This window comes from Lepisma saccharinum, chromosome 16 (assembly GCF_977018435.1).
Source record: "Lepisma saccharinum chromosome 16, izLepSacc3.1, whole genome shotgun sequence".
In the NCBI taxonomy this organism is placed as follows: Eukaryota; Metazoa; Arthropoda; class Insecta; order Zygentoma; family Lepismatidae; genus Lepisma; species Lepisma saccharinum.
The window spans coordinates 69,757,913-69,830,001 of record NC_139244.1 but is presented as its reverse complement, the minus strand read 5'-3'; the positions used below and the strand labels follow the sequence as shown (position 1 = coordinate 69,830,001).

General features: G+C 39.8%; 1 protein-coding gene across 1 annotated transcript; it reads left to right on the top strand.

Moving 5' to 3' along the window:
- The first annotated feature begins 34,729 nt into the window (after positions 1-34,729).
- Positions 34,730-65,350, top strand: LOC146000622 (uncharacterized). Its single transcript, XM_083138377.1, has 2 exons — positions 34,730-36,075; positions 65,215-65,350. The coding sequence occupies exons 1-2, from the start codon at positions 34,730-34,732 to the stop codon at positions 65,348-65,350; spliced, it is 1,482 nt and encodes a 493-aa protein (XP_082994503.1).
- Positions 65,351-72,089: the final 6,739 nt, after the last annotated feature.

The following is a 72,089-nucleotide window of genomic DNA, read 5'->3' as shown; positions in this document are numbered from 1 at the left end:
AACAAAGTTAAGCAAGAACTGAACTTAGACCCTTTTAGAGTAGGTTTATACATCCAACTTATAGTTTCACACATACACATATATATTCATATTTGGGCCTCTCTATATAGTTACGGCCTTTTGTAGTTGAACTATAAAAACGTTTAACCCTTAAAGAAAAGGGAACAGGTGAACCCATACAACTTCGTATATGATACCTAGTACTCTTGTTAGAAAACAATCACAAATGGTTTATAAACAAAGCATCTAAAAGAGTAAGATTAGTGTAACCTTGGAAACGATTTTTTGTTTCCATGTAGGAGCAACAGGCCAAAAACTAAGGAATAGATTCTAAGAAGCGAATTTCCCATAATCGAGGAGACGGGGTTTCGCTGTTAACATCTCCAACGTCGAGATGACGGTGTTTTATGAAAGAAAAAGGTCTGGTTACTTAAATATCTCTCGCCCGAAAGCGGATTGGGTCCTCTCACACTAAAGTGGAGTAATTTTTTTTTACCAGAAGATAGAGTGGGATATGTTTTTCTCTCTCCTGTTAGGAGGAGTTTACCTCTTGCCCGTAGGCAGAGCCCTACTTCTCTCGTCCGCAGACGGAGTCAAACTGAGTTTCTAGCCCCGCTCTCGCCTTTATATTGGGTAATCAAGCGTAAGCAAGTGGAAGAAATATAAACTATTAAAAGCATATTCTTACATTAAATATTAATAAAGTTTACCAAATTAGAGGTGTAACCTGTTTTTAAATTGATATATTTCTTAATACATATTTAATTACATATTTTTATCAGAAAGGTCACAAAAATAGACGTGCGACTCGTACAAATTGTGACGAGACGGGTTTGTTACACCTGTGGTGCTTTTCCATGAGACTAAAGTAGAAATACATAAGTACTATGATGCAAGATACACCACATTTTAGTTTGTACTAATGGTTTCATTACTATATGCAAAAATAGTTAAGCTAATGTAGGAAAAATAAAAGAGAAATAATTTATGCATTAATTGTACCGCCGTTGTTCATTTAACAGAAGCACTTTAATTATTAACATTTCTCTTTCCTTTTCACATTCATAAGAATTTGCATTAATAAACAGGATCTTCAGTACCCAGTCCATGTTTTCCAATCATGTCATTAGTCTCTTTCTTAGTTGTTTGTTCAAAGGTCCACAAACACCCTATTTTTTTAAATTGAAGGCTTCTTTCTCATTGATATACTCACTTATTCCTTTCTGCAGCTCATGTCACTACTTATTATACATTTCAGGTATCTAAACTTGTCAAATATATACATATACAAAACCCCTAATTATAAAAGTCCGTCTTAGTGAGTTTTCAGTAACTAGAATTGACGGAGCTTTCATATTTGACGCACACCTTCACGGCTGGACAAGCATAATAATAATGGCAACATAAAAGTATTACTATTACACTGTTTGCAACCTCCCGCCACGTAATGTTGCTTGACAATTTTTTATGAAGTATCACAAGTTTCGCACATTTTTATAAGAACGAAAACCCTGTTCGTAGCTTCTTACTCAATATTTTCGTTGTTTTGCCTCTGATTTAAATCATCATAGAACCATTTACTTAGAGAACTGGAACACTAGAAAAATCTTAAATTTATCTGAACTAAATATAAACGCTCCAATCAATAATTGTATGCGAAAGATCTGTGAACTTGCTTTTCAAGAAATAGATTTATCAACTTAATTGACCTTATATGTTTTTATTTCTTTCCATTTATTTATTTTGTTATTTTATATGATTTTTCATGCATCATATGTACTGTACATGTGGACATTCTGTATAGTGATTAGCCTAACCGTGATACATGTATCGCTCCATAGCTCACTAAACTCATCATTGTCTGACAAGATAAAAGCAGAATTCCCTGCCAGTTATGACAAATACAAATTATATGCAGACAACTCCAATTTTCCTAACAGCAGTGAGTTACGGTATTTAGTAGTCTGTTTACTGCTGGCTCCCCAAACATGGCCCAACTGGACGACCACGTTGTCTCCGGACGATAACCTCAACTTTCCCACGTCGGTCGTTCCAGTTTTAACTAGGATGGATTGTGAGCCCACTGCAACAAACCAGAAACACCAATGGGAATCGTCCATGCGGTTGTTTATGCTACACCCTGACGTTCTCAAACCGCATATTTTAGAGCCACGGCATATGTTGTCGATACTTCTTCTCTACAAGTTCAAACTTGAAATTGCTGGGCCAGACAATACACTATATGCCAACTTAAAAAATACAATTCAGGATATCTCAACTCCTTAGTAGGCCTACTACCTCTATCTAAAATATATCCAAATAACATGATAGGAAAGTGAATCAAACCAATGATGAAGAAGGTAAAATGAAATATATTGAAATACCTCGAGGGCGATTACCAGCTCCAAATATCTCTATTCTAGGGATAAATATTTGTGTGCAGAAGAAGAATGCAAATATCCAAGGGGAGAACATATTCGCCACCCTTTCTAAAAAAATCCACTATAGGGTTTGTACAATGAATGTTTGATATGATCCATATTTTGGTGACGTCATCACTTCAAAATATGTCACTGATATATGTTTTTTGTGAAGGAAAGCGTAAGTTTTGTGTTGTTATATGTAATATTGCACATGGTTTGTAATGTATATCTTTTGTTTAACATTTATTGTATTGTAGCTCTATTATGAGTAATTTAATGTATCTTTATATTTGAGAGAGTGCACTATGTGACTTTGCATTTCTAAACTTGTGTAGATGCCAGTTTTGTTGGTAAAATCTTTTTTGTAGATATTAAGTGATTCATTAATCTGTACTTGATTTGATTAAATTTGAATTTAAAATTTTGGGTGCGTCAGCACTTAGGCTATTTTGCACCCGTCAAGTTATACGGGGCCCAGCTCCTTACCATAACAAATAACATAGTTGTAACGTTGCATAACTAAAACATTAAAACATTCTGACTTAGGTTAAAAGCTGAGGCTGTAAATCGACACTCAACATACATGAGGACAAAACAAGGAATTATACTGACATAGGGCCACTCGCCAGAGCCTCGTTAGTCTACAGAATGCAGTCCAGGGTATAGGTTGACATTTCGGTGTATACGTGGATGGATACACCCCTCATCTGTACTTGAATCTGTGTTCTTGAAGTAGTATAAGAGCAAGGATATCGCATAAGAAATATAACAAATTCGCCGCAGATCGTCGATAGAATATAAACTTAAATATAACTGCACGGTGTTGTGCGTACATCTTGGTATGCTAGCTTGTGGCGCAAGTTAGGCCTATGCAACCATAGTTACGCCGATAGCCCCGCATTGAGGTTGTGTGTTATAGTTGAGTCAAAACACCGTTTAAGCGAAATCATCGCATTCGTCTCAAGTATGTTTGCATTATAATTGCGATAAATAAGGAATAAAACCTTTCAGTTTATACATACTGCAGTAATGTGGTTTTATTTCTCTCCGCGGTGAATATTGTCTTTGCCTAACACTATCCCTGTACCTGAGAGGAGTCTGTGTACTTCACCGAGTCTCATCGTTCACCACAGAGTATTACTGAGCTATTATTAAAAGTATAATATAACGACATAATATCAAATATTATACAATAATCTAACAATAAAAATAAAACGCCTTCATTTACTGGAAAGTATCATGTTTTCGCCTCCACCTTACACTAGACCTAAAACACCTAAAGCATATCATGTAAAGTACATGCTTATATATTTTTATTTATTTATTTATTTATTTAGTCTTCTTTAACATGGCGAAGTTAAGGCTGTGGAGCCTTTACTTCACTTCCACTTGACCATGTTTACAAAATTTTTGAATGTGGAATATTCAAATATTGGAAAATGAAATAGATAAAATATACAAAAATTACAGAGGAATAAAAAATACAAAGAAAAAATACATATAAGAGTGGAAATGAAACCTATAGATACGGGCACACACACACACACACACACTCACACATACATGTTCTTACCCTTACACATACACGTATGTACACCTGCGCTCGTACAAGCAAATACATAACAATACACTTACTTAAACACAGTCCAAAACGGTATACTTTCACGATCATTCATCTTACGTTAAATCATTTATAAATCACATCAATAACAAACCAAAACTATAAATCGCTGTGGAAATTCGTTTCTACTCGTTCTCGATCTCGGTTAGGGGTAAAGAGGGTAAGCACCAAAATACGTATCAAGTTCTCTCTTCCACGTGGTACAGTAAGTGACACTTCTGTGGAGGAACAATTCAATTGACGTACATTAGAATCATTATAACCCAGAAGTTTCCGTAGCTCTACAACCCTGTAACTGCAACCTCGAGGGCCAATGAGGTTATGGCTCCTGGACTCAGTACACTCCTCTCTAGAGCTTGTGTTGTGTCGTCCACACATGTTAGTGATTGCCCCATCAACCATTTGCCACGTCCCGGAGAGGGTAGCACCAGTCCGGCTTAGAGCAGGGTAAAACATGAGATTGAGTAAACTGGGAACTAAAACTTAATGATAACAAGGAATTAAAGGGAACAACTCATTTAACCTACTACAGAAGGTACGAACCGATATATATTCTGAAAACGTTGACATAATATATTTCAGATACTGGATTAATTTTCTTTATACAACATCACATAAAATGTTCGCCTTTTAAACATTCTTCCACTTTCTTCTTCTATGGAATTCTTCTGTAGGATAACGTCTTATATATATATATATATATATATATATATATATATATATATTTCCACAGACTTCTTCTTCTATGGATTAATTAGCTTCTTCTTCTATACAACTTCTTCTATGTTATTCTTCAATGGCATGGGATGATGGTCTTCTTCATCTATAGGTTTCATCTTCTTATATGAAATTTTCTTCGGCTTCTTCTTCTATACGTAATTCCACCTGCTTCTACTTCTAGGGATTAATCAGGTTCTATAGGTTTCATCTTCATATATAAAACTCCCCCAGGCTTCTTCTTCTATAGACTTCTCGGCGTCTTCTTTTATACGGATTTACCAAAGCTTCTACTTCTATGGATTAATCATTTCCTTCTTCTATACGAAGATTGCACAGGCTTCTTCTTCTTTGCGAAATTCCAGAAGCTTCTTCTTCTATGGACTTCTCGGCGTCTTCTTTTATACGGAATTCCCCAAGCTTTTACTTCTATGGATTACTAGGCTTCTTCTTCTAGGCAGTGGTTTCAAACTTCAAAAGGTCTGATGGGCAAAATTATATCCAGCAGTTGATTGGCGGGTCGCATTTTTTGGGGGATTAACAATTACAAAACTTGTAAGTACTGAAATGAAAATGTAGTACTTTCGCATGACCTAAATTTCTAAAATGAGGCAATAAAAACAATGGAATCCCAAATCAAAGTTGTATAATTACAATTTATTTCACAAAATCCCAATACTTATGGATGAATTGAAAGAAATGAAGAACACACAATACAAATAGTAAAAGTTCAATGTGAAAATTGAGGCCGATCTGCTTGTTTTATTAAAGTTGGAATGTCCACTTCAATTTCTTTATTTGAAAGTCTCAGAAGGTGGAGCAGTGAAGAATCTGCCAGTCGGCTTCTGTAGCGGTTCTTGATGAGCTTCATTGAAGCAAAAACACTTTCACACGTGTTTGTGCTGCCGAACAACGATGTCATTCTTTGCCCAAAACTACGAAGGTTTGGAAAGCGTTCCTTTGAAAGGTATTTGAAATACTCTGGCCCCTTTCCTTGCCTAGTTTGAGGGAACACATGGCCTTGCAAATCACACAATTCAAGTTGGAGAGAAGCTTCTGTTCTTCGATTTTAACGCCAAGAGGATTGCTAAATAGCTGGATGTTGCTTTTAAGTTCTTCAAAATCTTTAAATCTAGAGTCAAACTCATCCATTATTTCTTAAATATTTACACTGAATTCAGAAAAGTCCAGTGTTTCTTCATCTTCTGTTTGCCGCCGACAGCTTGGAAAATGGACCAAGTTATTCCTCTCCAAAGAAACGTTGAAAATTTTCAGTTTATTACGAAACCCATTTATGTCTCCCATTAAATCTGACACCAGCTGGTTTCTTCCCTGCAGTTTCAAGTTCAGTTCGTTCAGACCTGTGATATATTTTAGAAATGCCAGTTGTTTAAGGAAGTCCATACTCTGAAACTGTTCCAATTGTCTTACGTCCGATTAGGCAAAAAATCTCTGAATGCACTTTCCTGCTCTCAACCACATCACATGGTTAAAAAGAAGTAAGTCGTCATATTCTGCCTCCTTATCCTCCAAAAACTCTCGTAACTTTCTATGTAGAAGAGCTCTGTTCCCCCCTCGAATCTTTTTAAATACTTAATTTAGTTCCACTGATTTCCTACACAAAGCCATTTCCATTGTCGTATTAACGAGGTAGTCTTTTTCCCAACGTTCTTGATAGGTTCTATTTTCATTTTCAGTCTTACGTTTTTTGGAGATATTGCTCATTTCGATATTTGCACAAACTTTAACAATCAGTCACAGTACTATCAGAGTTGGAACACTGGAAATCTCTTCGTTCGTAGTAAAACAGATCTCTATAGCGGCACTCTGCAGTTTGTTTCTAAATACAAAGAGTGAAGCCTTCGCGGAAGAGGGCGAGTTCATTCCGCATAGCGAAGGGGTAGAATGCATGGTGTGAAGAGAAAGTTACGTCACTTTAGATTCTTCTGATGATCATTATTGACTGCAAAATCAATTCTACCTGTGATATTGTCTTCCTTCACAGAGCTTCCGGTCCTTCAGTAAAAATAGAACGTATTTTAACAAATATACATAAAATTATTTTATTTTGCAAACTGGCATTGCGAGTTGCAAAAAAACGCATCGCGGGCCGTATGCGGCCCGCGGGTCGCCAGTTGGAAAGCCCTGTTCTAGATTCTTCTTCTATGGATTACTCGGCTTCTTCTTCTAGAGGCTTCTTATTCTGATCATTTTCTCTTACATCTGCATGCGTGTATTCTTCTCAGATTACAACCCTTTATCTGCATATACTTCTTGGATTACAACCCTTTATCTGCATATACTTCTTGGATTACAACCCTTTATCTGCATACATTAATTCTTCTGGGATTACAACCCTTTATCTGCATATACTTTTTTCTTCTTGGGTTACAACCATCTATCTGCGTGCATGTAATCTTCTTGGGGTACAAACATTTGTTCGCATGCGTTACTACTTCAAATAGCTATATGCCTTCCGTAGGGCCACTACGTAGCTTGCAGCGCCACCGACTGATACGAGCAAAGAAATGGGGTAATGAAGGGGAGCCGCCTGTCCCGCGCTCACCTTCATCCGGATCTGCAATATATGCACCTACACGGAAATGTTTGGGGGCTGCCTATGACTTGGTGCCACACTGGGGAAACAACCAAAAAGTCCTGCAAGAAATCTCATTCCTGCTCGAACGATAGAGATAGTCTGAAAATCGTAATCACTCTCCTACGTCTTTAACTTCTACATATTATCATATAGACTATACATGGTAATCGTTTGTTTTTCTAGCCTTAATCCTATTTCATTATTATTCTAAGTTCATAAATTAAAATAAACATAATCAATTCCACTATTCACAAACACTTTCATTCGATCTCCATACTACTTGTTTCTATAATCAACGTTCATAATTAATTCGTCGCGTGCTGCCATCTATCGGCCATTATATCAAACATCCGCTAACTGTTCTCGCCATGCAGGCACGTGACACACTTCATCTTATAATCAATTTTCCTCATCTTTGCGATTAGAAAAAAGTTGCTGAAATGTGAGGTAAAATGAAGAAAATCAATCACTAAATAGATATCGTCTGTAACAGAGCACGAGTGCTTGGAACAATAATTCTGTCACTTTTAGCTGAGACATCAAAACAGAACATGAAGTACCAGGACAATCCATTACAAACAAGACGTCTGGCCACCGTAAGCATTACAGCAATTAACTTCTGTAAATACATTTTAAACACTGCGAATTGTGAGTTGTTCTAACGCAAATATGATAGTTGTCAGTGCAACAGTGCAACTGAAATAATGCTTTTGTATCATTATATTCTCTTTTCCTAATTCTCAATAAATGAATGGCAAACATTAAGTTTAAATCACATGCAACCATGAAATTATTAACGTTTTCTGAACACATAATATCATTACCCGTATACAAAATTGAGGAAAATTTCATGTGAGTTTCTATTTCTGAATTGAGTTGGAGAGAGGAAAGGGAAATTGTTCATGTTGTCTCTCGCTACACCAGGATCGTCCAGAAAAACAGAGTCCAGCCTTATCGTTTCCCCAGCAACAAAAAACAACAAAGAGAGGGAGCTATCCATGCGAAGAACGAATGCCCATTCTTGTCTAAACCCAATGCAGCAGTGTGCAGTCGATAGATAACGCCATTTGGAGGGGACAAAAGAAACTCAAAAGCTGAGCTCAAATGCAATGTATCATCTCTCGACTTGGTGTGCCCTCTCAGCAAGAAAACGTCAAAGGTTTCCCTGTAGACTAATGTTTGCTCCTGCTCATCAGACAACAAAGGAACGAACATTGTAATACCTGCACTTTGAGGAAATATTTTAAGCCCAAGAAAAATTACCTAATGTAATTTTACGGGGGCGGCTCAAGATACAATTTTCACGTGGACGAGATGGACTTTTGCCCCCTTTCCCCCTTAAGAGGACCAGGGTAGTATTTTTTTTATAGTCAGTAGGAACGTTGAATATAGAAAGAAAACAGTTCCTCAAAACAGTCGCTCACAGAAGAAATCAAGATAATACTCGATATTGTGATATTTTACACTGTCGCAGCTGCAATACTCACCAGGAGAGGGTACATATATTTTCTTTATACAAGGGAATTTGTGCAATGAACGAAAACAGAATCAGTAGAAATAAAAGTTGCAGAATGGCGTAGGGGAACGGAGGGCAGTATGGTCCACTGAGCTTTTTCAGGATTTGACGCAAGGAGCAACACTGTACAGTACTACTTACGTGACGCCAGTGTCTGTCCTGTGCGCTATGTACAACGAGTAGGCTGTTGTCAGTGCATTCTGTTAGGAAATATTTCGTTTTTTTTGTTTTTTTTGTAGTTCTCTGGGTGCTGTCTCGCCTAACTTTTAGGGCTTTCTGTGTTTAAATAGGTAAGATAGTAATGCAATATACTATACTATTATTAGCCTACTATGTACTATGTCTAGAATATGTCCTATGAGTTTCAAACAGCAACGTTTGTTCGTTTGGTTAGGAGCCATTTTCTTCCTTAACGATCTCGGTCGGGTGGTATGGGCCATACTGAAGTCGGGCGGTATGGGCCAAATAATGGCATGATTTCAGGGGCCTGCAGGTGAAGGCCATGGAGAATGGTCTGCCGAAGACATGAAATTAGAGAACAAAATGTCGGTCCGGACCTCGGCAGAACGGCATAATGTACCAAGAACTACTTTACGCAAAAAATGTCATTGTGTTAAAACTTAACCACTTGTAGAAATGAAACCTCAGCTGGGTGGTTTTAAACCAACTTTCAATCAAATGTAGAAGAACAAGCTGGTTACGCATATGAAAAACTTGGATGCTCGGTTATTGCCATTGTCGAGAAATGAATTCTTAACACTCTCCTTTGATTTAGCAGAAAGTTTGAAACTGCCACATCAATTCAATAAAGAAAGAAAACGCAGATAAAGATTTTTATTTAGCGTTCATGAAGAGGCATCCTGAAATAGCCTATAGAAAAACTGAGTTCACTAGTATAATGAGGGTAGTAGGAATTAATAAATAATAATTAAAAGTTAAAACCCTGTATTACCAACTATGCAAACTATTATGTGATTAAAATGAACAATTTAGTGTTAAAAAATATGTTTCGTTTCACTTAATTCCTCTTCTTAAATTCTGGGCCATACCACTTGACACTGAAAAGTTTATCATAAATGCAGATATAAACTAAAATTGTCAGTAATCTTTTATTTCACACTTAAAAATTATTTTTTCAGTATGTATGTAAAACCAACGCTTCAAAAAATTGTATTCCACAATTTTACATAATTCTCTTCGTTTTTTATAGATCTTATATGATATTTTCCTTAAGAGGGCCATACCGCCCGCCGTTTTCCTAATAACTAACTAACTAACTAACTCCCTAGCCTTCTTAAACCCGAAGGTTCATGGTTGCAGAAACACAGGCCTTCCATCTTTCCCTATCTTGAGCAAGTTCTATATACTCTTTTCCATCCCTACCGATTTCCCTTAGGTCCATCTCAACGTTGTCCCTCCATCTTCGTCTTGGCCTTCCTACAGGTCTCTTACCATCAGGTTTCCCAACAAGAATCCTGTAAACTCCTCTTTCCTCTCCCATTCGTGCCACATGGCCTGCCCACCTAAGTCTTCTTGATTTAATTATTCTAATAATATCTGGACATACATACAAATTATGTAGTTCTAAATCATGTAACCTTCTAAACTCGCCTGTCTCCTCATCCCTTTTAGGTCCAAAGATTTTCCTAAGGATCTTACTTTCAAATTCTCTCAATTTATGTTCCTCTTTCAATGTAAGGGACCAAGTTTCACATCCATATAATACTACAGGCAAAATTACTGTTTTGTATATTTTAACTTTTAGTTTCTTAGATATTAAACGAGAAGACAAAAGTTTTTGAAGAGAGAATTAACATGCATTTCCTGAATTAAGCCTACTTTTTATTTCCTCTTTAATATAATTTTCATTTGTTAATATTACTCCTAAGTATTTGAATTTTGAAACTGGTTCAAACAAGTTGTTATCAATAATTAGATTTTGATTATTACCTAACACTTGGTTTTGGCCTGTAATCATATATTTAGTTTTCTCTTTGTTAACTTCCAAACCTATCTCTGTAGCAGTTTTGAAAAATATTTTAGCATTATTCTTTATTGTATTCACATCATCCCCCAGTAAGTCTACATCGTCTGCATATGCTAACAACTGAGTCCACCATTTAATTTTAGTCCTTCTTTAGTTTCTTTTACCTTCCTAACAGCATATTCTAAGGCAAAATTAAAGAGCAATGGAGATAATGCAACTCCTTGTTTTAACCCATCATGAATTGTAAATTTGTCAGACATATTAATACCCACACGAATTTTACTTTCTGTTTCACTGCTGCATATTTTTATCATACTAACAAGCTTCTTAGGTATTCCAAACTCTACTAATATATTATATAATTTCTCTCTTTTGACCGAATCATATGCTTTTTTGAAATCAATGAATAGCTGATGGACATTTTGATTATATTCCCACTTTTTATCAAGTGTCTGTCTGATGTGAAAAATTTCATCTGTAGTTGATCTGTTACGTTTAAATCCACATTGATAATCACCTATAATTTCATTAGCATATGGGGTTAGTCTTGTTAAAAGAATGTTTGATAATATTTTATATGTTGTTGAGAGTAGAGAAATTCCACGGTTCATTTTATCACCTTTTTTAAACACAGGAACAATTATGGATTCTTTCCACTGTTGAGGGATTTCTTCTTTATTCCATATTAACAAATTAATTTATGAATTTGACATATTAATGAATTTCCACCATATTTAATTAACTCAGCTGATATTAAATCAATGCCAGGTGCTTTGTTATTCTTTAGCCTTTTAATAGCATCGTTAACTTCAGTCAAGTTAGGTTCTCGAGCTAAAGGTTCTGCTGTGTGGACTTCATTTACTTCTGATTTATCTCCTACATGGACATTTAAAAGGTCATTAAAGTAGTTCTTCCATTTATTTAGAATATCGCTTGGGTCAGCTAGAAAATCACCGTCTTTATCTTTTATCAAGTTTACTTTAGGTTGCCAACCCTTTCTAAATTCATTTACACCTTTAAATAGATCTCTGATATTTTTATTTTTGCTGTTTGTTTCAATTTCGTTAATTTTGCTTTTCAAGTAATCTCTTGTTTTACTTCTAAACGTGCGGTTAAATTCTCGCTTTATTCTATTATAATTGTTTAGGTTTGTATCATCAGAGTTATTTAACCACCTAAGTCTAGCCTGATTTCTTATTTCTATTAGATTATGACATTCATTATCAAACCATGGCTTACTTTTTCTCGGTTTATGGTATCCTATACTTTCTTTAGCTGCTGATTCTATTGCATTACGTATGTGCTCCCATTTCTTATTTACGTCTGTTTCATTTATATTTTCATCATCATTTAAATCCTGCAAAACATCAAATCTATTTGACAGTTTAATTTGGTAATCTTTCTTAATTCTTTCATCAGTAAACTTTCCTGTATCAAATTTTAGAACTTTTAGATTTTGTTGTTTATGATTTATCACTGAGAGTCTTTCTAATAGGTCTTCTTTACTCTTACAGCGGCCGATCCTCATGCTGGTAAGGGAAGCGGGGAGCGAGGATTACGCCGTAGACAAACCAGACAACAGCGGTAGCGCCGAGAGTTAAGACGCGGCGGAAGGAAGTACTACGTGCATCTCGATCTACAGGCTGCTGCGTTTCTTATTGAGCTGGAACGGTTGCTTCCCCGGTCCCCACTTCCCTCGCCAGCATGAGGATCGGCCACCGTAAGAGTAGAAAATACCTATAGCATGTTAGAAACACTGCTTGCAGGGCAGAGGGTTTGGTTAGACACACAAGTGAATTGTGTCGAGCCGAACAATTAAGGTGGCGATTATTAGTCCTCAAACCTCTTTGAAAAATGGGAAACACGTCTGTGGATTTGTCCAGTAAGTGTTAAGTGATACTAATAACATGAAAAGTATGTAGACAGGAATTGGTATTGCTTCGCTTTGTTACCTCTTATGACGACTAGAATGAATGACGAATACATTGAAGTAGTGAAGGGATAAATACTAAATAGCAATTCTCTGTGGTATAGTGGTATGCTTAATGAAGATGGTAATAATAATAATAATAATAATAATAATCCGTGGCGCAACAGCCAGTGAGGACGAAGGCCTGCCTACCGACTGCCGACCTCACTCCCTGAAGAGGTGGAAGATCAACGAACCAGTTTCGTGGTGACACGTGGTCGGCACGACGAACCTCCAGTCGTTGTTGTAGGTTTCAGTCACCAGGTTACGCTACTTATTCGTAGCTCTCCAATTTCCTCAGGATGGTGGCTGGCCACCGGTTCCATTCTCTGGCTGAAATCTCAGGAGAAAAGTTGTTACGCTTCCCGCAGGAGACTCGAACCTGCGCGCCTTCCTCAGCCGGGCCCCAAAAGCCTTCGACCACAGAGCCACGGTAAATAGCGAATATAAATCGTTACAGTAATCAAGGGAACAACAATACAAGTAGAGCCATAAACCATTTCTCCATTGACGAGTATTTCGAGACTCGAGATGGAATCGAAACGCGTCTTTCGAAAACGAGACGAGGTGGGTACATGGAGACGAGACAAGAAACGAGATGCATTTTGAGACTCGGACAAGTTTCATTTCGATTCCATCACTACTCCTAGAGATTATGACGTAGAGAGCTCCGTGTTCAGAGCTTCCTCTAATTCTGTATCCAAGGAAATATTTTCTACCAGAAATATTTATGATCTTGCAAAACATGCCCTTAGTCCTGGACTCAAGGTTTCATGATCTTTTCTCGGAAAACAATAAAAATATATCTTGTAGTCTCTTTGAGTCCTCTGCCATTCCTTCCCTTGAGCAATCCTTTTTTTTGTTATTCTTGTTAGATATTGAACATATCATAATAAGTGCATGTGGAACTGACATATGGTAAAATATGCAGTGAGGGCGATACAAGAATTGAGACTCACTTCCTTGTATAACTGAATAATGATGTCTATAATCTATGCACTTTGTGATCTCCAAAAATATATATAATTGCTTAATAATTTCTGAAGAAAACTGGTAGTGTTGTATACTTTGGCACTGCAAGTTTCAACATTGAGTTGTTTTTGTTTGAGTTGGTGTTGTAAGTCCACTGTATGAACAAAAAGGCTAACTGGGACTGGACCTACAGTTTGAAGTGGTATATCGAACCACAATGTGACTCCACCGGGTGTCGAACTCGGGATCCTTTCATTAGAAGGCGACGGCTCTACCACTGCGCCATCGGGGAGACCATTTTGAACATTAATAAAAAAAATCAAATATATAGGGTGCACATATATTTTTCACCCCATAACAGATCATAATTTTATTAGTGTAAAATGTTTCTCGGAAACAACTGCCATGGAATTACAACCTTAGTGACAATGAGGTTCGACCAGTCACAAATATAGGAGTGCGTTGTGAAAGAAGGAGAACACATGAATATGCTGAACATATTTTATTCAGCAGGCTACATGGAACAAAAGAAAACACAAATTTCCGCTGCAACGCAGCAATGTATGGTGTCCACCCGAAATAAAACATTTTCGTCCATCTACACGTGACATTGAAGTTCGACCACTGTTAGAGGGGATCCTGTTTACCATGGTGTGACGCCGCCCCGTCGGCGAATAACTGTGGCAATGCGTCGGGGCATGCTGCGGACGAGTCGTTCAAGGCATTCCACATCGATGCGGTGCCATTCCTCCTGCAGGCAGGCGATAAGAGCAGCCACTGTCGTGGGTCCCCTCTGTTGCACACGTCGCTTAAGAACACGCCACACATTCTCAATGGGCGAGAGGTCGGGACTCGATGGTGGCCATGGCATAGTTCGCACGTGATGGCGAGTCAACCATTCTCTTGTCAGCCGCGCTGTATGAGGCCTGGCATTGTCGTGTTGAAAGATGAGACGCCGCCTGTGGAACAGGTGCCTTCGCACTGTGGGAAGTTGCCGCTCCAGTATGCGTGTATAGGCGTGTGCATTCACAATGCCCTCACAGAAGTGTAGTGGGCCAACCCCAGATGCCGTCATGCATCCCCATACCATCACTGACGCAGGTTTCTGTACCCGACATGCATAACATTTTGCTTCATTCTGTTCCTCCTTCCGACAAATGACTGTTTTCCGTATTTTCCCGTACACAACATTGAAAATGGATTCGTCCGTCCACAAAACTCTGTTCCACTGCCGAAATGTCCATCCCCGGTACATTCGTGCCCACCGTAGTCCATTGTCTTTGTTCAACATGGAAAGGAAGGGTTTACGTTTCGCCTTGTACAATCGGTAACCGCATCGCTGTAGGTGACGGCGAATGGTTCTGGTTGACAATTCAATGTGAAAGCGTTCTCGAGTCCATAGTCGTAATTCGGCCACAGAAAGATGATTGTTGGTCTGGATGTAGCGCCTAAATATCCGTAGGTCACGCACGCTCAGCAGGCGTTTTCGACCGGGGGCCTTACCTGGCTCTGTAGTACCCGTATTTTGGTGGTGTTTGATGATGCAGTGGACGGTTGACTTGGGTAAGTTCAGTTGGCGCCCTATTTCCCGTTCACTGAGTCCATCCCGTTGCAAGTCCACCACTCTTCTCCTCACGGTGTTGTCAATAGGTTTGCCCCTGGCCATGGTGACGATGCACTGCGGTTTCTCTGTGCACAGCACGCGCTTATATACGGCGAACTCCCTTATCGTGTCCGTGACGTCATGCTTCCGTCGAATGCGCCACTATCTGGAATTTTTCCGTATGGGTCTGGTGCCTGGTCGAAGTTCAATGTCACGCGTATAGTTCCCCGTTTCCGTTCTTTACGTGACCTTGGGTGCAACATGCTGGGATCACGATTCTTGCCTGCTCACACGCCTCCTCTTACACACATGCCTCACTTCTGCGGGTCATCCATTCCACCGCCTATGCCTCTGTGCATTTAATCACGTATTCCTTTCTGGTCGAACTTCATTGTCACCAAGGTTGTACATTCACTGACTCAAATCTTTACTGAACATAGTTCTTATTATTAATAAACCTCTACATGGCCACCCTGAGTGACTTTCACGACATCAAGTCTATTGATGAATTCACTCCATATGTACGGATCATATCCACCGAGATTCATGCCACAGCCTCCTCGACCCTGGAATTCAATTCCAGCACGGCCGTAACACTCTTGCTGTAGACGATGTCCTTCACGTATCCTCACATAAAGAAATCTAACGCTGAACAGTAACAGGAGATTTAGTTTCTCACAACCACAACACACACGTTGCATTTTCCTGCACCGTCGCCATTTTCACTGTATTACTGATTTGCCTCAATGAGTGATGGTACCGTTACGGGCTAAGTTTCCTGTCCCAGGACTGGTTCCTGGATACACAATTGGGGGCGTTGAAACCTTAGTCGTACCGGATTTCACCCTCTGCTTAGAGGGTAGGACCCGTTTACCAACGGGCAACGAGTCAGAAGTAGAGCAATTAAATTAAATAAATACAAATTGAATAGTTTAGTTACTGAGTTTATTTGGTTAGCACTCCAATAGATTATTTAGACGGAGAAGTTAGGGGCAGAAGGAATAGCACCATTAAGGGACAGATACTTATTTCCGGATCCTCTGGACGCTGGAGTGGTCAGCTGGGCGTTGGACCCGCTGGCTGGCCCGAGGCGTCTCGCCTCTGGACAGGCCCCGGCTTGGGCCCCACAGCTTCTGGGCGGCCCTGTAGACGATACTCCACGTCAGGCACTGTCGCGCTCTCGCGACCCGATCTCTGTCCTTGGCGTGCTAGCTGGCTTCTGCTCCTGAAGCAGGTTGTTTACCCCACTTATAGTGCTCTAAGGAGTTGGGAAATGCTTAGGATAGGGTTTCCTGGTATGGCCGGTGACGTTCCACTCCTCCAGGAAAACGTTTTGGAGGAAAAAATTTTCTAGAACTTCGGCAGTAGTCCTGGCGTAAGTCCGAAGGACCATAGGGTGAGTGATCTTGGAGATGTCGTCTTCCTTGTTCTGCAATCATAGAATGAGAAGTTGAGAGATTCGAGTAGTGGACGCCCTGTATGATGTTCTGTACCTGCATGCCTTAAGGTGCTGTTTATGATTTACGAGAAGGGATAGTTGGAATGTTTTTGTATAGTAAAATAATGCACGTGTAGCATTGGTAATGTTAATAAATTATTATTATGTGCACTATTAATTTCATGAACGCACCTCCGAACATGTTTTCCACTGAAGAATAACAAGGCGTCTGTTTTTTAGAGGGTATCTGTCGAACTTCCAGCCCCCTCAGCTGGCCGGAGCATTCCTTTGTATTCCCAATGTAGGCATGTTCGGTAGGGTGTTTTTTGTTGATAGTTAGCGATACCTTGACATACTGATAGCGACTGAGCGAGCGGTGATTAGTGCTGTGTCAAGTGATTTTTCCCTGACAGTGTGTTTCTATAATATGACATGTATGGTGACGTAATATTAGTCAACAGTTTTCTTTCCTTCTTTCTTTCTCTGGAAGCTTTCGGCTTCAGTTCTGAAGAAGTTACTTTTGTTTTTCTTTCGAACGAGTGTAGATAATTTTAAATGTGGGATTGCGTTTCATTTTATTTTCAGGTTTTTCTTCCAAATATGTCAAAGGAGAATTTGCTGAAGTAAAATATTTATTTTCGTTTCTATTTTAGCTGTTAGTTCAATAGTTACTAAAGTGTTAGGGAAAATATACTGTTAAAAGGTCGTTATAAAGTTCAGTGTCTTTTTTATTGTTTATAACAAGATGGATTGTCATGTCAGGGTTAGGATTTTCTTGTAGATATATTCTAACAGATTCAATTTGAACATTTCCACTGTAGTCTCTCGCATAATGAAAACTTGTGTGTCTAATGCTGGTAGTGCTATAGAATTTACTTTGAGTTCAGAGACCAAATGTAATGCATTGTTATATGCTTCCTGTAGTTTATCTATATCTTGTTCTTCTGGTATGTATAGATGTATGATGCCATCGAATGGTAGATCGGATGAAGATAGATGAATGGCTTCTCCATTCGGCAGTGGCGCTACTATTTGGCAAGTATGAATGTAACCCAGGCCTTCTGTTTCTCCAACAGATTTTGCGAGAGTGCCTAGATTGGACAGAAGTTCATCTTTTGGAACTATGATCGCATCCACGCATTACATGTATTATGATGTATTCTGTGCTCTGTTTTGGGGTTTTGAGGAGAATGATGACTTGTTGCGGAAGTGATGCCTTCTGTTGATTGTGGTTCCCTTTCTTGTTGGCTTATTTTAACAGCAACGTTTACGCTTGTCTCCAGTATGTTTTCCTTTTGTTTGATATGTGTTTCCTCCTGATCGAGATTTCAAATTATTCCAGGGGTGGATAGTAGCGTTTCAATTGTTCAACTGCTATAAACTAAACATCAATCCTATTGAGTTACAAGCAACGAATGAATGTGTCAATAACCGATCCCCTTAACCAATCACTTGATGAAATACTAGATTTAGCGGCAGTGTTACATAAACCCCCCACCCCAACGAGTAACTAGATCAAAGGCAACAGCTTCATACCCCCTGTTTCTAAGCGGTCTGGAAATCCCCAAATGTCTGGGTATGGCCGGTGACGGTACTGAGTGTTGCCAAGTACATGGAAAAAAATGTTTGAAATTTTGTTCATGGTAATACTAACGACCTCCACTCCCCTTGCATAGAATGTTTTTTTTATGGACAACATTTATGGGGTTAATAATATCTGGACTTGCTATATATCTGTCTGTACGTATGTATGTATTCGTGTGTATACTTACAGACTATAACACCTCGATCACAGCTGCAAATGTCTTCATTTGTTTAGGTGTTCGAGTTTATACAATAAATTTGCCAACAGTAAGTGGACGTTAACGGTGACGTCATTGAAGGACGCTGATTAGTGGACGAGTTGAGGTGCACGTGTAGGAAGAAAACAGCTCTTGTCTATCAGCAGCCATGTGAGAAAGAGATACACTTTGTCTCTAATCTTCATTTTTCAGTTAAGTATTTAAATCATTGGTTTGAACTTTATTTTATGAGCATAACTAGTTATAGGATGTCAATTGATGAGTTGGTCATTCCAAAGAAAGTTAATTTAGTTGGATTTTTAAAATATGACATTCATTAAAAAAAAAATTAAAAAACCACTCTCTCAAATGAGTGCTCTCACTAAACTTGTACTCATGTAAATTAGGATCTGAGATAAATGTTGAACCCATATAATGAATTTAAGCAAATTATATGTTGGAATAAATATGCTGCAGGAGTGAATTATGTTGTCCTATTTTGAATACTGAATTTAGGTTACTCTTTGATCGAACTTTGAGGACTTCTTACGGGCACAGATTCAGGTAGGAGTTCAGCGCCGAAAGGCGTCGTTACCCACACTCGATATACGTATACTCGAGGCAGATATACCTGACTGTTCAGAAGTGCTTGCTGCAAAAAGATCCTTTGCTGTAGAGTCATATATTACTTCATTGTTACACTCTACACTGGTATCACTTACGGTATCAAGTTCTTCAAAAAGTACATCTGGATTAAAAGTTGGGTCTGTGTCACTGTCGTCGAAATCAAGATCCAATTCACTGCCACTGGGGATATCAAGGATAATGCTTTGTGTCAATGGCTTCACACTGCCATCATCGTCAACAAAATTTATATTGTCAAAACCTTGATCCATTGTCCTGGAAGACACCTCACACACAGCTAGATAGAACTCCAAAGTCCAACAAACACCCACAACTGGAAAGCACGTGAGGACGCAACATTCGATGCTCACAGGAAGCAGCACAGATGGCCTACAACGCTTCACTTACTGTGGTTGCAGCTACCACTATTTGCATCATGTTGCTAATTGGAAACAGGTACGTATATTGAAACTGTAAAAAGCCATGACTGCATAATGTTGCCAATTGGTAACAACTATATTATTGTAACAATAGAAACCCTAACGTGGCATGTTAGCTGCAAAGGGAAGGAAAAGAATTTTCACTTCTAATTTGAGGTAATACATTATTTTCAATTATTTTAAAAATGAATAGCATTTATTTCACTTTCCAACACAAAGAGCACAATGAAACAAGCCATTTATTTCTATTCACATTTTCCAGCAGGCAGTGGTAAGGACCGTCGTGCCCCACTGGTGCGCCTATGGTCAGATATAAATTTGAGACTTAATGTAAATAAAATTTATTTTTATGTTTAATTCCTTATATTTCCTTTGCTTCCTCTGAAAAGTTGGTAAAAATTAAATATGTCATTATGTCAGGAAACAGACTAGATACGTAAAAAGATGAAAACAATTTTTTTTTAAATCTATATCTTTGCAAACTGACAATAACTTTAATAGGGTGCCAGTAATTTCACAGAGCACTACGACGTTAACGATTTTCTATTTCTATCTGTTTTACTTGTTCGGCAGCCCATGACCTACCCCCCCTTTACAACTCTCTTTCTAATATATAATTTCTCTTACAAATGTAAGAACTCTTAGGGACACAAACATGGTCACATACATCAACTATAGACGTGAATGAATAACTTAGGTTGTTCATGAAATACTTGCTGTTTTATATCGAATACTCGGTCAGTAAATTTTATATTGGTGCTTTATGAATATCGGTTACAAGAAATTAATTATACCTACATATAGTGTCACTGCTTCTTTACTCACCAATTTCGGTTTCTTTCTGTCTGGTTTCATTTGCTCTATCTTCTTCAGCCAATTTTGCAGTAAAGTTTCAGACATTGTTACACTAAGCAGAACGACAACACACGAACTGAGATGCTGCACTGAGACTGACCTAAGACATTGACTGTTCTCTTCTCTATCACTCCAAAACCATCCATCTCGACCAAGTTACAGAAAATAGTGTTACTAACCATAGTAACAAAATTCACTAGAAGAGTCAAACCTGTATCTTTGAATTTCATCCCTTACTTTTATCGTACATGAAAGAATGGAAAGGGAAATGCAACGAAATGTAAATTTCATTAACTCAGCGGTTGAATTTACAAACCTGTAACGTATTTAAGAAATATTTATTTAGGTATTCAAACGCTGAACTGTCAACACTGTGAGCGGTATGCGCTCCCTGGAAGGAGGGACGTCAGTTTGACATTTTTCAGATAGCAGTGTACCTTCCTTAGCGAAACCTTGTCAAGGGAGCTGGTGTTCCAGGAAATGACCATGCTGAACATTGCACCCTCCTTCTCCTGCACTTTGGTTTGGTTATAGTTGATCGAAAGGTCTATTGAACTTCGCTTCTTCTAGAGCTACAAATGGTGAACACTTAAAATAACATCACATATTTTACGCATTTGAGGATTGAAATTGGGTTTGAATACTTCTTACTTCAAACATTCTAGTGTATAATGATACATACGAAATTTCATGTGAGAATTTCAGGGTAAGTTTTTCAAAAGTGAGAAGGATGGAATATATACATGTAAAGAAGAAAACAATTGTTGCTGCTGTGCCATAGAGAAAGTAGTATCGGCACCATGCTCTGGCCTTTTTTACACCCAGAGTTACTTTCGGGTATGCATTAATAAGGCTGCGTAGGTCCCAGAGCCTCTAATGCAGGACCACTAGCGAAAACATACAGGGCCATTCCACAATTAGGTATGTGATATTTTACACACAAAATGTAAGGTTCTGAACATGATATTAGATTAGAATATTCACAATTAACCCCGGCTAGGAGTTGCTGATCTCCAACCGGGCGCCTCCCCAGGTGGCGGATAGGGGAATGCTATATAGATATATATAGTACTGGCATAGCCAGGGCGGACCAAAATCAGCACTGCTGCCTTGCAGGAGCCAGGGGACTGGCAAAGGCTAGGGGAAGAACACCCCAACAGAAAATTACCTGGTCCTCCAGGTTGGGGGTTGGGCGCAGGGCTAACAACCCGGTCCCATAAAACAAAAAATGGTTCAGAAACCAAACACTATGCCTCGGAAAGGAAGATATAAAGGAAATAAACCTGGCAAACTTTTAAAGGACTACGAGATAAGGATTGAAACATGGAATACCCAAACTATGCTACAAGCAGGAAAGATGATGGAAATGGCACTAGAAATGATGAAATATAAGATAGACGTAATGGCATTACAGGAGATAAGGTGGCAGGGAAGTGGAATTATAAGAAAACCAGAGTTTACCATGATATATAGTGGAACCAGAGAAAGAACTGCATTATTTGGAACTGGTTTTATGATTCAGAAAGAAACCATCAAGAAAATATTGGAGATAGAAACAATAAATGAGAGAATCTGTAGATTGAGAATAAATGGAAAGTTTAGAAATCTAACTCTGCTGTCAATACATGCACCAACTGAAGAAAAAGAAGATAGAGAAAAAGATACATTTTATGAATTATTAGAAAGTACATATGAGAAAATACCCAAAAATGACCAGAGTTTAATTATTGGTGATTTTAATGCTAAAATTGGGAAGGAGGAAGCCATGTATAAGGCTAGCGGAGAACATACTCTCCATAACATAAGTAATGAAAACGGAGCATATCTAATACAATTTGCTTTAAGAAACAATTTGATAATAAGTAGTACCACTTTCCCTCATAAAAACATTCATTTAGGAACTTGGAAGATTCCAGGAACCCAAGAAGTTAACCAAATTGACCATATTCTCACCAATAAAAGATATAGTTCATCGATAATGGATGTCAGGAGCCTGAGAGGACCTAACATCGATTCGGATCACTACATGGTGCGAGCAAAAATAAGATTAAAAATTGTTAAAGTGGACAGAAGAAAACAAAGAATGTTAGGAAAAAGATGGGACACAGAGAAATTTAAAGATAGAGAGGCATGTGCAAACTTTAGAGCCACCATTATTGAAAAAAATACTGAGCAAACAGAAGAGATAGAAGAGAGGAATAGTAATGAAGAATGGAAAAATATAAAATCAATAATACTAAAAACAGCTGAAGAGAAAATAGGAGAAAAGAAAAGAGAATATGGAAAACCATGGTTTGATAAAGAATGCGAAGAGGCCATTCAGAAGAAGAATGAAGCAAGAAATAAGAAGTTACAGAGAGAAACTAGAAGTTACTGTGCAAGATACACAGAATTAAGAAGAGCCGCTAAAAGAATGTGTATCCAAAAGAAAATACATTATTTAAAACAAAGACTAACGGAAGTAGAGGAATTAGATAAAAAAAATGAGAGAAGAAAATTTTATCAAGCCATGTTCAGTCTTACAAAAGAATATAAACCAGAAATTGAAGGATGTAAAGATAAAAATGGAGAAATGCTGTATGAAGAAAGTCAGATCAGAAAACGGTGGGCAGAAAATTTCAAAGAAAAAACTGTCAAGAAGAGAAAATGGAATAGAAGCCGGAAATACAGAACGGGAAACAGAAGAAGAGGAAGAAGAAACAATAGAACCACCAACGTTAGATGAAGTAACAAAAGCAATCAGGAGATTGAAAAATAACAAAGCACCAGGAAGTGATAATATGGTAGCCGAAACGATTAAACATGGAGGCACTCAACTATACCAGAAAATACACGAGCTGATTAGTAAAATATGGAGAAAGGAGGAACTACCGGATGAATGGAGACAAGGAATTATATGTGCCATTTATAAGAAAGGAGACAAATACAATTGTAGCAATTATAGAGGAATAACATTGTTAAATGATGGATATAAAATATTCTCGAGCATATTAAATAAAAGGATACAGGAAATAATTGAACCCATCCTTGGAGAGTATCAAGCAGGATTCCGGGAAAATAAGAGCACCATAGACCAAATATTTGTAATTAGACAAATATTAGAGAAACATTATGAACATGGGAGCGAACTACATATGCTATTTGTAGATTTTAAACAGGCCTTTGATAGTGTGCAAAGAGAAGAACTAATTAACCCATCAGGTCCCAGTGATCTCATATGAGATCACCTAACAAAACTGACATTTTAGTAAATATTTTGCAATATTTTTTTATAAATGCTCTTTCATATCTTTTTCAAAGGTCCATGAATTGTGTATAATGTAAATATAATTTACTAGTTTCTACTAAGACAATGATTTTTAGTGTTCAAAAATTTCTTTCTATTAAGTTTCACAGAAGGGTTACCGAGAATTTTTGTTATTCATTGTTAATGTGGTATACTGACGTATTTCTGCTTTTATTTTATCATCAGTAGTTTGAAGCATATATAAAGCAATTTTGGTCATTCTATATTAAAAACATCCTAGATATTTCCTCTCCAAGAAAACTGTGATCTCATATGAGATCACTGGGACTTCGACATTTCGGAACTGGCAACAATGATGTTTGGTTTATCATACTCCGCAGTTGTTTTCGTCGAACGATTAGCAACACGTACTGCTGCGTTTATGTACACAGCCAGCTGTTGCATTTATTGTTGGTGATTGTTCGAAGAACAATGTCGTGTTTTTCGCATGTACAATTGACGAAATAAGGGCTATCCTAAGTGATCTTAGTGAAAACGAATCAGTTAGTGATACCGAAGTTGTCGTTCTTCCGCCGGACAAAGTAGATTGTCTTACTGATGAAGATGAAGGTGACGATGATGAGATTGGTGCAGATAATGTCAGTGAGGTGCCAGGGTCACTAGAAGTGTGTTATACCCATTCTGTTAACAGAGATCATGCTGGTACGTGCAATGAAGAAGAGGAAGTCAATGAAGATGGTTCTAATGCAGTTTTAGGGGATCCAGTTCAATCATTATACCTAGATGGCTCAACTGTTAAAAATGACGCAGTGCAAGTGAAGAAGAGGAAATGCGTTGACACCCTAACCTGTGCGAAGTGGAGGAAGTGCAGCCCCAATTATAATGATTTGCCACGTAAATCTGATATTGCATCACAGAAGGAGGCTGCATTAGTATCTCAGTGTAAGAATTTGTCTCCTGTAGAAATGTTTGAACTTTTTTTTTCTCCTGACTTGTTTGATCATATCGTACGTGAGACTGTCAAATATGCAACAACGTTTAAAAATGATACCGGTTTTGAGTGTAGTGTAGAAGAAATGAAGGTCTTCTTTGGCATTTTGTTATTTACAGGCTACCATAAGCTCCCAAACTTGAAACATTATTGGAGTGAGAAAGAAGACTTAGGCATTCCGTTGATTAGGGAAAGCATGACTCGTAATCGTTTTCAGAAATTGAAATCTGTTGTGCACTTCAATGATAACAGCAAACTAAGTGAAGAGACAAATAAAAGAAATGATGACAGACTGACAAATCAAAAAACTGTTGACAAATCTATTAAAATACGTCCCCTGCAAGACATACTGAACCGAAATTTCATGCAGTTCGGTGTCTTTCAGGCTAAATTGTCCATAGACGAAATGATTGTAAAATATTTTGGGCACAACACGCTGAAGCAATTTATAAAAGGAAAACCTGTGCGTTTCGGATACAAATTGTGGGCAATATGTGGTTCAAATGGGTACTGCTATAACTTTGAACTTTACCAAGGACGAAGAGACAATTATGATAAAACTCCTCTTGGACCAAGTGTTGTGGAGTCACTCTTGCTTACTACCATTGATGAACCAGAAGGGTATGAAGTCTATTTTGATAATTTCTTTACAACATTTCCACTTCTGATTGAGTTAAAAGAAATAGGATTCCGAGCAAGTGGTACAGTTAGGGAGCAACAGATGCACAAGTGCCCAATTACAAATGTTAAGGATATGAAGAAGATGAAACGTGGGGATTTTGATTATCGTTTCGACAAGAACAATGACATTTTGGTTGTCAGGTGGAATGACAACAGTCCAGTTACTGTTGCCACAAACTTTGATACAGTGGAACCACTTGGTAATGTAGTTCGATATTCCAGGAAAGAGAAGCAAAGGATTACTGTGCGCCAGCCAAAACTAATCCGGAGTTACAACAAGGGAATGGGAGGGGTGGACCTCCATGACTGGTTGTGTGCAAAACATGCAGTAAGTGTTCGAGAAAAAAAAATGGTACTGGCCTCTCGTGATTAGAGCTCTGGATATGGCAGTGGTAAACAGCTGGCTTATATATAGAACTGTTAACAAAAAAGAAATTTCGCTTTTGGAATTTCGTAAGGCAAGTGACATTGGCTCTTATAAAGCAACACCGCCCAATCGCTCTGTCATCAAGAGTCACTTCCAGGCTGGTTTCTCTAGCAGAAATACGCTTCGACAAGAAGTACCATTTGCTGACGAGAAGAGATCAACAACGACGATGCCAGAGGCAAGGTTGTTGTGGACGACCTCGTACTTATTGCATGAAGTGTAATGTTACCCTATGCGTGGAATGCAATGTGCCATATCATACCAAGTTGTAGACGTTTCAGTGAAGCTGGAAAATTTCTTTGATATTATTTCTAAAATGAATCTAATGTGTTAATTTACTTTGTCATAGATATACTGTATTGTATGACTTGTATTATTTTAAGACTTCAAATTACATCAAATATTGGGTAGATGAGGTATGAAAAATAACATTATAATATTCTTTTGTTACTATTCCAATTATTAATACCATAAATGTGCTACTAATTTGAATAAAATAAAAACAATAAAATTCTAAAATGCATATAATAAAATTAATCTAAGTTGTCCTTTTGTAACAGCGCGCATGCGCGCGCGCATACTCACAGACACGCACGAACGCACGCACACACCCCTACACGTGCGCACACACATACCCACACACTGTATATTATGCATAAAAATAAAATGTCAATATATATATATTGTGTTACATTTTCTATTTCTCATGTTTAACTTTAACCCCCGAAGTCCCAGTGATCTCATATGAGATCACCTACTCCCTAGGGAATAACGCATGGCAAACAACAAATTTCGATTAGGTAGCTCATATTCCATCTTCAGAAGTATATATACGAAAATAAATTAAAATCCAAGCAAAAAAAGTTCTCTGGACTTCATGGGTTAAAGCAATGGAAAGAATTGGTATACCCAAAAATTTAAGACAACTTGTACAGATGACTCTGAATGACACCTTAGCAAGAGTAAAAGTAAAAGGACAACTCAGTGAAGAGTTTACATTTGACAATGGTGTAAAACAAGGGGACGGATTGTCGACTACACTATTTAATATAGCATTGAATGATGGTATAAAACAGATTGACCAAAGAGGTACCATCTTTAATAAAAGCTCACAAATCTGCGCTTATGCAGATGATATAGCAATCATTGCAAGATCTATGAACAAGTTAATACAAGTATTTAACGACATGGAGAACTACACTAAGGAAATGAGCCTAGAAGTAAACATAAATAAAACAAAATATATGAAAATAGCACGAAAACCAGAAAGAAGAAAAGAAATAGAGATAGGTAATAAGAAGTTCGAGGTAGTACATGAATTCAAATACCTGGGAAATCAAATAAACGAAATAAATAACATAGGAAGATGCGTGGAAGGAAGAATTAGAGCAGGAAATAGAGCATATTATGCAAATAGAAATCAGCTGAAAAGTAAGATAATAACAAGTACAACAAAAATGAAAATATACAATACATTAATCAGGCCAGTAGTAACATATGGAGCCGAAACTTGGACGTTGACCAAAGATACAGAAAGAAGGCTAATGGTATTTGAAAGAGCAATATTAAGAAAAATATTTGGACCAACTAGAGAAGAAACAGGATGGAGAATAAAATACAACCTCGAACTGGAGGAATTAATAAAACATAAAAATATAGTTCGCTTTATCGAAGCCAGAAGAATCAGCTGGATAGGACATGTATATCGCCTACCAAAAGATGCCATGCCGAGAAGAATAATAGAGAGTAAGCTATACTCAACTAAAAGGAAAGGAAGACCTAGAAGCAGATGGAAGGAAGAAGTATGCACGGACCTAAACAAGATAGGAGTAACAAGATGGAAACAGAAATGCCAGGACAGACAAAAATGGAGGGACATAGTGGAGGAGGCCATGGCCCGACAGGAGCTGTAGCGCCGGTTGATAAGGTAAGGTAATTCACAATGAACTGATTTCAGAGAATTATGAAGTACTTTGTAGTGTCTGCTAAGAAATTAAGTAAACTAGAGAATGACGGCATGGGCTGAATGCATGAAAAACATCAACAATAGTGCGTTACGTGTGAAGCACATTAAAAATGTAGGACATTTTGACATAATTCGTCTGTGAAGCATATAGGCTGCAAATTATAGTAACTTTTATTGGTGAAATGTGCAAATTATATGCATTAAACAAACATCTAAACCTTAATTAAATTAGAAACAATAATAATTTCGGCATTAATTGATTATGTTATTTGCATGGAGAAGAAACAACCACTTTTTGTGGAAAGCCCCTACACATGTAAAACATAACATCACATTCTATACCTCTACCACTTTCAACATCTACAATGGTGCGTAATGTTTACTATGTAGGTATGCTTTACCTTAAATTTTCCTGAATCTTTTTTTTTCAACTGCTAATGTTTTGGAGTTGAAATACGTTATGACGAGTGTTCGGCAGTCAGTCACCCGTACGTGAATAATTGTGTTGTTGGGGATGACATTTTCGAACCAAATTGCGGGGGCGGGCGATATCGTTGGGGCTCCTCCAGGCGTAGCTCGTTAAAGGAGCGACACGAGACATTTACCAAATTAATTTGCAGAGAGAGAGAGAGAGAGAGAGAGAGAGAGAGAGAGAGAGAGAGAGAGAGAGATACGGTGCTTTACTGAGCAGAACCAAAACTTCAATAACTTCATTACCATTGACCTCCAAGCTGGATTTTACTCCCTTCCTATTTTTACCGAACAATATTTATAAATAACCAAGATTGCAGTGTTTTCATTTATTAAATTCCGTATTTCTCGGATGGGTTTTGTATTGGCTTTCGTTGACCACTGTGGTTTTGTGGTTAGATAGAATGGTGTGAAACGTAGGTACCCAAGTTCGATTCCAACATAAGGTATTTTTTATCCTTTCAGGCTCGAGGCTCTGGGCGGTCCTCCACTTCACGCACCCCTTGATCCAAAAAACGAGGTGGTATCAAAACTTTTCGAGACTAGATCTATAGCACGTCAACAGACCTATGTACATCCGGAGCTGTAAAACGTGTGATATTCTGACCACGTGCGTTACCACGTCTGCGATTTTATCATGGACAGCTCGTTAGAACAAAGAGCGAAACAACAACAATCAAAGGAAGAAAAAAAGCTATCATTTATTCACCCGCCTTACTCGCCAGATTTGGCTTCTGCTGACTTTGTCATCTTCCTGAAGATGACAATCCATCTCAAAGATCGCCGTTTTGATACAATTGCGGAGATCCAGCGCGGATCGCAAAATGTGCTTGACACGTTTCGAAAAAAAGACTTACAAGAGACACTTCAGAAGTTGCAGGAACGCCAGGAGTGCTGTATCGCTTTGCAAGGAGACTATTTTGAAAGTGATAGTGTGTAACCCTAGATAAATTAATTGCTTTCTTGGAAACAGAGTTAGTCTGGAAACTTTTTGATACCTCCTCGTACAAAGGAGACCCTCTGGTCAGTTCCATATTAATTAAGTTTATCCTCTAAAATTAAATTACGATGTTTTCTAAACAACAATATCCTTCACCACATTCTACAACAGTAGCACTGTCTTATGTAGGGAGGGCAGGCAGATGGTGCTACAGCCTCCTCCGAAATTTTGAAAAAATCAATATTTTCAAACAAAAGCAGCGAAGAAGTAGGGACAACCAGAGTGGTAAATGCATACCTCTCTTAAAATGACCTCCCATTGCCACTTTGAGGGTGGAAAGTTCTAACAATACGAAATATCATATTGTGTATGCCACCCCACTAAAAAGCATCTATGCACTATACACCTGTACAATTCCAGCCCGTCGCTAAAAAAATCCTGGTTACGACAGTAGTACAGCGCCTTGAATAACGTAGTGTTCTGGCATCTCTGGCTGCTTCCACTCGAATATAATACTCCTAGAGGCGCTGGTGTCGGTACACGTGCATGGCATTCGTCTTCTTATAATGGAAGTAAATGGAGTTTTCGCTGCAACGTGTGATTCTTTTTACATGAAGCATTTCTATGAATGTGATAATTGCTATGATATTTGGTACAGTGGTCGCAAAGATATTAACGAACATTCTAGACGGTCGACCACGTCCTGTTATCGTCATACATTCGTTAATAATACGGGAGAAAAAATACGCGTGGAATCCTTTTGGCAACTAAATATTTGTGTATGAAATAGCTTTATTATTATTATCTTCATCATCATTTCATCATTTCTTTTAAAGATATACACACTGAATCATTTGTATTTTTGATATTTACTGTCTCTTTTCTTACGCTTTAAACTAATCGCGGCGATGATGATAATGATGATTACATGAAAAGACAAGGGGAACCCACACAAAACTTTCTTAGTGCCATCGACATGAGTGTAAGGAAACTTTCAAACCAATGGGACAAGCAACACGGGATGTTCACACTGTCACACTAGTGACACACACTTCCAGACTGTAAAATAGCATTCATTGCACGTGAGGGTCCAAACAGCAAACGACACGTTCATATGGCGTATTTGCGTGCTACTTGTTACTTCGGTCGGAAATTTCCTTGAAGGAATGGTGCTCAGACCGAAGCGACGAGCTACAGAGGGAGTTTTCAACTAAGTGACAAGCGGCGTAGAGTCTTTAGTCTATTAGCAAGCGTTACTTGGCAACCATGCTTTGGTGTATGACCAGCTTCTTATTGTACTTCCTTTACAATTATTCACTAAGAAATATTGTCTTTTATCAGGACACAAGGCTTGCAACTGAAGTCAGTATATTAACCTAGCAGAAATATAAATATATGGCAGTGGAAGACTTAAGCCGTAAAATTGTAGGTTTAGATAAATTATACATAAAAAGCTTGATAGTATAGAGGTTTATTTAACAACACAATGCCTGAAGGGCTTGAGACTACATAAATGGTGCTTATATAACCATAATATAAATACAATAAATAATAAAGAAACAATCAAATTATCCAATTAAATCTTTACATAATTTAGACATCCTTACACGTTATTTAACCAAAAAAGAGATTATGGTAATTTCATTTTAACATTAATTAACCCCCCAAAAGACCTATCTCTGAATAGAGTAAAGTGTGCAGTACTTGAACTAAAAATCCCAACTTAATATTCTACATAAAAACTTAAAATACTAAACCACTACAAAACAACTACTCCCTGTACTTTGTTCCATTCCGAGATGAACCCTTTCAACACTCAAAGATAACTCAACTTAAGGGTGTTAAACCTCTGCTAATCAGTGGGAAGTGAAGTTCCCACACGAGGCTTACTTTCCTCCGACCTCCGGAATTCCAGCCACGCCTCTTTTTTACAAATTAAAGCCATCTGTTGGCAAAGTAACCAAACATTTCTTTCTTTTCACTCGTACACTTTGCATATGGTTATAGAATAGACGTCTGGGCGGCAGCGAAGAGGGTAGACGTCAGGCGCCCAAAGGGAATAAGTAAAGTCTCCGATGAAGAAAATATTTCATCATTATAGACTGAAAGAATTCTCGCAAGTTTAATTACTAACGGTTTTCAAAATGTTATCTAAAGTTTATATAAGACTTTTCAGTGTCCAATATTATTTACACCATCCACGGTCATCACTATTACAAATCTAAGGGAGGTTAAATAAGGGCATATAAACAGGATGTGGATTGATAGGCACTAAAAACTCGCAAAATAAGCAGCAAAAGAACAAAATACAAAATAGGTACTAATGGTTCCACACATCGCCCTACGACGCCAGGGGTCCCAGGTTCGATTTCTGGTCTGGACATGGATGTTTGTGAGTGTTCATTCATTAATTTCATCATGACACTCTCCTTAAACACCACCAGTCCAAAACCACCCCATTGTAGGGTTATATTAGTTAATTAAAAGTAAATGAAAATAATTAACTTTACTGTACACGGAAAATTATGGATGCAAATGGAACCCATCAGTCTTCTGAAAGTTCGTTCGGACGCAGTATTTCCTGCGAAGGAGCGTTCACTCAGCTAAGAGTGGCTTCTGAAGTGACAAAGTGGGAGGATACACTAGATTCTGGACAAGAGTCTAAATTCCTCGTTCGTATATTGGTATAATAGGTCCTCAGATGGGAAGATTGATGGCTCCTACCGGAGGGATGATTTTTAAGGCAAGCGTTGTCATTCGCGCGGGTTTCAACATGTCGCCTGCCGAAAAAAACTGACGAAACTTTGATCGTATGCTCAGTAGCATCTGGTGCCCCTCTGACGTCACGCTGGTGATTGTGACGATCCTGCGTCTGCTGTCCATAATGATGTTGTTGTGCTAATAAGGAAAGTTTTGGTTGAGGGGTGCGTGTTGGTGGGAAAACACGAAATGAGAGAAAACATATGAGGGCTTTGGAAGCACAGACATACAGGGTGTGGCGCAAGTGAGATAGGTTTTAAAGGATAGATTCCACTCTTCAGAGAGATTTGGAAATTAACATTACTAACAGAGTTAGTGTACAAACGTGTATAGAGTGGTGTAGACTAAACAGGGGAATATCGTTCCAAGTACTGAAAAAAAGTATAACACAATTGCTTCAGGTGTAATAAGCAGAACTGAATCGGAATACACGATGTGCACGTAGTACAACATGGCTGCTTGATTAGTTTTGAGGAATATTCCATGTTTTAATTGCAACTGGCTTTCCTAGACTGGATTCTGTGGAACAGCCAATCAGAGGGAAGTTTGGCCATTTGACGATAATCTGTCGCTTTCACAAAAGAAAGTTTTTTACCTTTGGTTTCCGAGTGTTGGTTGTTTTTGATCCCATCTCGATAATAGGAAAGTAAAGAAAATATTATGTGCATTCCTGTTCAGTTCATTAACATTTAGTTATTTACCCAAAGCGATGAGATTTATTCGTGACAATGAAACTCCTGATTACTACAAGTGTATTAAATATTTCATGCTTTTAGTTCAAAGTATTTTTTATAAATAAATCCTCTGAATCTCATGTATGAATATCCACCACGCCATTCTGAATTATTTTAAAGAATGTCCTCAAACTGACAACATGTTTCGTTGCCTTGGGTCCTATCTTATGTGACGAAGATAGACTGAAATATACTATATTATTTTGACGAAGCTCTGTGCATGGAAAATACAGAGTTCATTAAAAAGCTTGTCCAGTAGACGTTAATTACCATATTTTCTTTCGAGCCAATTTCTAGTCCATACTTTTCTGTTTTTAATTTTTAGTAACAGCATTAATTCTTCTACAACGTCCTTGAAATTGCTCGTCCATCTTTTTAGATTGTCTGCTCTGCGCAATGCCTTGTGGGAACAAAGTATACCTACAAGTACGGCATCAAATATCGCGTGTGGCGAAAACTAGCAGATGAGTAGCCAGTCCAGACCTCCCCTCTTTGTGCTCTATCTATTTCTATATAATTTTCCAATTCGTGTTTAGTTTAATTATTATTTGTATATTATTTATTACTAATCTTACTTCTCCCTTTCCGTCATAACATCGCACTCGTCCTTTACTTTTTACTTCCTTCTTCTACACTCTCCAAAACTGCAATAATAAATCCTCAAGAGTTGCGAAAATCTAAGCTATTTTAAAGAATGTACTCAAACTGACAACATGTTTCTTTGCCTTGGGTCCTATCTTATGTGACGAAGATAGACTGAAATATACTATATTATTTTGACGAAGCTCTGTGGATGGAAAATACAGGGTGAGTCGAAAGTTCCCTAACACCTTCTATAAAATGTAGTTGAGTTATGTTGTCACTGGGGCAAACCCTGGGAGGTAAAGGCGGTCAGGGGCGTGATGCTGATTACATCACCCCACTCACGACCGGATCAAGAAAGTGTGGGGCGTTACCCCCACACCCCTTATACGCCTTCATGGCATGGTGCTATGCACAGGGGAACACTTTACTTTTTACCTTTTATGTTGTCACGGTATATAGTGACATGTGAAACGCAGTTCGATATATTTTTTTTTGTTTAACGATTCATTTTATGTTCAAATATAAAAGTGTGAGGTTTGATTTATTTTGTGGATAAATCTGTATCCCAGCCAGACGTCGGGAGTTGGGAGACGGGTTTTTCCTGAGTGACAGCCGAACTGTCATTGCGGCTTAGAATATGACATATTTGGTTTGAGTTGGTGTTTTAAGTCCACTTTATGCACAGTAAGGCTAATCGGGACTGGACCTACAGTTTAAAGTGGGATCCGAATCACTTGTGACTCCACCGGGTATCGAACCCGGGACCCCTTGATTACAAGGCAATGACGATGACATATTCCTGGGCTGGGTTATCTTCCCAGAGGCAGAGCTGCATGCCACCAGGCGCGTCCCCAGGTTGCGGATAGGGGAACGGCCAGCAGATATGTTGGCTAGCTGGAAACAGTCGCGGACAAGCAGCAGCAGGATTGGAGGAGGCAGCGAGATGTGGAGTGGCAACTGCATCTCGGTAAATACTGCAAGGCTCCGATGAAAATCCTGCGATGTGGCGAGGAGAGCCGCCACTAACTAAGCTCAGCCCCTGCTGCCTTGCAGGGAGGGGAGGGATCCCCAAAGGCTAAGGGAAGGATACCCTGACAGAAAACCAAGGGTGGGGCAGACTCGTAAGGCATAGTGAAGCCAGCTGCCCTACGGGAGTAAACCCTAAACAAATCCTGGTCCTCCAAGAATGGGGGTTGGGCGTGGGGCCGACAACCCCATCCCACAAAAGGAACCACGTTACGAGACCTCAAAGAAATGTAGCCGGACAGATCTACCGACGACGGACTGGCGTGAACAATGGACAAGCGAATTATGGAAAGGGAAGGGATCTATATGTAGGGAGCTGGAATGTGCTATCTTTGTATAGGGCAGGTGCATTGAGGATGGTGCTGGATCAACTAAATAATTATAAGCCTGCGATAGTGGCATTGCAAGAAGTACGTTGGATCGGAAAAGGAGTTTTGGAAAAGAGAGAAGCAACTGTATTCTATAGCTGTGATGAAAGGCTGCATATGCTAGGAACTGGGTTTATAATACATAAACAACTAAAACATCTAGTGATAGGATTTAAAGCTATAAGTTCAAGATTATCGACATTAAGAGTTAAAGGAGAGTTCTTTAATTACAGTATAATCAATGCACATGCACCCACGGAAGTATCCACAGATGATGTAAAAGAAGATTTCTATGATGCGTTAGAGAAAGCATTTGATGATTGCCCAAAAAATGACATAAAAATAGTAATTGGAGACTTCAATGCCCAGATAGGCATTGAAGACGTGTATCAACCAACAATTGGTAAACAAAGTATGCATAAAGTAACAAATAACAATGGTATGAGGCTAATAATGTTTGCAGCATCTCGGAATCAAGTAATAACAACAACTCTGTTCCAGCACAAGGATATTCATAAAATGACATGGAGAGCCCCGGATGGAGAAACTTACAATCAAATTGACCACATGCTAATAGATTGTAGACATAGATCAGATATCATTGATGTTAGATCTTTTAGAGGGGCTAATATTGATTCCGACCATTATTTGATTATGGGAAGGATTAGAGCAAGAATATCTAATAGCCGAAAAATGAAGGCGACTAGCCTGATTAAATTTAATGTCACGCAGTTAAGAAATCCAACGGTGGTTGAGAGGTACAGAAGTAAACTACAAGAGGGATTCGTCGGGATGAAACCGGCAGAAGTGGAAAATGTAGATGAGAGGTGGGATAGATATAAGCTGAGGATCAGTAATGTAGCAAAGGAAATACTTGAAACACAAAAACCAGTAAAGAAAGAAACGTGGTTCGATGAGGAATGTCAAAATGTAACCAAAGAAAAGAATGATGTATATAAGAGGATGCAGCAAAGAAGTGCAACAAGGAGAGCTAGGGATGAATATCAAGAGAAAAGAAGGATTGAGAAGAGAGTCCATAGGAAAAGAAAAAGGGAATGGATGAAGCAAGAGATGAAGCAGTTGGAAAGCCTGCATGAGCAGAAGAATGTAAGACAGATGTATAAGCTGGTAAATAATACAAAAGATGTTTTTAAACCAAGGACAACAGTCTGTAGAAATGAAACAGGCGATATAATTAGTGACACTAATGAAATTTTAGAAAGGTGGAGAAGGCATTTTAATGATGTATTGAATGGCAGTGCAGATGTAGCAGGTATGCTGGAAGAAGGATTAAATGAAGAAGAGGAAGGAGAAGGGGGCATAGAAAGTCCAAAGTTAGATGAAGTATGGGAGGCAGTCAAGATATTGAAAAATAGTAAAGCACCTGGTATAGATAACTTGCAAGCAGAGCTGCTTAAGCATGGAGGCGAGAGTGTCATTAGAGGCTTGAAGGAAATAATAAACATAATCTGGAAAAAGGGACAGATGCCAAGTGAATGGAGGACGGGTATCATAGTACCTATCCACAAGAAAGGGGACATGATGGAGTGTGCAAACTATCGTGGAATTACATTGTTGAACGTTGCATATAAAGTATTTGCAAGAATTATATATAAAAGACTACTACCATATGTAGAAAAGTGCATTGGACCATATCAATGTGGGTTCAGGCCAGGGAAATCTACAATTAACCAGATATTCACCTTAAGGCAAATACTGGAGAAAACGCTGGAGTTTGGGATAGGAACGCACCATCTATTTCTTGATTTTAAATCTGCATACGATAGTATAAACAGGACCCAACTATATCTGGCAATGAAAGATCTCGGAATTCCAATAGGATTAATAAGAATGGTGAGGATAACTATGGAGGGCTCTAATAGTAAGATAAGAGTAGGAGGACAACTCTCAGAACCTGTTGAAATAGAAAATGGACTAAGACAAGGCGATGTGCTGTCCTGTTTGTTGTTTAACATTGCGTTAGAGAAGGTTATACGGGAAGCTCTGGTGCAAATTAGGGGTACCATATATTATAAGTCAATCCAGATACTTGCATATGCAGATGATGTGGACATAGTAGGAAGATCTCTACGTGCAGTGGAAGAAGCATTTCTGGCCATAGAAAGGGAAGGAAAAAAGATGGGATTGGTGGTGAATGAAGGGAAGACTAAGTACATGGCAGCAGGCAAAGCACACAGATATAATCAATCACCAACCATAACAATGGCTAATTATACCTTTGATAGAGTGGATGCCTTTATCTACCTGGGTTCTGTTGTGACATATGAAAATGATTCACAGGAGGAAGTAAAGGCACGACTTATAGCAGCGAATAGGGCCTATTATGGACTACAGAGACATTTTAAGAGCACCATATTGTCCAGAACAACTAAGTTAATACTTTACAAGACACTGATAAGACCTGTATTGACTTATGCTGCGGAAACTTGGACCAGTTCAAGGAAAGATGAAGAGTTGGTAGAGACCTTTGAAAGAAAGATATTACGAAGAATATTGGGACCAGTATGTGAGGATGGAAAATGGAGAAAGCGATTTAATAAGGAGCTCTATGACTTATATCAAGAACCAACAGTTATTGGTGTAATAAAGGCGGCTAGATTAAGATGGGCAGGTCATGTGATGCGCATGAGTGATAGTGACCCTGCAAAGAGAGTGATGTTGGATAGCCCAGGTGGACAAAGGAAACGAGGAAGGCCTAAATTAAGATGGGTGGATGGAGTGGATGAGGATGTTCGGAGGCTCCAGTATAGAAATTGGAAAGTTGTGGCGAAAGGTAGAGATAGATGGAGACAAATCACAGAGGAGGCCAAGGTTCATCAGTGGACTGTAGCGCCATAAGAAGAAGAAGAAGACGATGACATATTTGCACCGACACTGGACGTCACGGAGAAAAGGAAGGATTGTTTTATTTTACTCGTTACAATGTGGGGTACAATTTGACATCATAGAAACTGATTAGTCTAAAGGGAATAATTGTGTTTGTCAAGTGGAGATCCACCATATTGTTGGCCCACGATATTGAATTCAATTCGAAAATTTTAATTTGGAAGGAGGTAATGCTATGTATCAAATCAGGGTCGAATTTCACGAAGGTGTTTTTTCCAAAATGTCATCATTTTATGAGGAGTATATTAGGGTATGCATAACTCTTAAAATCTACTTTATATATCAATACATAATAGATCCACCTCAAAATTTATTTAAAGACTGCAAGGTACTGTTGCATTTATGCACTGTACCAAATTACCTTATATGTGTGGTGTGTTATGTAGACAAAGTGATGTATTTTGAACACATTTCAATGAACTCTGAAAAAATTAAACTTTTGTTATAAGAAATAAGCTATAATTATAAAATAGTTGAAAATTTTGGCGTTCCGTTTAAAAAAGATTATTGTCGATTAGTAGAATTTACACATCAATCATTTTTGGGAGACAAGGGAGAACACGTAAAAGCGGAGATATATGCGGGTGCTCTTTTTGGATGTCACCAAAATGTCACCATCACTCCCACGTAGTACACCCTGGAGTGCATTGTTCAGACCAGTGGCACCCACTTACAGAAGGACCATAGACCACCCAATAATTTGTTGTGTTATCATTGTTGTTATTATGATTAATTTTATTTGTAATCGTGGCTCATGGTACAGTAGTTATTGAAATTAGTAAATAACAGACTTTTTAAAAAAATAAGTTAGCATACATTGTCAGTGGCCATTAATATTGTAATACATGGAAGGAAGTTTTTATTAAATATTTCGTCGTCGACTTGTAATCAAGCGATCCTGGGTTCAAAACCAAATGGATGCACATAGTGGTTCGGATTCAACTTTAAACTGTAGGTCCAGTCCCGATTAGCCTTACTGTGCATAAATGGATTTGAAACATCAATTCAATCAATCAATTATGAGATTTTTGTGTACTTATAGCTTAAGTGTTTGAAACCACCCAATGCTTTTAAAATGTTGGGGCCCGTGGTGTAGACTAACTAGACTCTGGCGCCTGGACCTGCGGCCAGGATAATTCTCTGTTCTGTCGTCCATATGTGTTTCTGATTTTCCTTTCATCCATCGCATCGTATAACCATTCAACTATATCGCTGCGAGTAACCGAAAGTGGCAGAAAAGCGACGTAAACGTATCCTAATTCAATCACTCAATGATGTACAGTGACCGACAATAAAAATGGGACACCTAGATTCTGAAATATTTGCTTCCCTGCAAGACGTTATGTGTATTGCCTAACTCTACTTTAAAAAATGGTGAATTTTAATACCAAATTTTCAACGGCAACTTCTACCTCCATCTTAGAGGTAGGCAACACATATAACGCCTTGCAGGGAAGCGAGTATCTCGGGATCTATTTGTTCCAGTTTTATTGTCGGTGACTGTACATACAAGCCCCTGGATATCGTAAGTAGTACAGGTGCCCCGGTTCAACGCCCGAAAATGAGGCTCGGTGAGGCTCGCAGTGTTGCCAACCTCTTACTCGAAAAAATCACCAAGGTTTTTATCTCGGTCTAACCTAATTTAAAGCAAAAAGCTGGCAATACTGCGAATCTCACCGAGCCTCATTTTCTTGCAGTGTTGCCAGCTCGAGCGAGGCGTAGCCTTTTACGGTGCATGTTAACGGTTTGCTCTCGTAAGGCATGAGCCTTATTTTCTCGCAGTGTTGCCAGCTCACCCCAAGAATATTTCACCATGTGATATTTTACAAGCGAAGCTAACCTACAAATGGGAGTTGGCAACACTGGCAACATCAATTGCGGTTTAGTGTTGCTAACTCACCTCAAGAATATTTTACCATGTGATATTTTACAGGCGAAGCTAACCTACAGAGTAGGGCAGTGTCCCCGGTTCTGCAACCGAAAATGGCGCTCGGTGGCGCTCGCAGTGTTGCTAACTCCTCACTTGAAAAAATCACCAAGGTTTTTGTTTTTGGGTCTAACCTAACCTCAAGCAAGGAGCTGGCAACGCTTGAGGCTTTCTCGCAGTGTTGCCAACTCACCCCAAGAATATTTCACCATGTGATATTTTACAAGCGAAGCTAACCTACAAATGGGAGTTGGCAACACTGATTAGTGGAGGTAGCCGGGTTCACCAGCATCAATTGGCGATCAGTGTTGCCAACTCACCTCAAGAATATTTCACCATGTGATATTTTACAGGCGAAGCTAACCTACGAATAAGAGTTAGCAATACTGATTAGTGTAATCAGCTTAGTTGAGCGCCATCAATTGGCGATCAGTGTTGCCAGCTCACCCCAAGAATATTTCACCATATGATATTTTACAAGCAAAGATAACCTACGAATGGGAGTTGGCAACACTGACTAGTGGAGGTGCACGGGTTGAGTGCCATCAATTGCGGTTCAGTGTTGCCAACTCACCCCAAGAATATTTCACCACATGTTATTTTACAGGCGAAGCTAACCTACAAATGGGAGTTGGCAACTCTGGCAACATCAATTGCGGTTCAGTGTTGCCAACTCACCTCAAGAATATTTCACCATGTGATATTTTACAGGCGAAGCTAACCTACAAATAGAAGTTGACAACACTGGTAACATCAATTGCGATTCAATGTTGCCAACTCACCTGAAGAATATTTCACCATGTGATATTTTACAGGCGAAGCTAACCTACAAATAGAAGTTGACAACACTGGTAACATCAATTGCGGTTCAATGTTGCCAACTTACCTGAAGAATATTTCATCATGTGATATTTTACAGGCGAAGCTAACCTACGAATGGGCAACACTGACTAATAGAAGTGGCCGGGGTTGCGTCCGAATCAGCAGCAGATGTCACCTAGAGCGCTGTTCCATCCGGGTGAAGTTCGGGCTGACACCTGGCGGGAAAAGTGACAGGCGTACTACAAGGGGACATGCAGATTCGGACGACTTGGACGCGACTTCGAGTGCACGCGAGAGCAACGGGGGAGAACGGGATGGAGCGCTTGCCAATCCGGACACGGCTTTTGTAAACCTCTCTCGGGAACGATGTGCCACACACGCGCGCGCGCGCCTATCGGTAGATTACGTTTCGCGTATTTATTCGTTGTGCTGGCACAGCGTGATGAGTAAATAATGCATTTTCTCATTTTTGAAGTACGAATGCACTTTATCGTAATCTTCCAAGTCCCGGGGACACTAATGTTTGTATATCGTGACTTTTGTAAACCTCTCTCGGGAACGATGTGCCACACACACACACACGTGCACGCGCTGGCGCCTCTTATTATTTGTGCAAGAAAAAAGATGTTAAACATGTTAAAACTGCTCTGTGACCCTCTCGTTCTTCACGTCGTGGACGAAGGACTTCTCTGCAATCAGGATGACGCTGCACACGGTGTCCTCGGGCAAGGCTTCGTGGAACTCGCAGACGACCTTGATGTTGGTTCGATCGTTGACCACCACCTGCTTTCTCTTAGATGTGTTGATGACGAACATCGGCCTGCGGGTTTTGAATTCACTGGGCGTGTAGTACATGTCCATGCTTCCCTCGGTCACGCGTTTGAAAGAGGTGTAAGCTTCGTAAAGTTTGAGATAATCGTCTTTGGTCATGTCGAGGTTGTAATTTTCGCGCGGGAACACTTCGTTGCGTCCATTTTTGAGATAAACGTTCTTGATCTTACAGTCATCGAACTTGCTGGAATTTTTTTCCTGGTTGTTATCGCGCCCGGTTTGAAAGAACACTACGACGAAATCTGGCATGTCGAACTGTATGTTGTTGAACTGAGTTGTCACGTCGAATTCCATGTGACTTCCCGATGCCATCTTCTGCACGCACTGGTAACCGTGAAAGTGAATCGGCACCTGCGGATTCTTCAAGATCTCTGCTTTGTACTTGAGGGCGTAGTTCGTCTCGTATTCCACGATCGGCATTCTCAATTCCATGCTCCGTATGACGCACTTGGCCGCTTCGGGTAATGTGTTGGCTATCGGCGTGCCGTCAGCGTTCAAGTTGGTGTATCGCATCAGTGCGTTGTTGTCGTTGGCTGCTCTTCGAAACGTGACGCGCAATCCCCCCTTCCACATGATTTCTTTGTAGTCCGAGAAGAATCCCGGCAGCAGACGCATGGGAAAAAGCACCGTGTGACTTCTAGTCGATATTTTGGTCCCCGCTTCGAATCCTCCCGCCTGGTAGTATGCTGCGTCAGTTTTGGATAATTTCAATGTTCCCACTGCCGTCGACGTGATGCCTGGATAATCTATTCTGTCGATGACGGTGTTGTGTTTCCTCACCTCCACCTGCGAGAACAGGTGAGGCACGAAGTTGTCCACGAGTATCAAATTTGCATTGGGCGGAAACGCGTCTCCGCTTTCCTTCTTCACCACGTCGAATTGAAGATAGAGGTCCGCTCTGTGAGGATGAACAAACCCGTCGCCTACGTCCACGTCGTATTCGATCTCCCTGTTCGCTTCGTTGAGATTGGCGAACGTGCGACGGTTGGGAGGGAAAGATTGCAATTCGTAACTTTCGATTTGCTCCATTTTTACTATGCGTGTTATTTATTATACGTTGATCTCCACGATGGCAGTGGTTGTTGCACCTGCGAAATCCACCACCTCTCCTTTCTCGTTTGTCACCACCAACTCTATGTCGTCTATGCGATTGCGACATACTGGAAAATAGATCGGCGAAGAGGGTGTGTAGATGATCGGTTCCATGAATTCGGAACTAGGTTTGAATGTGGCTATGATTCCTGTCTGCTTGTGACTTCCTAACAATCCGTCCGAGGATTTCGTGATCATGCCTTCCGCCACGTTGCAGTGAACGTTTAGAGTTTCTATGGCTAGAAATTTAGGAATGTTGGTTGCCGTATGTTTGATGCCAGCTTCGAGTTTGGTGTCGTTCTCGAACCTAAAAGTTCTCCCATGGTGCCCAGGTCCACGGTCTCCGTCGCCGATAGGATTTCCACTCTGTGCGTGACCGAATTTTGAGAAAAGTACGTGCCTTTGGGTAATTGAGCTTGCAAAGTGGAAAGATTGTATTGGCCTGGCGTGACGATGATGTGTTCGTTTCCGACGCTAATTTTGTTGTTGTGCTGCGTGACGTTAGGTATGAGGTACATGCTGTAGAATGCACGCAGAGCTACGGATTTAGGATAGACGATGTCGTCGTGCAGCGTGAGTTTCAAGATCGAAGATTCGCTCGTGAGATGGAACACGCCCATCGTATTTAAGATTCCACAATGCTTTCTGAAAATGTTCCACCGACAGGTTATTTATTTTAGACATGTATGCGAGAACGGAAAGGCATAGGTGGCCGCAGTTAACATCGGTGAAACCCTGGATGCGTTTGTCATTGTAGTAGAGGTTGGCAACACTGAGATACTTCACCAACCTGGCAGGTGGTGTGCCACCAAACGAATCGAAAACAAATGCTTTGTCATCGTCAATTTTGAGGTAGCATATCCAATGTGTACCAGGATTTTTGTAACTGTCCAGGTTGACCACGCCATACTCTTTTTTCTTCACAGCAGAGGGTAGAGAATCGGACATGAAAACACCCCTGAAGTTCTTTATTCCCAACGGTTCGATCAGAGATTCAATATCGAAGTTGGACAGGGCTTCTTCTTTTTTTTATATTTCTTCAAAGCATCGAGGTTGCTTTTTTGTTTTTTGGTTATACCTTTCCCCTTCTTCTCCATAGCCAGGTTGTGACGTTTCTGTTCTTCCAATTCCGCCTTGTTTTTCTTCGAGTCGATGACGGTTTTCGCGATGGCGGCGCTACCGCCGGCCAAACTTCCAACGGCCCCCAATGCTGCCAGGATGGCCGGGATGCTGAATATGAAACCTCCGATCTTTTGCTGTTTCCGCGAACGCTGCAAGCGTTTCAATTGAGGTGTGCTGAGAAGTAATTTCATTCCGTGTCCTTTCGTCAAGCAAGAACGTTTCTTCTCACGTTGTTTCTTGGTGAGTAACCCATCGAGGGCACCTAGATTTTTCAGATTGGAGTATGGTATCTGGTACACGACACCTTTGGGCTTCATGTTGATGCTCTATATGTTATTTTCACGATATGTTATTTATATATATGTTTTGAGATTTTTTTGTTTTGTGTAATTTTTTTTGGTATGTTATTTATATATAAATATTCTGAGATTTTTTTGTTCCGTGTAATTTTTTTCAAGGATATACTTCCCGCAGAGTCGTTACACAAATTCTATTACGTGCTTTGTTTTTTTACCAAGAAGTTCTTTTGTACCCTTGTACACGATTCGAGTTTTGTTCTCGATTAAAATAGCTAGCTTCTCGTTGGATAACATGTCAGCGTATCGATCTGGTAAAAATAGACTGTATTGTGCGTTGAGCAACAGACGCGCCTTGGGACCATACTGGGTAGAAACAATTGAACCGGAAGTTATCGTGTAAGGTTTGTCCACTTCCAATTCCCGAATTTTTACATACTCTACTGACAAATTTAGTATTTGTTTTAATGCTTGGAGGTCACTCATTTTTTCAGTTGTCATATCGAAGAGAAATTTTCAGTGTGTGTGTTAGAGAAATTTAGTTTTTTTTCACGATGTGTGTTATTTATATATACCGAAGATTTTTTTCACGATGTGTGTTATTTATATATATATTTTTTTTCACGATTTGTATCGAAGATTTTTTTTGTGTGTGTGCGTTAGAGGAAGAAAGTTCGTGCTTCGGAAAACGCAATGATGTGCGTGATGATTTCTTCAGTTTCCTGTTTGGACTTACACCAATCATCAGTATATCGTCTTCTCCCCTGCCTCGCCTCGTGCAGTTCGTCTAACCTATCGTTTAATTTTTCCCCCGCAACCGAAAGAAGAGTGTCAAGATCACCGCTCCTCATTCCACTGATCTCCCGAAGATGGCCCTTGATAAGCATTTCACAAGGGACACGAAATTTCGGAGTTGTTCTTGCTACGTGTAAAAGTTTCCCTACATCCTCGCAAGCGTGTTTGAATATTTTACATAGCAGTTCGTGCGGCAAATCGGTTATGCAAGACATGTTGTTATTATTTCTTTTTTACTGTATGTTATTTATTTATACACCCCATCCAAATTTTTGTTTCGTGTTCATGGCGATGGTGGTGCCCAGTGCTGCAACTCTTTCTCCCAGCGAAGCGTCTCTGCTAACGAATCTTTCGAAAGCTGCGTGCTCTAACTTTCTGTCTGCTTCATGACGTGCATCCAGATCGGTGCGAGTGGTGTTGTAGGCGATGTCGTGATCTTTGCATGCGGCGTCCAACGGATTCACACCCTTGTCTCCTCTCTCCAATCTTTTCTCGAGTTTGGTACCCGGTCCGCAGAACTGGTAGCCGGGTAAATGCATCTCGAAAGGTAACTTGTTGATGATGTCGTTCACGAGTCCCTTTCCTTCGGCCACGTTCCAGAATCTCGGAGGCAGCGTGTTGATAATTTTAATGAGGTAACCTATGCCCTTGTCGTTGTTCACGATGAAGTTGGAAAGTTTTGTGCTGATCATGTCCACAATTCCTACCTTCTCGTTGTAGAAATTACGATTGCCTGCATTCTCCTCTCCTGCAATAACCAACAATCGGTCTATGAGCTTGCGCACGTCGTCCACCCACACAAACTCTTTGGGCCGGGTGTTGTAGAGTTTGACGCCGCTGCCTGTTTTCACCTGGTTCCAAATCGGTTTGATGAGATTTCTATACTTCTCGCCGCTGCTCGATTTCACCCTATTCTGCGAGGCGTCGTTGTTCTGGTATAAGGCATCCGTCATGATCAAAATTTCCTTGTAACTCTGGTAATCTTCGTCAGTGTAATCTTTCGGCTGCTTTTTGGCAACGAGTTCCCACAGTCCCACCGTACCCGGATACCTGTTCCAACTATCCTTCTCGCCTAAATTAACTTTAATGTCGTTGCCTTCGAAGGTCACCTTCGATTTTCCAATCTTCCAAACCACACCGCCGCCTTCGTTGCTCTCCATGCTCGGATACAATCCGAACACTTCATCCTTGTCGAATTTTCCCGTGCTCAGGTAGTCTCGTGCCAAAGGTCCTAACTCAATCTTATCCAAAGACGACGGCGTGCTACCTATGGCTCGACGTCGTGCCGGTACGTCCCTTAGTTCGAACGGCGTCGAAGGAATGCTCGAAATAGGCGTGGGTACGGTGTAACTTTTAGCTGCAAGTGGTACGAGTTCGTTGATCAAATTTTTATTTTGTTCCGTGACGCCTTTAATTTCTTTACCTAGATCGCTGATGGCGTCGATCACAGGTTGATCTTGACGTTTCTTCTCTTCGTAGAATCCGCGATTCTCGGATTTCCAACCTTTGAAACGTTTCGCGAGGTAGTTTCGCAACTTGAGATTTTCGTCTTCGATTTTTCGTTTCGTCATAGCGTTATTTATACACGTTGTTTCTCACAACGTTGCAACGTTTAGAAAGTCGTTGATTTTGTTTCTGTATTTTCCGTCGTTGGGTTTTCTCGTCATGTCGATCGTCGCGAATCCGAAATCGTCACTGTTCCAACAGTGGGAGCAGCAGCGTTCCGAAAATTGATTGTAGTTCATGTCTCCGCCTACGTAGTCATCGTACGCGTGCTTGAGGTTGGTGTGATCTTGACGAAACAAACATATGAAATTAGCGTTGTCGCGTACTAACTGTTTTGGAATTTTGGAAAACGTTTGAGCTAGGAAGAAGCAATCTATTCCTTTGTGACGACCTTGCGTGAAAAAATTGCGAATTTCATTTTGATTTTCCAGGATGACATCGTCGAACACAACGACTGAATTTTCACGACAATCGTCGAGTGGCTTTATTTCCGAAGCGAACGTTGCAATGTCCAGACCATCGTACAGTTTCATCAGTTGCTTGTATTTCGCTTGTTCGAGACTTTTCGAAAATACGTAGAGGTGCCTGTTCTTCCAATCTAACCAATTCGGTGCGAGGAGAAAATTGTCCACGAGCAGTGTTGTTTTCCCACACCCCGAAGGACCTACGATCAGACAGCGGATGCTGTCGGGAAGCAACTCACCGTTCTTTTTTCTCGTTTGACTTTCCGAATCCGGTAGACGTTTCACCACGTTCCACGTACTTACAAGATCACTTCGTTCGCGTTGATCCAACTTTTTTCCGGAAGTCCCAGCCATTTGACAAACAGTTTGTCGCCTTTTCTACGCAATACTTTCTCGATGAGGTACGTGTCGGGATGTTTTGTTTTAGAGAGTTCCTCTTCGTAAAATCTTCCTTTCAAAATCTCGCCGCTACTATCTTTTATTATATACGTGTGTCGGTTTCCGGGTAAAACTCGAACCACCGTAAAAAGTTCCGTGCTCCAATTTTTTGTGAACCCCTTCTCGAAGGTGCGTTTGAATTTGCTGATCCTCACCTGGTCTCCAATTTTGAATTTTGATTTCTTGGTAGTCGTGGGAGTGTACTTTGGACAGTAAACTGTAGAAATTAAATGCTGCTCGTCAGATTTCGTAACGTCAGCTGGCTTCATGCCTATCGTTCTGTGTACCGTATTATTATAGGTGTCGACGAGTTCCGGCAGTATGTCGACCCATTTGTAATTTCCTCGAAGCGTGAATCGTTTCCACATGTGTGTTTTCAAGGTTCGATTAAATCTTTCCACAATGCTGGCTTTGATGTGACTGAAGGTTGAATAATGTCGAATGTCGTGTTTCCGAATAAACTTTTGGAATACGGCATTGTAAAATTCTTTACCGTTGTCTGTTTGCAAAAACCGTGGTCGTCTGTCGTTTTCGTGAAAAATTGTCTTGAATGCTTCCGTGACGCACGTTCCTGTTTTGGCCTTCAAAGGTAGAGCCCATGCGAATTTCGAAAACGTGTCTATGACGGTGAGGAGGTACTTGTTGCCCTTGTTCAATTTATGTACATTTTTTAGATTGCCGCTACTCATCTCCACGAGGTCACTTTGCCAGAGGTCGTCGATGCCCTTGGTTACCACCGCCAAACGTTCGTAGTTGCGGCGTGCAAGTTTATGCAATTCTTGGACGATGGCTTGCCTAGACATTTTTTAGAGATTACGTTTGAAGAGAAGCACCAGTGTGATGGGATTCAAAGAGGGTGGCACTTCGCTCGTGTTTTGAATGATCAGCTTATCGCCGGCACTCACGTCAAAAACGGTGAGATCTTCGTCTTCGTGTATTTCATATATGTTGCGCGTTTCGTTCCAACGTGCCAGAGGAATGTTTCCTGCTTTCTGAACACCACGATTCGATATCAAGGTCATGGTGGGAACGCTAGCTTTTCTGCCGTGAGACCAGTATGAAAATTCGTTTATCTGAATTGTACCATCGAGGAGAAACTTGTAGTACGGATGATAAGGATGTAACATGTACAGTTTGTTACCTTCGACGAACGTGGAGATTCTCTGTTGATTGGGTACGCTGTTGATTTCGATGGCTTGCAGAGAATGCAGTTTAGCGAATTTAGTATCGACGCTAACGAGGTTGCTGTGAAGCTGTCCCAGTGTATTTTGTACGGGCAACAAATGTTCGACGATGGTATCCGTTACTGTAGAAAATGACGGTTTGATTTTCACTTCCACGTTCAACTGCTTGTAGTTTTCGTTGAGTTCTTGTAACTTGGCACCGAAAGAGGCCAGCGTCGATTCCTGCGTGGATTCCAACACTCCAACTTGATCTCTGATGTTGACGACGATACTCTGAAGGTTCTCGACTTGATTCAATTTCGAACTTTTCTCGGTAAGATCGTTCACGATGCTTCGCATCTCGGTAAACTGCGTGTGAAGGTCGGCGACGCTCTGCGAAGTGGGCAGCGTCGACACCAGCGAAGCAAGTTCGTCTCGAATCTGTTCCACGTTCGCCGTTTCCGTTTCCAGTCGTTTCAGCATACGTGATATGCTTCTTTTCAAAGCGTGCAATTCTTTGGAGGTGGGGAGATTGGCAACCCTACTCTCGAGATCGCTCAACGAACTTTTGATGTCGCTCGAATCGGATAGTGCCGTCACCGCCGTTTTCAATTTTTCCAAATCTTCGCTCGAAGGTACGCTCGTCCGTAACGATTCCAAGTCACCCTGTATGTTGTCCAGTACGTGATGAAAATGAGCAAGGTTCGATTCGACGTTCAAATTTTCTAAATATTCGATCTTCTGCTGAACCGTGCTCAACGTGTCTTGTATGCTCGTCAACGCACTCGCTTCAGCGTGAATATTTTTAATTTCTTCGTTGATCAACTCCAGAGATGCCTGAAGCGTAGCGATGGTGGTTTGAATGTGTTCGAAATCTTGATAAGCCTCCAATTGAATTTTTATGTTCGCGACGCTTTTGCCGATGACCTGCAGTTCGTCTGACGATGGTAGGTTGGTCATGGTATCTTCCAAAGTCTGTAACTTGGATTTAATTTCTTCCAACGTGCTGGCGAATTCTTCTTGTAATTTGGAAACAACAACGTGCAAGCGTTCTACATCAATATCTTTCACGACGGTTTGAAGTTCAGAGAAATTCTTTTCGATTGCCGAAGTTCGTTCTTCGATTTCGAGTTTCAATTTTTCCAAATCTTCATTTTTCGATTGAAATTGTTGTAATTTGGCCAAATCATTTTGAAGTTTATCCACGCTCAACTGTATATTTTGAACGTTGTCGTAAGAAGGTACGTCGACATAATTTTTTATGAGCGTTTTCAGTTCGGAATCGATTTTCAGAATGGGGTCGAGACATTGCGTTTGGAGCGTAGCGATCTCCGACTCTAAACTTTTGTTTAAGGTCTCCTGCAAAGCGATCAAATCGCTCCTCAACTTTTTAATTCGGACGTCCAACATGAGAATCTCTTCTGCGTGGTCTACACGCTTGGTGTTGCCGAAAATATCGTTAGGCATTTTGGTTAACGGTTATTTATAATAGGATAGACGATTCGTAATTCTACGAAGAGAGGAATAAGTTTGTCGTAATCTCCTAGGAGTTCCACGTATAAACAATCTCCTGCGGAAACATCGTACGTAATGTTAGAAAGCATTTTGTCATGCTTGATTCGAAAAATGTTTTTGCCGGTAGATATTTTGATTTCACCTACGTTTTCCGGATTCACGGCGATTTGAAGTTTTCCATCGATCGGAATTTCGTAGAAATGTAAATTGTTGTTGAAGACGTAAAACATCTTGCCCACATCGTCATCCAATTTCGTCCAAATGCTGTTAAGGTGAACAATCAGTAGACCGTTGAGTTTAGTTAACATGGAAGGTAGAAATTCATGATCTGTCGTCGTGTGGTGTACAGTCTCCATGTTGGTTTGTTTTCGGAAACCAAAGAGATTCATAGGTATGCTGGTTATTTAAAATACGGTCAAAGTTTTTTTGTAATGACAGTCAGTGTTTTTTTTTTTGTAATGACTAACAAAATATTTTTTTTTTGTTTTCTTTTTTTGTTTTGTTTTATGAATCTTCTGTTGAAGATGGGCATATGTTGCAGGTTTTGCTTTCTGCTAAGCGATAGTGCCCCCACGGCAGTGTGTGGATTCCACATTGAAGAACGCACCTCTTGTCGTCGCGTGCGTCCAGGGCAACCTTTCTCACCTGGTTGGTGGTCAACACATGGTCGACGCTCTGGATGCGCTGTTCTGCTCTTAGAACCGACGACCTGGTTTTGAGGCAATCCACGAAGTCCTCGAATGTGAGATGCTCCCGAACCACCTGTCTGCCAACACCCTTGGCCTTCTTGGTAACGCCGCCCTCAGCTTTGATGGTATAGGCCTTGGCGCGAAGACCTGCAAACTCGAGAATTATATCACCGTTCTTCTCGTCTTTGAGTTTGCCAGGCTTCTTCTTGTTGGAAGTCGGGATTTTGTATCGGTTTGGCTGGGGATAGCCTGACGTGTCAAAAAGGTTCACAAAAGCTGGTACCGTGGCTATATCCCTGTACGCATCGGGTGAGTGGACGTGGTACATCAAACTATCTGTGTCCGTGTAGAGTAGGTTGATATTGTCGTTATAGTGCCGGCGTAGTATCCCATAATATATTTGAAACATGTGCAGTTTGCTCAGGTCTAATACTGAGGCACCAACATAAATTGGCTTGTTGAGCATCACCTTGTTCTTCCTCATATGCACTAGAGCAAGCTGCTCATTATAAATAGTCCTCGATTTAAATAACGGGTTTGCTACGAGCCTGCGACATTGTACTTTGTTTGATATTAGCCTCACATCTACATGATTTCGCACATTCTCCATAGTTTTCCCAAACACCGCATTGTTCATTAACTTGAAGAAATCGCGATCGAAATCAGAAGTGGCGACTGTACGATGTTTGGTGTTGAGCTCGATGTATGACCTCAACCATTGAGAATGCTCGAACATCAAAACTTGATGTACTGTGCGGACGGTAACCCCTTGCTTCATCAACCACCGGAGGTTTTGGTAGTGCAGGACATAACGCTCTTTGGGCTCGAAGTCCATGACGAGCTTCTTCTGGTTGGAATCGGGTGGACACTTGAACTCGGGTGCAGGGGGAAGATCGCAGAACAAATCCTGCAGCTTCTCGGAGAACTCGAGGTCCACCTCGGCAAAAAATCCGCATTCCTCATCGTTGAAACCTTCAACGTCGAAGTTGGAGGGATCAGCCCACTCGAAACCTCTAAAAGGGAGTGGCTGAATCATGGAGTGTCCGTAGAGGTTATTAACGTCCGTGTACATGATGTAGCTGGACGGTTGTGAGGGGTCGTAACCAGTAGCCATGTGATGGTTGTTGGCATGCGAGTGTCGCTGCGACACCTGGACCATTCCACCCCGCACGGCACGTTCCACAAACAGCATCATGTCTACGTCCGAAAGAAGCTCCAGCTCAATTTTCGTCACCAGAAACATGGCCGACCATGCCAGTCCGGGGAGACTATAGAAGTAGGCGGGATCCAGGTGGTAGATGGTCTTCGCAGTTGCACGAAACGCCTGGATCACGTCGGCGAGGAGCGTCACATCAAGTCTGAGGTAGGCGTCGTGGTAGTCTCCGAGATTTTGGCAATCCAGCTCGCGCCACATGGACTGAGCATGGTTATAGTCATCCTCAGAGATGCCCGAGCCTCGCAGTTTGCTATAGAAGTTTGCTCGAGGAGGAAGCGACGTCTCCGCAAACTTGGTAGAGTCGGTGACGTATTCGTAGGGGTAGACCCCCTTACGCCTGAAGAGACTGGCGTCCAAGTTCGGAAAATTCGCAGAGGTGATGAGCATTTTCTCGTCGCTAAGCTTCCCCGCGAGAGCATCGAGGCTGGCCGGGAGGAACCTCAGGGAGTCGAGGAAGCGAAGTTCGACGGTAGAGTCGGATTCTGGGATTCGAACCCATTTGCTTACACTGATGTAATGCTCCTCGTTCTGCGCCAGGACGTTGATTCGCTCGTTGTCGTACCCAAGATGCTTGATCAGGTGGTGAAAGTCGTACCCCGAGCCATTGTGAAAAAACACAGGGATGAAGCGCGGGTCCCGAGCCAAGCGGTTGCAGTCGTTGCACCAAGAACCAACATACCTACCGTTAAAGTGATCGTGGTGTCGGACTTTACAGTTGTTGGCGGTGTACTCCTCGACGCAGACAGGGCAAGCGATGGCCTCGTCGTGTCTATGTTGATCGTCGGGGGACAGTGGGAGCATAGACTTGGGGGTCAACAGCACCTTCCCTATCTCGATAGCCTCGACAACCATCCTCTCGAGGAAGTGTTTGGCTGCGTCGAGACCACGGTACACGTAGGGCTCGGGGGCGATGTGTTGGTCTCGTCGTACCACAACGTATGCGAAACTGGATGCCTCGTGGAGTTGGTAAGGGGTAGTGGAGGAAACTTCGGGATCGGGATCGCAAGTGGACAGGGGTTTGAGGAAGGCCTCGAAATCCGCGATGATGATAGCAGGGTGCTCTACCATGGCGCCGTGCATGTGGAAACGCTCCACGGTGCCAGGTTTGGGCAAGTCTGCCAGCCCCGGTTCGTTGGCTTTGCAGTAGAGCTTGTGGTTAGCGAGCTTCTCGGCAACGATGTTGGGACCTCTGATGCGCTGGTAATCCTGCTGTTCTCGATTATCAAAAATAGACAAGCACCTGGGACAAACTTCTATGTGGTGTTCGTCTTTGCTCAGCTGGCTCGAAACAAGCCGAGAGAGGGAGCGAATGAGGGTGTAATGGTGGTGGGCCTTGTTCTTGATGAGTAGGAGATGGATTTCTCGAGCATCATTGTCCTCTACGTCGCTCACCCGGATAGGGTACACCACTTTTTTGTCGATGAGGCCATAAACATTGATGGCCAACCGAGGGTTGTGTGTACGGGCCTCGAACTTGCGAATGTCCGAGACCTCCACCGGATAGTCAATCCCAGCAATGGCATCTTCCAGTTCTGGCTCGTAGGGTAGGTAGTGGTTAACTCGGTGTGGATGGTTTTTCCAGTGAACAGAGTGTAATGCTGCAAGCACCGACCAGAGAAAACACTTGGCGTCACTGTTCTGAATATTCAGGACAGCCTTCTTTGCCGCAATGGCAGATGGTAAGGGGACGTAGCTGGATGCGGAGAAAGGCACAAACTTGGAAAGTTTGACGCGCAGTTCGTGAGGCTCCCCACACAGCGAACCTCCCGAGCCCTTAGCTTCATGTTCTTCTTGCTTTGCCAGCAGCTCCTCGACAAACTTGTTGTAGATGACCTCGAGGTTGTCGACATCCGCCAGATGCAGCATCTTCGCCTTGGTGTTGTGGCAGAAGCTGTAAATTTCATCAGACGGTTTTTTGTACCAGCAACGAAGCGATGCGTAGAATTTAGTGGAGGAGTGCGTAGCCAGTGCATTACTAAAAATAGAAACTATTTCTGCTCGCTTCTCCTCTAAAAAGCTACGAACATCGCAAAAGCCATCCGACAATTGAACGTAATCTCCTAATATTCCACCGAAAGCAGACCGGTCTGCTTTTATCGCAGGCTTGACGCGTTTAGCAGGTGGTGCATTGATGGAGGCTGCTTCTGCCTTCCTCTTGGTTGAGCTGGTCGACGGTTGAGCCCCAGATGTATTTTTGCTTAGACAAGTAAGCTTATGCTTCTTGACATACGCAATTGTAATGTATTTATTGCATCCGGAACACAGTTCGGTGGCAGCCAAATGCTTGCTTGGCACGCAGGTGCGACAATGTCTTGCAAAATTTTTGCTTGATATGGCTGTTTTGCACACAGGGCAACTTTTCATGGAGCGCATTTTTTTTGGGTATGTTTATTTATATGTGATCGGTTGGTGGTAGAGCGTTGTCTTCTTCAAATATGTGCTTTAATCAACCCTATAAAAAAATTGAAAAAATATATAAGAAAAATATGATTGTAGATAGAAAAAAATAAATATTGTATGCATGTGTAATTCTATTTAGCTTATTTTTGCTAGACACAAATCTTCTTCAGATTTTATTGCCCACTAATATATTTTTTCTACCAATTTAATAGAAGTGTGAAACTATGAAAATGTTCTGAGACAATCTTCTCTAGAATATTCTTCCCCAAAGCTAATGTTAACAACCTGTTGTAATCTAAGCATCGTGTGTATTGCATCCGGCGAAGCCACGCTAACGCCCAAGCAGCTCGCTATTATGTACCTGCACGCTCCGGATATGCTGATGATCTTCCATCCCAGCTCGCTGTTGTGTGCCTGCATGCTCCGGTTATCTCGCTTGCTTTGAAACAAAATATAAATAAAACAAATTGTATACACCCAAGCGACCCGCTATTTATGTATTTGCACGCTCCAGATGTTGCGGGGTAGGTGTATTGACGAGGCTCACCGTTGTGTAATTTTCGTCGTCCCAAGGCTTACGTATTGTTGATAGCACACGCAGAGAGGAGAGGGAGCAAAATTGTAGTTTTTCTAGATGTGTTTGCGCCATAATACAGAAATAATAAGAGGCGCCAGCGCGTGCACGTGTGTGTGTGTGTGGCACATCGTTCCCGAGAGAGGTTTACAAAAGTCACGATATACAAACATTAGTGTCCCCGGGACTTGGAAGATTACGATAAAGTGCATTCGTACTTCAAAAATGAGAAAATGCATTATTTACTCATCACGCTGTGCCAGCACAACGAATAAATACGCGAAACGTAATCTACCGATAGGCGCGCGCGCGCGTGTGTGGCACATCGTTCCCGAGAGAGGTTTACAAAAGCCGTGTCCGGATTGGCAAGCGCTCCATCCCGTTCTCCCCCGTTGCTCTCGCGTGCACTCGAAGTCGCGTCCAAGTCGTCCGAATCTGCATGTCCCCTTGTAGTACGCCTGTCACTTTTCCCGCCAGGTGTCAGCCCGAACTTCACCCGGATGGAACAGCGCTCTAGGTGACATCTGCTGCTGATTCGGACGCAACCCCGGCCACTTCTATTAGTCAGTGTTGCCCATTCGTAGGTTAGCTTCGCCTGTAAAATATCACATGATGAAATATTCTTCAGGTAAGTTGGCAACATTGAACCGCAATTGATGTTACCAGTGTTGTCAACTTCTATTTGTAGGTTAGCTTCGCCTGTAAAATATCACATGGTGAAATATTCTTCAGGTGAGTTGGCAACATTGAATCGCAATTGATGTTACCAGTGTTGTCAACTTCTATTTGTAGGTTAGCTTCGCCTGTAAAATATCACATGGTGAAATATTCTTGAGGTGAGTTGGCAACACTGAACCGCAATTGATGTTGCCAGAGTTGCCAACTCCCATTTGTAGGTTAGCTTCGCCTGTAAAATAACATGTGGTGAAATATTCTTGGGGTGAGTTGGCAACACTGAACCGCAATTGATGGCACTCAACCCGTGCACCTCCACTAGTCAGTGTTGCCAACTCCCATTCGTAGGTTATCTTTGCTTGTAAAATATCATATGGTGAAATATTCTTGGGGTGAGTTGGCAACACTGATCGCCAATTGATGGCGCTCAACTATGCTGATTACACTAATCAGTATTGCTAACTCTTATTCGTAGGTTAGCTTCGCCTGTAAAATATCACATGGTGAAATATTCTTGAGGTGAGTTGGCAACACTGATCGCCAATTGATGCTGGTGAACCCGGCTACCTCCACTAATCAGTGTTGCCAACTCCCATTTGTAGGTTAGCTTCGCTTGTAAAATATCACATGGTGAAATATTCTTGGGGTGAGTTGGCAACACTGCGAGAAAGCCTCAAGCGTTGCCAACTCCTTGCTTGAGGTTAGGTTAGACCCAAAAACAAAAACCTTGGTGATTTTTTCAAGTGAGGAGTTAGCAACACTGCGAGCGCCACCGAGCGCCATTTTCGGTTGCAGAACCGGGGACACTGCCCTACTCTGTAGGTTAGCTTCGCCTGTAAAATATCACATGGTAAAATATTCTTGAGGTGAGTTAGCAACACTAAACCGCAATTGATGTTGCCAGTGTTGCCAACTCCCATTTGTAGGTTAGCTTCGCTTGTAAAATATCACATGGTGAAATATTCTTGGGGTGAGCTGGCAACACTGCGAGAAAATAAGGCTCATGCCTTACGAGAGCAAACCGTTAACATGCACCGTAAAAGGCTACGCCTCGCTCGAGCTGGCAACACTGCAAGAAAATGAGGCTCGGTGAGATTCGCAGTATTGCCAGCTTTTTGCTTTAAATTAGGTTAGACCGAGATAAAAACCTTGGTGATTTTTTCGAGTAAGGGGTTGGCAACACTGCGAGCCTCACCGAGCCTCATTTTCGGGCGTTGAACCGGGGCACCTGTACTACTATCGTAATCCCATGATTTACATTAAATGAATGTCCTCGAACAAACCAATGTTTGAGAGCTTAAAGTTCGATTCATCTTCCATCACAAAGAAATTAAGAACATAAAAATAATTCTCCATCACTTTTCCCGAACAGTCTTTACCTCTGGAATTTGCTAACGTCAGGAATGAATGTACGTCACAAAGAAAACGAATCCATTGGCCTTTCAAGTGCTCCCGCTAATCAATTGACGCAGGCGAAAGTGAAACCAGAGTGATTTGCATTCACGGTTTCTTCTACACACAATTGCGAAAGCTTCTAAATTAATTCACCTGGTAAAACCAATTAATTTTACTTCGATTGAACGCAAGAACCACTCGTATATTTTCATGTAAGACTGCCCTTCGGCAACACTCTTGACCTTCGCTTCCAGTGTACGTTCCTGGAACAGTCTAGGAACTATTTTCTTTCAGCTGTTATTGAAATATATTGACTTGTTATTATAGCTCATATTTCTGTGGAGGACAATAGTTATCCGCGCGACCATTTAGGGGAGCGTTTTCGTATATGTAGTATTTACTTGTATATATAAAAAAGTACGTGTTTCTAAGAATATGTTATAAATATAAGCAGTCCTTATCACCAAAAAACTGTACTTTCTTTAAATTATTGGGAAAGAAAATAAAAAAAAGTATGACTTTGATTGTTTCATCACATCCAAATATAATGCAGTACATTTAGAATTTCTGCATGCTGTAAATCGTTGAATGAAATAACTCATATTTGTTTGTCAAGTGAACCAGAATACTTCTGAAAGCACATTCTTGCGATAAAACCAGAGAAAGTTTGACAAATAATTGGTACAAAAGAAAATATTATACGGATCCCAATAGTGACAAGCGCGAGCAATGACGAGAATTTTTCAGACCGATCATTGCATTAAAATAAAAAAAAATCGTTAACTTAAGAAGTGTAGTGATAATAGCATTTTCTCAATCTTGATCAACAAAGACTGGTCCAATTTACGCCATTCCTTCCAATCCCTTCCTTCCAATCCTAAATCGTCGTGTGAGAACCGGAGTGACTTAACTTCAATTTATCAAATTTACAGGGGAGAGGAAAGAATGTATTCTTAGGAATATGTCTGATTCTTAAAAAGTCACTGTAATATGTTACTCCACCTTACTGCTAAGGATTAGAAGTGGAGATGCTTCAAATAGAGCTCTTCAAAGGAGTTTATTTAAGCAAAACTGAAAACTGCAATTTTGGAGTTACGTTCCTCATGTTCAAATACGAATACGTTAAACTTCATAGTAAAGAAGTGCTGGACACAGGGTTTTTAAATGTCCAGAAACCAATAAATTCTAATGGGATCTATTGGGTTCCGCTGCAGGACCGGAATCTTCTTCCTCGCACAATTTAAAGTCCGTCCAATTTGCGTACTTTTACATTGAAAAAAGGTTACTGGGCCGTATTTTAATTGTTCCTGAAAAATGTTCCTGCACCGTGTTTAAATTGATGCGGGAAAAATGTTCCTTGACCGAATTTAAATTCATTAGGAAAAAGGTTCCTGGACCGAATTAAAATGCTTTAAATATGAAACGGTTATACACTGTCTAGAAGTGATTTACGTTTGCTGATTTTCTCCCCCAGTCCGGGATTGAATTTACTTACAATTCCTGGACCAGAGTTGACCGATCAAAAGTTGCCTTCTAAAATGTCCGCGAGTACGTTTTACATTGCAATGTCACATCGTGGTTATAGAAAAAGTAGCGCAGGAAATTTATCAAAATGCTGCTGTTCTCTCGTAGGCCAGGCTCAAAAACTCCCTTGTCGAAAAGTTACTGTACATAACGCAATGGACTATATTAGTGTGGCCTCACATCGAGTTTAAACAAACCCGTCACGTCTTGCTCTGGCATCCGATCCAGGAACCGCAGCCAATAGGAGCCGTCGATGTGATAACGTGAGGCTGCTGTGTTCCCAGCAGATATCACAACAGGGAACGGCAGTGATGCTACAACCAAGTGAAGGAACGAGCACGAGAGAATGGGGCTACATGGAGAGGGAAATTGATACGGAAGAAAAGGTCCCTGGACCGTAATTAAATTGATGGTGGAAAAAAGGTTCCTGGATCGAATTTAAATTGGTTCGGAAAGAAAAGTTCCCGGACGTATTTAAATTCATCCGAAAAAAAATTCCTGGACCGTATTTAAATTCATTCAGAAAAAAGTTTCCTGGACCATATTTAAATTCATTCAGCAAGAAGGTTCCTGGACCGTATTTAAATTGATCGAGAAAAAAGGTTCCTGGACCGAATTGAAATACTTTACGGATAAAAAGGTTCTTTACGGACCTCCCCGATGGCGCAGTGGTAGCGTCATTGTCTTGTAATCAAAGGGTCCCGGGTTCGATACCCACTGGAGGCACAACTGGTTCGGATCCCACTTTATACTCTAGGTCCAGTCTAGATTAGCCTTACTGTGCATAAAGTGGACTTAAAACACCAACTCAAACCAAAAAGGTTTGCGATCCAGAACGCATTTACGCTTGCTGATTTTCTCATCTGGACCGGAATTCAATTTATTTAAAATTCCTGGACCTTTAACAACCCTGGAAATGGACTCACGTCAAGTATCGAAGGTTGTAACAGTATCAACACTGCGCTTCAACTGTTGTTATTTATAGTGAAACACTTCTATAAAGGTTTAAATATGCATACAGATGTGTGTGTGTATGAGATGACAAACCAAAACTTGAATAAAAAACATTACAGTGGATTCAAATATTTGCATATACTAACTGTATACTAACTCAAGGTATAAGAAAAATGTTTAAAAATAAATGCGGGAGGTAAAGATATCCGTTTTGTTTACTAATATATTTTGTTGGCACCTCCTGCCTCGTGGGGTATTCGATTCTATTCACGCTTTTGCATGAGAGACTTAGCTGATGTAATATGTTACAAGAAGAAGAGCTCATCAATGTTTCCTATACATACTGTATTCCTCATTTTTCATTTAAAATCCTTAGCATTATCTGAAAGGACACTTTCATAGGCCCAAAAGGTATATTATTCTTCCCCACAAAGTCGACTCTTATGACACCGAATGTTATAAGCAAAACATAAATTGCACTTTATAATTTTTCCAATAATTTACGGAAGAATAATAAAGGAGCATGTATGTAGATATGGAATTTAATTTTGATAATCTTGTGCTTATGCCAATTAGGCTAAAATCCTAACATCTTACACCAATTGTGGTAAAATATCTTTAAAGTATTTTTCATTAAGGTACACATAATTTAAGTATTTTCCGTAAATTGAAAGAATAAGTTAGTTCCTGTTTACAGACGAAGAAGCTGATAAGCAAATGTATACAAAATACAAATAGATGTATTCTAAACCAATGATATGTAATTATAATTAACTATACATGACTTGAGACCGACGAGAACAGTATTTTGTAAAAGTAAGCGTTTAAATGGCGGTTTCAGCTTAATTTGTTAAAATGTTTAAGGAATTCTTCTAAGTAAAATACATACTTCATTAACCTACGAATCAGGAGAATTTTCAAACTAGAACATTGTTTCAATATCGTAGATTTGCATATTGGAGCATGCTTCTACCAAAGTATTACCTTTTGTTGTATGGTTTTGTATTATTCACATAAATCTCAAAGAAATATTTAAGCTTGTTACCTTGAAAGTTATATATTACGAAAGGAAGCATATTATTGTGAAATGTGTAAATTCCCATAACTCTCAGAATAATTATTTTTCAATTTATATGCACACAACATCTGAAGATATATGGCAAAAGAAAATATGTTTCTGGGATATTGGTTGTGAAATAAAAAAAAAACTTTAATGAATTTTATAGCATTAAACTTACATTTTCTATTAAATCAATTGCTTCCTCTTTCTTCAAAAGCTTATATAACATTGATAGATCATAAAAATATATATTTATATTTATATGCCCAACAAAGACGGAAAGTATATATAAATAGTCGTTAATAATCATTATTTGGTAGTTCTTTTTTCTCGAAAGGAATGTTACTACTCAAACTCTAATACTTTCTGAGCAATAGATCAATTTATTGGTTGAAGAAACTTAAAAGACTGAGTTGACAAACGAAGTAATTTATACATATATATACATTAGTCTAGAATGCCCTTGACTTTATTGGCAAAAAAGTTTCAATACTTTTGGTAACTTTTGAATCATCTAGAAACAGAAAAAAGAACTGATAGAAACTTTGTGTTCAAAGGTTTCTTAAAGGGTGCTATGTTGGCCTCAAAGGCGGCAGAAACGGTAATATGAGATCAAATCCGCCCGACCCTGTGGCCGAGTGGTTAGCACATCGCGCTGCGACGCCAAGGGTCCCGGGTTCGGTTGTTTGTGAATGTCCATTCATCAATTTCATCATTTCATCACTCATCCCCATCTTCGCAAATTAGCCAAGAGGCACAAAACGCGAAGTAAAATAAACGAAATCAATCAATCAATCAATATGAGATCAAATTCAGGATTTCGGTGTAGAATTTAGACATCTTCTGTACATATCACGGTTGCCAGTTCACACACCCTTTACAGCTCTTGTCCACTCTTACGGCGGGCGACCTACATGTTTCCAAGGAAAGTTGGGAGCGAGGAACACACCTCAGACCAACCAGACAACAGCAGTGGATCCGAACGTCATGACTCCGAGGGAGGATACGCTGCGCGTACCTCCTTCTACAGGCTGCTGTTTTAAGGAGCTGGATTGGTCGCTTCCCCGCTCCCCACTTCCCTTGCCAGCAAGTATGGCGCCCGCAGTAAGACTGGACAAGAGCTGTAAAGGGTGTGTGAACTGGCAAATTTTAAGGTGGGGACTTTCAAGCGAAGGACGGGTATAGTTTGATATGAACTGTATCTCCCTGAATATTACAACTAGAATTCAGTTTTAGAAGAAATAATAATATTTATTTTGCAAGAATTAATTTCTATTCTGTCATTTGAAGTGACCACTTTCCTTTCCGATCGTGAACACTTCTCGTTCAAGCATGCCTTATTGAAAAGTAATGTATAACCTTTTAGTGTTATTATCATTGAAATTATCAGAAAATATTGCATTGTAAAAATAGAAAAATAACGACATAAATCCCTGCCCATTTGTAGATGAAGTGAGCTAAAATACATCAAATTGCTTACTAAGCATGTGAATATTATAATAATAATGATTATAATAGTAATGTTATTTTAAATTCGTTACGTAATTCGCTGACCTCCATGGGGGAGTGGCTTGCACAACGAGTTATGACGCCAGGGGTCTTGGTTTCGAATCTCGTCATGGACATGGGTGTCTCTTTATCCTATAATCACTCATCCTCACCTTCGCTTCTAGTCAAAATTTATAGAAAATCAAAAAAATGTCAGTTATTCAATCAGTCCATTATGGAATTGGAAGAGCAACCTTGGAGACTGTGGTACTGTCGGTAGGGTGCCTTACTGCCATTCGACTGATAATTCGGGTTCTATTCCGCGCTAGGTGACTTCACTTTTCAATTTTCCCGGCAATATCCCTGTATGGAGCGTCTCTGAGATTCACGTAGCCTCTAATGAAAGACACTTGAGAGTAAATGAGGCCGGACCTTGCTGCTGGTCACACCACCTCCGAAATAGTGGGAGAGGACTTGCACCTCCACAGGCCCCACTTAACTTCACAGCATGTTGCAATGTGCAGAGTAAAACTTTACCTTTAACTTGCGCCGTACCCTACAGAAAATATAGCCTTCTATATATTTCAAACTAACTCACTAATTGGAACTTAAGAAGTTCCTTTAGACTCTTATAGAGAGGCACCAAGAATTCACTTCCTTTTCCAGGGCGTTAGGGAAGGTATTAAAATGTATCAAAAGAGTGCACCAGGAATCGGAAATCCCTCAATTCTCTGGATTCGAGGCGAGGCATAAGCTTGCAGAATCCGCTGGATCAATTTTCTCCGTCTCAAATATCCCGGCGACCTCCAGAGAAAAACGCGAGAAGGAGAAGAAATGATAGGATTCCTGTCAGGCCAGGAAAGCACGATCAACTACGGACAAAGAGGGAACAGAGCAAAGGCGTGAAAATGTTGAGTGGACCTGAATGGCTTGAGAGGAAGTCAAAGTAAAATACCAATTCCGTTCCATTTGTGGGTCGGGTGATTTTCATTGAACCTAAGGACGTGGACTGCCAGCGGGATATAATTCATGAATTGCAGACCCGCTGACCACGTACGGTCACCTGTCAAATGTGTGTCGATGCTTCCGGGGCAAATACTTCTGCCACTGTCGTACGTAATTTTTCCCTAGGATTACAAGTCAGCTGTATCGAACTAAACACGTACCGAAGAAATTTCTCCTATGATATTTCTTTCTCTGTATCTTGGTTTTTCTCTCTTCATTTATCAATTTCAATACTTTTCATTCTTTCCTTCACCTTTCACTTTACCACGTTCTTTCAATTTTGTCACTCAATTCTTTCCTCACCTTTGCACATACTTTCTTATTTTACTCTCCCCATCAATATTTTCTCTTTTTTACTTCTGTCTTTCTCTTAAAGAATGTTTCCTTGTCTCTTAACCTCCATCATTCTCTTTGCATTTTATTTCTCTATCATTTTGCTCTGTTTCCCTCTATCTAATCCTTCAACTTCTCTGCTTCTATTTGAGTGATATAAACTCTTTCTTTATCTCATCTACTCTCTCTACAAGTTCCCTTTTTGATCTTAACCCATCTTTTTTATCTTTCTTCTTTTCTCCATTTCTCTATTCCTCCCTTTTATACCTTTTCTCCCTTCCTCCTTCACATTTCTCTTTGAATCATAACTCTCACTTTTCTTGTTTCCCTTTTATAGAAAACTCTTCTCTTTCTCTGTTTTAGCCGGCTCCCGTGGCTGAGTGGTTAGCACATCGGCTACGACGCCAGGGATCCCGGGTTTGAATCCCGGCCTGGGCATGGATGTTTGTGAGTGTCATTCATAAATTTCACAACATCATCACTCATCTCCATCTTCGTAAATTAGCCACAAGTGGCACAAAGAACGAAGTAAAATAAAGCAAATCAATCAATCTCTCTCTCTTTTCAAATTTTTGCTCTTCCCTTTTACATTGCTCTCTAACATAAAATTTATTTCTCTTTATTTTCTCTATTGTATCTTTCTCTTTTCCATGTCACCCTCTTATTACTCTCTCCCTCTCTCTACCTCTCTTTCTATCTCTTCATGTCTCTCCCTATATCTGATTCTCTCAATCTTTTATTTCTGGTTCCCTCTCTCTTTCTCTTTTAACCTCTAACTCTCTCTTTGCATTTTATCTCTCGAACGTTTTGATCTATGGCCCTCTTCTTCGTTCTTTCTCTCTTTTTCTTTGAATTTTATCTCTGCTTATACACTCTTTTCTTTTCAAATCTTCCTCTATCTTTCTTTGAAGTTATCTCTCCCTCTCTTTCGTCTCTCTCTCTCTGTCTCTCTCTCTCTATCCCCCTTATACCCTTTCCCACCGCTAATTGCATTTTATTTCTCTCTATTCCTATCCCTCTTTCTTAGAAACTCTTTTTCTCTTCATCTTCACTTGTACCAAATTATATCTTTTCTCTCTCATTTTTAGTCTTTATATTCCTCTCTATTTTACTATCTCTCTCCTTATCATTGACTTTTTCTCTCCAACTGACTATATTTCACCTCTCGTATCATTCATGCCCCATTCTCACTCTCCATATCTGAACTTTCCAATGCAGATCTAGCTATCTCTCTATTTCCTTATCTCCATTTAGCACTTTCGTCCCTTTCCTTTTTCACCATATGTTCACCATAGTTCTGCAACAATGAATGAAACGTTTGTATCTCCATTAATGCTAGCAGCACTCAAGGGAAATTGTTGAAGCAAATTACGGTGCTCGTTCGTCTGCTGATTGTGGTGTAATTCCCTTGGGAAAAGTGGAACTTTAGCATGAATTATTTTTTTATGACAAATAGAAAAAAATCATTTTTCCTTACTTCATATTCAGAACGAGCATACCAGAAAACGTAAGAATCGGTGAAAATTATCCATTTAACAATATCATTGTTGACCAGTTTAATTATTAAATTCGTCCCTACCGAGACAAAGGGGCGTATCTAAAAAAAATAATAATATAAAAAAGGGTAAATTGAGATAAGTCCACCGGAGCTTTCCTCTTGGTGGCATCTACAAAATGCCATCGTGGTGTATCTCAAAACTCAACGGATGCGAAGATACGGTCTCCATAAATGACGACGCTTCTCAAAAAGTAAGCATTTGTCGCAAGACAGAAGGGCGTACGTACGTAACTCTAGTTACTCGAACTACAAATTTACAATTTACGACCTCAAAACTAGGATGTGTCGCTGTTTTACGTGGCATGAAGGACAGGGAAAAAGAGGAACATCATGTGAAATCACCACTTGCTTGAGAATGTACCTCGAAAATATCAATGCCGCATATAATATCATAGAAATAACTTTATTTGTGGATGGATACCCTGGACAAAATAAGAATTCCATTGTAGTAACCATGCTTTTGCACACAGTAATTAGGTTGGAAAACATAGAGAATATCAATGTTCTTTCTTTAAACTTACCACTAGCAGAACGAGGGAGATTCTTCACATAGTGCCATTAGCACAACCATAGATTATGCTGATGATCTCTAGGTGCCTTCCCAACTGATCCCAGTCTTCCGCCTGGCGAGGAGAAAGAAACCATATATCGTGCACACACTCTAGACTTCTGACTTCCTGGATTACAAGACCATGGCACGTAATCTTCCCATACTATCCATCAGAAAAGATTATCAGAGAGTGTCTGTTGGCTGGACTGCAATGCGAGAGGTGATGGTGCAAAAGACTGAGAAGGACAAAGTCTTCTTCAAAGCCAGTCATCTGGTGGAGTCATTCAGATCCTTGAGTCCGAAACAATGACTGTAAGCTAAACCCAATTGGCAACTATCATGTAAATTGTACTTAGAATCTCCTAAGATTTCAAACGACAAATATGATGATTTGATGTCCCTTTGTCACCATATCTTACCTGTAGTCAGAGTAGCGGATTATATCAGGTTCTTTGAATCCTTGCCGCATTGAAAACAAGACAATCTTGCTTGCAATAGTTTCTTAGAATTGACTATTTATTTCTAAGGGTCAAAATATGATGTTCTGACAGTTTGTGATTATGTCATTTCATAGTATTTGCGACAGAAGTCCATATAGTTCTGCATGTATGTATAACTTGATATCAATATCGTTATGGTAACACCAAACATGTTCCAGTATTGTATTATGTACTTCAGGTTTATTGTTACTGTAAGTGTCCAGTAATATTTTGTTAATGGTTATGGGATATATAGTACAATACTTTCCACAATGGAATATTACGCACTAGCTAGTCTCATTATACATTCATGCCTTTGCAATGCTTTCTTGCATTTAATGTTCTTTGGTGTGTTTCCAGATTTCTTTACTTATTTTTCTGATTCTACCAAATGTTTATTTTCATTTACCGTTAAACAGTTTACCAAGTTGCTACTTCCATTATATCTTCTCTTTAAAACTGTTTTGTAATCATTAAGTCTAAATAGAAAGGTCTGTAATCTGAATTTTCTTGTATCACTTAGTACCAAATTTCCGCGAAACATTAACATACAAAGGAAGACTTTCTGTACTCTTCATAATGAAGACGCTGTGACTACTTCGGGCGTAACTCACTTATTCCCTACTTCATGGCTCACTTTATGTGATCTCCAGTTACTAGAGAAAAAGGCGTATCTGTGGCATAAATCATAATATCTACTCTGGAACATATTATCTCACAAGACAAATGAGCGTCTCTGTTTCCAATGGCCAAAAAAGTATTTTTTACTGATTTGCAAAAATGTAAACACACTCACCAAAAAGCACGGCCCTTTAGCTATCTGTATGCTTCGGCACATTTCAATACCCCCGAAAACAAAATACAATCAATGAAAATGTATGATCACAAACCTTACAATGCTCTACTAAAAATCAAGAAAACTGAGATACGCCTCTTTGTCTCGGTATGGACGAATTATTCGAATTCAATAATATTTGTTCTTTTTAAGTTAAACTGGAAACTTGTTTGAAATTTTACCCACATAGGGTACTAATTTTTAATCTATAGTTGCACGTACCTCATGCTCAAAGGGCTTAAAGTTCTGTTAGAAGCAACACTACAAAATCATTGCTAATTTATTGCATTTTACTTTATCTCCCGTAGCTATATATTTCAAGGCATTTGATTTAAATGTTAAAAGTATCTATCCTTTTCCACAAAAAGGCAAATAAGTATAATATACAAATGAAGTGAATGCTTGCATCTATTGATGTTGAGCCATTTTTAGTTAATGCTACATGTACGTCAAAAAAATTTCAACTCTTCACTATCTCAATTTATTTGTAGCCAAAAATGAAGTGAAATTTTTCCTATGTCATACTGATCACATTCCACTTAATTAAAACGGTGTCCACAAACAGTTCACATAGCTGAAAGCAACAGCTGAACGTAATGCCTGAAAATTATTTTCTGTAACAGTTTTAGATTATAAATCAGAAAAGCTGAAGAAATCAAACTTTTCTCATGTCGGTCAGAAATAGCTGCAAGTACAAGTACAATTTGTTTGAATGATAGACTGTCCGCCTGACTGTGAGAAGCAACAATCCAGATCATTAAACATGACAAAATCTTAGAAAATATGAGAAGATGAGTGATAAAGCTTAGTGAAATTGAGTGCCAGCAAATTTTAGTTTAACACACTATACATTAACTGACATGCTTATATATTTAAAATTTTATTCTTTATTTTCTTGTCCATTCAGTTTATCACTGGACTGTTCTATTCAATCAAAACTTCTTCAAATTTAAAAGAAAAATATGGCACACTGAAATACAAACATATTGTAAAATAAAGTATCTCGAATAGAGTGTTCGTCTTTCTGTGGAAGTCAATTAATATTACCTTTTAATTGATCTTATCTTCCCACAGGTTTGCCATAGAACCTTCAACTTTGTTTCCTTTTGTTTAGGTATAAGCTTTCATTTAAATTAAGTTTCAGATGGGTGTATCAATATCCATATATTTTTATGTATAGTTTTATGTGTTTCTAGAAAAATAAATGACTAACTTCAATAGCAAATTTCATGCAATTCCCCGCTTCAATTTCCTCTATTTTATATATAGATACCTCAAAGTAGGTACTAATGCCTGATGAAGAAATTGGGATGAGCGGTTCAGAGACAGGGTATTAACAAATTATTTGCATCAAATAACATTAAAAGCTAATATTATTAAAAATGCTTATGTATTTAGCACATAGCCTGAATTGCAATATGATTTAAGGTATAATATTCGAAATTTCTGTTCACTATTTTTTAAAGGTGAGCATAGGCATAACCTGGTGGAGTCCAAAGGAAGCACTTCCGAGTTTATGGTATTATTTAAATTTACAAGTTAAATATATTTTGTGAACCTCCTGCCACTTCAGGAACAAACAAGTAATTGTGATTTTTCAAATGTATTTAGCAAATATTCCTGGACAATATTTTTATGGTATGAAAAACTTTTTGATTCTCTCAACCCAAAGATAGTTCACAAGTTACGCCCATGAAGATTGTACATAATACTTACTCTATTGTACTCTATGCATAATCAGAAATATTCATGTACAGTGGGATCCATGAGTAGTATCGTGCAAATTGTCCATCACCATGTTCATGCACTTTATTTGACCCAATAAGAGCTTCAAGAATTATAACAAAAGTCAAAACAAGCTGTTGACAACTTTTGCACCAGCATACATAAAATTCCATCGCTTAAAAGCACATAGGATGGAAGAAGAAAGTTTATGAAAATAGTCATGAACAATTTGCACGGTAATACTCATGGATCCCACTGTACGTACTATAAATTGTGCTGTTCATAGGCCACTTCCTCCACCCCGATAATTCGCTGTCTATCTGCACCCCCTAGATTTTTAACAAATATTTGGAGCATTAATGTAAAGGTAAAAGGTAAAGTGCTCCCCTGTGCATAGCACCACGCCATGAAGGCGTATAGGGGGTGTGGGGGTAACGCCCCACACTTTCTTGATCCGGTCGTGAGTGGGGGTGATGTGATCACCGCCTTTACCCCCCAGGGTTTACCCCAGGTACCCATGTTATTCGAGCATTAATGTATAATACAATTTTGACAATATCCTCTACTAACTTTTGAACTGAGGAAATTTTGCAATCTATTTTTTTTTAAAAAAAAAAACAAAAAACTAGTAGTCAAAGAATGGGTTAGCATAGAAAATGTGTATTCTATTTAATGTTATTTCTAGGATTAGGTTAGTCAATGGAAATGTGAGAGAACGTAAATTTACAATTTCAATTTTTGAATTTACGGTGTACATTCTACTATCATAATCGCCTTGCTACGTTCCTTTTCACAGTTGTAACCCCTTTGCTCTTTCCGCCTGGAGCAAGGACTTTTCAGACCTACACTGAAGCCATCCTAGTATCACGGAAACACGAACGCTAATGTATAGTGAACTGTTCATTGGAATACGTTAATACAGTCACTTCGTTTGTGCGGAAGTAAGGAGTACACCTCAAATTCTACGACAAAGTTTTTAAAATGATACTGTATGGTATATTAATGAATTTGGGAAAGTCTGTCTTAAAACCTGTTCCACACAGGCGTCTCGATCCTATTACACACAGAAAGTGCAAAAACTCACTACCCATACTATGAATGAATGAAATTTTCTTGAAGTTTTCTTGTAGAAGTACCGTTTCCTTGACTCCCATCTGTTTTTAAAGTTGTGGTAATGGCGTAGTGCGATGAATTGGCTTCTGTTACCTCTGCAACTGTCGCTCGAGGTTCGGTCTGTGATGGCAGTTCTATTACGAACTGAATGCTATGGTCCTTACAAGGGCCTATAGAATTTTGGTCCTAAAAAGGGCCTATCTTACTTTTTGGTCCTAAAAGGGCCGTTTTGCTATGATATTTCGTGTTATATCTGGGTTGTTTTTAATTGTCTGTTTAGAATGCATTTGTGATGAACTCGATGATTGTCTCTACGACTGCAACGAGTTTGTCTGTATCGTTCTTTGCCTTTAGGAGCTTGTCTTTCGTATTTTTGATGGTCGTTCTTATTCTCTCGTCTTGTAGTATTGTTAGTAGCCATTTGAGGGTTGCATTTGTCTCTTCTTGATCTTCAGTTGGAGTCTGAAGTATCTGACTATAGTTCATGGTAGTCGGTAGCTTGGTTTTCGCTGTTGGCTTCTCTTGCGGTAAACTGAATGGTAGTTGTTTCTGTTGTTCCTTCCCATAATCTGGCTTTGGTTTTGGTATCATCTGATGTACTGATTGGAACATTTTACAGCCCCTGTAGTTGGCTGGATGGCTTCCTCCGCAATTGCAGCATTTTGCAGGAAGTTTTCTGTCTTTCTTTTGGCATTCAGCTGTGAAATGATTATTTGCACATTTCACACATCTTGGTTGAGCCTTGCATTGGCTCTGGGAATGCCCTATCCTCTGGCATCTATGGCATTGCAGTATTCCTGGAGAGCGGTAAGGTTCCACTTTCATCTCGTAATTCATGATGTGGTCTTGACTGTAGATGTTTCGTGTCGTCTCTCCTTTGCTCAATGAGACTAAGTACAGTGGCATCGGTGTCTTAATGAATGTCTTCGGGTCTCGTTTCTTCATCTGCTGGACTTGTTGTACTTTGTAGTTTTGTGCTGCTAGCTCTGTCTGTATTTCTTTCGTTGATAGGTCAATTGGCAGATGTCGGAGTACTACTTTGACCGGCCTCTCTCGGCGTGGTTTGTCGGTGGCGTAGCTGAGCGAGTGCTCTTTGCAGTGATTGATAAGCTTGTTGTAAGCAGGTCTAGTATTAGCTTGTATCTTCATTCCATCATGTAGAATTCGGATCTTGGCTTGTTTGTCATCTATTATCTTTGTCACCGAAGTGACAAATTGATGGCTTCTATCTGCGTTGTAGATGTAGACTGCTGGTAACTTAGCAGTCAATTGTTGAATTGTCTCTTCATCATGATCTGAGAACGTTTGGTACGTGTTTGACGTGTCAATTGGCTTGGCTATCGGTGGTGTTCTAGCACGTATTGGCTTTTTAGGATGGATAAATGGTTCGTCCATGTCTTCTTCGTCGTTAGAAGAATTGCAGGGGTGTTCCCTTTTCTTGTTTTGCATCTCTCTTGGAGTTTCTGGTTTTAGCTGTTCTTCCTTGGACAGTAACATGTAGTTTTCTTCCCTCACTCTGGTAAGCTGGCCAGGACGTGGTGTTAGTTGTGCCTGTTCCTTCTCTAGACGTTGTTTATCTTCTTCTCGCTTCCTCTCCTCCTCCTTCTGCTTGTCTCTCTTTTTCTTCATTTCCTGCTTCCGGAGTTCAAAGGCTTCTCTTTGTTCTCTGGTCATTGGCTCTTTTGAGTTTATTGGTCGGATGGATGGCGCTCCGCATCCTCGGCGTTGCTCGTAGACGTTTCTCTGCATCTGGTTTCCTTTCTTCTTGCTGCCCTTGGCAAACAACACGTCTGTCAGGATCAGAATCCCAAAGAAGAATACCCATACTAACGGAAATCTAAGGTATTTATGCCAGAGGTTTTACACTCCACCCCCTGTTGATAACATAATTTTCATATCATAATAAAATTGCATTCATTGGAGTTTTTCATACATACATTCATTAATCATTATACATTTTAAAAGTTGAGTTATGACACATTTCTCTCTTCTTTCGTGCTTCACAGAGAAATAAATTTTAATTTACAAATTGCAGTTAACAGTAAATTGCACTATATTACACTCAGGTTAGTTGCTTCTTTACTTTAAGCACTGATTCGCGGAACAGTAAATACGTAATATAACAACGCTACATTTCTCAATTTGTTACTTAAAAATAAAGCCTTAACAGCATCATTTATCGGTGGAATTTTGTTTTTCTGTATTTAATCCATAATATTTTCTTTACTTGTGCCTGCATAGTTCTAAGTGATAATTTGAAGAATTCTAATGTTTTTTTACCAGTTTAAAGTGTATTTTTATTAGGAAATTGTTGGTAGCATTATTCTCTAGTTGTCATTTACATGTGTCTTTCAGTCTATATCAAATTTCACAACATATATTTGATGTTGTGTAGCAAAAATATTGCAATTATTAAACAACTGAAACACGTTGCATTACTTTCAATTAATTTTATTAATTTCAAATTCATATTAATTTTAACAAATTTCATCCTTTGTTGGAGAGAAGTAAAATTTAATTTTGTATCTCATTTTGAATGCTTAATGACATCTGATTTTATTCTGTGTGAAAAGCTAAATAATAGTACATTCTGAAGATAAATTGGCATTTTCATGTAGTTTCATAAATACATTAATCCAATATATACATATAGAAATTACCCCACCATCTGTTATGAAATCGGGGTGGAAGCATTCAGGATGTATTTTACAACACCTTTTCATTGCTCTGTCTGTGAAGCAGGATTTAAAAGTAGGAGCGTAGCAAGAAACCACAACTAAAAAAAAAAGGTTTGAATTGATTCCGCTTTGCACAACCCACTTTCACAAAATCTCCATTGATGAAATCTCTACCAATTTCTGTCCATCTAACAGACCAACGGTATAGAATGTATCCAA

Excerpts from the sequence above, each read along its gene's own strand:
- LOC146000622 (XM_083138377.1), top strand. The coding sequence starts at position 34,730 with ATGGTGCTGGATCAACTAAATAATTATAAGCCTGCGATAGTGGCATTG. Across the intron at positions 36,076-65,214 it reads GGGGGCATAGAAAGTCCAAA|AAAAGATTATCAGAGAGTGT; the intron begins GTTAGATGAAGT and ends ACTATCCATCAG.